The sequence below is a fragment of the Chinchilla lanigera genome, unplaced genomic scaffold (genome assembly GCF_000276665.1).
Source record: "Chinchilla lanigera isolate Chin_1 unplaced genomic scaffold, ChiLan1.0 scaffold00116, whole genome shotgun sequence".
Classification (NCBI taxonomy): domain Eukaryota; kingdom Metazoa; phylum Chordata; class Mammalia; order Rodentia; family Chinchillidae; genus Chinchilla; species Chinchilla lanigera.
In genome coordinates, this window is record NW_004955517.1 from 1,006,064 (window position 1) to 1,078,125 (window position 72,062).

At 47.3% G+C, this 72,062-nt stretch overlaps 1 long non-coding RNA gene across 1 annotated transcript; it reads left to right on the forward strand.

The window, feature by feature from the left end:
- The first annotated feature begins 39,269 nt into the window (after positions 1-39,269).
- Positions 39,270-43,467, forward strand: LOC106147085. The gene is made up of 3 exons (XR_001231820.1): positions 39,270-39,350; positions 40,223-40,299; positions 43,387-43,467. It is a non-coding gene; the product is annotated as an uncharacterized LOC106147085 (long non-coding RNA).
- The last annotated feature ends 28,595 nt before the right edge of the window (positions 43,468-72,062 follow it).

Genomic DNA, 72,062 nt, shown 5'->3' on the forward strand with positions numbered 1-72,062 from the left:
CTGAAAATGAAGACAAAGTGTATTCCCCAGCCAAGCGCTAACAGCTCTGGCTCCTGCATCGGTGGGGTGGGGGGAGGGGCATTTTGCAAGGGCCTGGGGCTCAACCACGCGATGAAAGCTTTAGCAGGCTTATCATTTGCCATAAGTACAGGGAAAAAGCAGTGCAGAGGCCACAGTGCCACCAGACAGGAAGGGTGAAGCCAGCACGTGGAGACAGAGCCACCCTAGCCCACACAGCTGAGCAAGCGCACGCGAGGGGGCCTCCTGTCCTCTCCGCAGGGGGCACAGCCCCACCACGCCGCTGCACTCTGCGTCTGACCATGCTACCTGGACGATATGCATGGTCTAAAAGGTTTTGGGCAAACGCCAGGCTATTTTTACTTTGGGGGAGTCACTATGTATTTTAACCAATTGCAAGCCCTAGGAATGCCTGGAATGATGTACACCCTTATTTAACTTAGCTGTCCTGGAATTCACTAGCTCCAGAGCAAAGCACACCTAGTAACACTACCCGGCCTCCATTGAAAAGCTTCGTCTCCACTCCCTCCTCCTCTCCCTCTACCCAGCCCTCTTCTCCTTGGACTTCATTTATTGTGAGAATGACCCATGGTCCCCTAGAAATGTCAGTACACACAGAAAAATATAAAAATTTGAGTAGTTGCACGATTCACATGCACGTAATAGTTTATCGATATCTTTTTTCCACTTGGTTTTTTTCACTTTCTGACCTTCCATAAAATGCCCTATGGATTTTCCTATTTCATAAACATATGAAGTGCCTGCTGTCAGAAGTGCCAGCCCAGAATCCTCTTGGAGATCAGCTGAGCAGCTAGTGGGTGTGCAGAGGGTGGTCTATCTCGCAGTCGGAAATGTTGGAGTCCCCCATACTCACCCATGGCTGGGTGTCCACATTGCAGGCGGTCTGGTATAACGCCTAGGGCCACTGGAGTCACTGCCCCCGCACCTGCATTTCCCAGGACACTGGTGCTGTGTCACCAGGTAACTACCCTCCTTCCCTGTGTGAGGCATGCTCCATCTCTCTTCTCTGTCTCTGAGAGGCAGCAGGTCAGCGGAGGAGAACTGAGGGGTGAGCTTTCCATCCCCCTCAGCTGCAGAGGATTTTTTCTTTCTCTCAACCAGGGCAGGGTGTTCTGCGAGGATCCGGCACGATCACCACCGCACCACCGCACCACTGCTTCCTGAAGACAGAGGGACTGATTTTGCTGTCAGAGCTGCACAGGCCTGGGAAAAGTACCTGAGGGTTGGCCCCAGCAGGGGGCAGTGATACTCAGATGGGCTAAGGGTCTCGCCGGGAGTGCAGATGTTTTCAGAAGATGCACGTTAACTCGTCCTATGTTTCTTGTTCCCACTTTGTGATCCCTAGGCTCTTTATTCATTGTAGTTTCCAGAACAATAGATTGCCTACTTTTTATTTCTATCCAAAGTAAGCCATATTAATTGCTCAAAATTAAAACTATACAAATGATCAAAACAGAAAAATTTGCTCATAAAACCATCACTTAAATAGAATCATGGTTACAGTGTGTTTCTTCCAGTCTTCCACCCATACTTCATTTTAGAACACTTGAATATGTGTGCGTAATACACTATAAATATCCCTTGCTTAGTAATACGCCTCACTTGTCTTCAGACGCTGTGAAGCACCCTCTGCTGTTGTTTCTAGAGGCTGCCTGGGACGCTGTCGGCGCTCTGTGTTTGACCCGCCCCTGGCGCACTGCAGGGCCGTGGCTCAGTGTTTTGGGCCCCTCTCTCTTATAAACAGGATCGTAATCAGTACCTGCATAGCTAAATCTTTCCATGCACCCCCTGCCTTTGTACTGTTCTTGTTTTGTTGATTATGGAATGCAGCCCCTGGAAAGTGACTAAATGTTTTTACAAATGGTTGAATAATTATAAGTATGAACCCCCATGCCATCACTGCCCATCCAGGAAGAAGGCTCCGGCCAGCAGCCCATGCGCTGCCACTGCACCTTCGTCCTGCTGCCCTGGAGCTACCCCCGTGTGACACCCCTGTTTTCTTCTGAGTTTTCCCACTCTTGAGTGAATTGTTTTGAACTTTTATAGAAATGCCTCTTTTTGAACTTTTCTAGGGGCAGAGTCATATTTTTGTGTCTTGCTTTTTTGGCTGAATGTATGCATTTCAGATTCATCCTCATACTTCAGTCCTCTTCACTCGTACCTGGCAGCACACCACCGTGGGAATACCCTTTGATTGGTCCATCCTGCGCAGCGCAGGCAACCAGATTACACACTTACCAGCAGTGTGCAGCAGCCCTGGGCACAGGGCACACATGCCTCTAAACATGCACCAGACTGCACTCACCCGTGCAGGAGACAGCGTTAGCTGGAGCAGACAATGTGAGAAAGAAAAGCCATTACGGCATGTATACTGTTGGACAGCTATGCATGAAAATTCTCGGGAGTTTTTGAACTCTCAGTGTTTGATATTTTCTGTTTAAATTTGTTGATCTAGACTGTAAGAAAAAGCATTTTTTTATTTCCATATACTAGATTAATAACGAAGATGAGAATTTATTTATGTTTTTGGTCATTCGGATTTTCTTTTTTAAGAGGGAAAGCACCTGAATTATTGTTGAATTATCTCTTTAATGGTTATTGTTGATTTGGAGGAGTTCCTCATGTCTCCTGGAAACAAGCCTTTCACTGGTTATGTATTTCCTATATATTCTCCCAACTGAGATCTCCTCTTTTCAAGTTTTTTACAATATCTTCTCGATAGGCATACTTTTTAAATGTAGTGAAATAGGTACTGCTTCCCTTAGAGTTAATGCTTTTTTAATTTTTAGAATTCTTACTTTCACTCTTTGAAATATTATATATTATTTTCTAAACTTGATAGTTTGTCCTTCCCCATTTGGGTCCTAAACTAATTTGAATTATTTTGCATATGGTGTGATAGATGTATAGTTTTTCCTTATCTTGTTTTTAAATACAGGTTGAGAGTCACTTTTCCAAAATACTTGCAACCGGAAGTGTTTTGGTCTCAGACGCTGGCAGTTTTTGGAGCACTGGCATGTACATAGTGAGCTGTCTTGGCGATGTGACGCAGGTGAAGCACAGAATTCGTTTATTGGTGCTCACTGACCTTGTTGTGCGGACGGCCTGAAGGTGACCTCCTGTGCACTGCAGTGAGATGTGGCCTTCAGCGGGGCCAGGCGCGGGACTTGCACCTGCGGCCTGACGTGCTCAGAGAGGTTTGGATTTGCATCATCTCAGATTTTGTACTTACAGACTATGGCTGCTCTACCTGCATACTGGCCCCCAGGTATCCCAGCAGCACTTGTCAAAGTCTTCTTTGCCCACTGAGCTGCCCTCCGAGTGTGTGGTTGGACAAGCACCCATGCTACACACAGGTGCCCTTTCGGAAGTGGTTCTGATCCGCTGGTCTGCCGGCCTGCTACTGAAGCACAGTTAATTCTGCTCAGCTGCCGGTCTCCATATCTGCAAGAGCAAGTCCTCTCACGTGCCAGTCGTCCTCATTTCTCACTCGTCCTTTTCAATTCCACACACATTTTAGAATCAATTTTCTGGGTTCTAATAAAAGGAAGAAGGAAGCCAGGCATGGGGATACACACCTGTAACCCAGTGTTCAGGAGGTTGAGGCAGGAGGATTGCTGTGAGTGTGAGGCTGGCCTTGATTACATAGCCAGACCCCGTCTTTTAAAAAAGCAAAATAACAGCAACAACAATAATACTTTTTTAAAATTTGGAACTTCTTTGGGATTGTATTCGAGGAGAACTTATACATTTACAATATTAAGGCTTCCAGTCTAAAACCATTTAAGTCAGCATTCTTTAATGCCTCTGAAGAACATTGTAAATTACTCAGGTATCTTCAACACTTTTGTTAGACTTCCATATTTTGATGAAATTATATATGCTATGTTTTAAAATATATATCATCTGATTTCCAGTGTTAAAAATTACGGTTTTATTTCCAGCAAATTTAATTTTTTACAGTAATACATCTGAAATTTCTTTTGGATTTCACACGTGTAAGAGCATATCTTCTTTTCTTTCCAGTATTGGTGACTGATTGAGCCCACGACCTGTTCACTCAGCTACATCCCCAGCCCCTTTTTAAATTTTGAAACAGGTTCTCACTGTGTCACTAATTACACAGGCTGGGCTCGCATTTGTGATCTCTCTGCCTCAGCCTCCCATAACGCTGGAATTACATATGGGTGCCACCATGCCTCGTTTAAAATCACTTTTTTATTTTTTTTTGTCTTTTTGAGACAAGGTCTCACTATTCAGTTCAGGCTGGACTAGAGCTCACTTTGTAGCCCAGGCTGACCTCAAACTCGCAAAGATCCTCCTGCCTCAGCCTCCCAAGTGCTGGGATTACAAGCATGTGCCGCCATGCCTGGCTTAAAATCACATTTTTAAAATGACAATTCTCTTTCCTCTTTTTTAATCCTTATACCTTTCATTTCTTTCTGTCTCCTCACTAGATGACTGAATGACTGCAACTTTCAGTATAATTTCAGTTAGAAGTGGTAGTAGTGGATATTTTTGGCTTTTTCTTCATTTCAAAATGCAAATTTGCTATCAATCTTGATGATTGTTATGGATATTTTTGTAGATCCCTTTTATCAGGTTAAGGAAATGAGATCCCTCTGATTCCAAGTTTGTTTCATGAATATTTTTTTTATCATGAATGAATGTTGAATTTTTTCAAACAGTTTTCTGCACCTTTTAAGCTAATCAAATCTGCTTTCTCCTGTGTGTTCTGGCTGGCGGGTATTGACTCAGTCACACCCGTGGTTAGTGGGTTGGTGCGTCTCCCCTTTCCACCCTCCTGCCCCATGCTGAGGGCTCCCAGCGATCGCTCTCCTCTGGCTGGATTTCTTGTGCATTGTGGTGAGCTGGGTCTGGGCTGGCATCACCTGGAAGCTCTGCTGAGACATGGGGGTGTCCACACGGCCTCCTGTGAGCTGTGTCCCAGTGCAGCTGGCCCGAAGCGGTGTCCTGGACCACCTTTCTCCACGTCTGGGGAGGGCCACTTCCTCCGTGCCCCCTACAAGGTCACTGCTGCTTGGGGGCTTGAGCTTCTTCCCTGGTGGCTCAGGGTTCTCAGAGGGTTGGAGCAGCAGCCGCCAGGCTTTCCTTAGGTGTGTCCCTGGGGTTGACAGAGTCTGCTGCCATACTTGACTGATGAAAGCAAGTCACAGGACTCCTCAGGGAGGGGACTACTAAGGATGTGGTGCTGAGAGCCGTCTTCAGAGACTAACCCGATGCAGTAATGTGTTCAGTTGTCTCAGTGTGATCTTCCGTGTGATTAGCACCTTACGTAACTGGAACAAACTCAACTTTGTCATAATCAATTCTCTTTAAGACTAACGCCTTACTTGCTTACCAGGTCTCATTTGGATTTTTTTCTCCATGGTACATTTCAGGAACAGCGATGGGTCATCTCTGCCCCGCAAAGAATCCCATGGAACTCACGGATGCAAGTGATCAGGCGTCTGGTTCCTTCCTCTCTGCTCTACACCCAGACTCAGCTTCCTTGATCTTCCGTGAGGGAAGGGACCTGGGCCTCCAGAACCTCGGGAGGCCTGATTTCTCCTGCTGACCCACTGCCACGGTGACACAGCCTGCGCCCTGCTCACTGCGCCGCCGTCCCCAGAAGCACTGAGCGGCCCCCGCACTGGGAATGAGCTGATCTCCCCGGCTGCCCCCCTGTCTGCGACCTCACGGTCACTGCATTGGAAGAACTATGACAGCGACTTCCTGCAGTCCTGCAGGGTGCAACAAGAAGGGGGTGCCCAGCACCGCCCACAGGGAAAGGGACGTTTCTTCTCAGATTACGATGCTCGCTCTGTCTGCTCTACCTCCGTTTGCTGACCCTGTCTTCACTGAGTTTAAGAGAAGATTGGGTGGCACCACTCGGAAGTGATCAGGACAGCACTTAGCTACTATTATAACAGGTGCTATTGGAAAGACTCCGTCTAATAGGTACTAGACCTGTGTCATAGGCCTTGTAGACAGTGGTGGACATAATGTAGCCCAAGTTTATTAATTTTCTTCCCATTGATGGTGAATCTCTGATCCTTTCCCTGGAGTCTGTGTGAGCGTGCAGCTGTTTTGCAGGAAGATGATGCCAGCTGCCCTAGAAGAAGTTTGACAGCCCTTAAGCACCCCATGTGTCAGGAAGCCCAAATCAGCCACAGCAAATAGAGAAAACTCACCAACCACCAAGCAGCTATTCTCAGCATCACAGCCCAGGTGCCAAACACGTGAGGCAGATGCCATTATCCAGATGTGCAGCTCCTCTGCCACCCGACAGCGTTCCCGTGAGGAATGCTGAAGAACACCCGGCCACGCCACCAGAGATGGTGATACAGTGATTACGCCATTACAGTTGGGTTGATACTCACGCCTCAATAGGAAACAAGAACATACCTGTGACAGAGAGACTGCCACTATGCGTATTTCACAGAGGAGCAAATAGAGGTGGCATCTCTGCCCACGTTGCTCAGCTAGATTATGGGGGAGCCAGGTTTTAAACACCAACCTGCGTTACTCTGGGACCTGCAGGTAGTCAGCAGGCATGGGGTGCTTGTTCTGACCCTGCCTTCCTTCAGCAGATGGAAAGTGGCATTGATTTGTGCTTGCAAGACTGTTCCAGCCTAAGAAAATAAAAATACCAACCGTGAAAACAAATAAGGAAGTATTTGGATGATTTGACAAAAATAAACTGTTTCTGCTCTGAGACAGAGTCGTGAGCAAGTGAGGGGGGATGTGAGGGCGGAGAGGCAAGGCTCATACTGCACCCTAGTTTGTCCCCTCTGCCTTCCTGCCTTTCCTTATACGCTGCAACTTTCCCATGGGTCAGTGGGAACCTGACTCGTAAATAGCAGCAGTCCAGGTCTCTCTTTAGACGCAGCATTTTGGCAGCATCTTTAGTGAACGGCATTGCTTGGTGGCACTACAACTGGTCCCAGAATTCACTTAATAAAAAAGCTGAAGAGAGGCCTGGAAAAGAAGACTTATTTTTTAACATCCATGGAATGGTTCTCCACTGAGATGCATCAAATAATCACCTGGGGGCTTTGAACAGTCCTGGTTTCTGGGTGCATCCCAACAGATTCCATCAGAATCTCTGGGCCTGGGCCTCCAGCATCAGTTCAAGGTGCCCAGCTGAGTCTAATGTGCCCGTGAGGCTGACAGCCCTGCCCGGTGCAGTGACCCAGGGGGCCAGAGGCCTTTTCCGGAAGGACAGGGCTCGCCGCCCTCCGCCTGCCTCTCTTGGATCTGCTCCCACCAAAGTCCAGAAGTTTGCTCATGTGCTCATGTACACCTGAGCCTTTATTTATTGGACTCCTACTGTTTACCACTATGCAGTCATGTTGATATCCATAGATGGAGAATGAATTACAGGAAGAGAACCCCCTCCGGGATGAAGGAGAGCTGAGTTTGGCTTGTTCTGTGTTGGAGATGCTACAGGCAGAGAGTACAGACATTAGGAATTCAGAGTGAAGGAACTGGACTTAAGTTTAGGGCACCTGAAAATCCTGACTATGCACATGGCTGGTTTCGGGCAACCCTGAGTGCAGCCCACTCCTGTGGGGCCGCAGGGCCAGGGCAAAGAAGAAGATGGTAGCTTCGAGGGACAGGGGTGTTGTAAGCCAAATGACTCAGAAGAACCTCTGTCCAGGCCATACTCCCTTCTCAGAGAGTCTGTGTCTACCAAACACACTGATGCCCTACTTTCCCTCCTTATAAAACTTATTTGTACCTGAAACTTCAAAAATATCTCTGTAGCTCTGTTAGAGTCACAACGACAGGATTTTCAAATTTCTAATTCCCCGTACCAAATTAGCACATTGCTGTGTAACTTTCCCCCAAAGTTCCCCAGGGGATGATTTGTGCACCCCAGTTGAGAAGCACTCTTAAGGTGTTTACTACACTGAAGTCATCTTTGTCTGAGCCTCTTGTAGCTTTCTGATGAAGAGAGTTCTAAGACTCTCACAGTAGTCACCAGGCAGTGCTAATCACTAAAGACATCCCAAAACACGGGACCTAAAGAAAAATCCGGACAGCTGATGTTTACTTTAGTATCAGATTCCCATTGATCGGTGGGAATGTTTTGGTTTATAAGGAAAAGAACACATGGGACTTTTGTTAGGGCATAAACTAAGACTGGTGTACAAGCCGAACTCAGAATTTTCCACATTAGCATCTTTCTTGGTCGTTGCACATTAAAATAGGACAGGAAAGTAACTTAACAGCCCTCCTGGGAGCAGGAAAAGGTTCTGACATTTTGAAGGTCACAGTTCTTCCCCAAGAGAAGCGTAAAGGAAGAGGGACCCAGGTTGACTCCCTCTACCCATCTTTGGGGTAAGAAGAGGGGAAGACGGAGGCACTGACGGACACCCCAAAGCAGCACCAGGTTGGCGGAGAAAAAACATTAAGGCAGCCAAATCTTCTTTTCAAAGGAAATCAAACGGTACACCCAATTCCTAACGCTGATCAAAGGAGAGCAGCTCTGTTTGAAGTGCGGTTTGTAGCCTGGAGGCCCAGCACACGATCCTGTCCCCAGGTGGCTCTGGAGAACTGGAGCCCTGGGCTCTGCCAAGTGAGTCTGCAAAGCACTATTCCCACGATGCTCTGGGGAGTGGTATTCGCTGATCTCTCCTGATGCAGACGGCCACTGTAGGAAAAGTCAGTCACAACCCCGAGGTAAGAGGCAGGATGGTGTGTTTGGTCTTAACACGGACCATGACATGGCAATGAATGACACCGCACCCTCTAAAGACGTTTCATTGTACACACACATCGCCTGGAACCTTGAAAAAAATACTGATTCAGTCTGGGGACGCAACCTCAGATCTGCATTTCTGATAGGCTCCCAAGTGATGCCATAGCTTAGAATGCCAGAGTTTCAAATTACATTCACGCATCAGGATTCTTTGCATGATTTATTAAGGATACAGCTTCAGGGCGGCATCCTGCAGCTTCTGGATCCAGCGCTGTGGTTCTAGGTCTGGATGCTGCTGTTTTTCACAAGCTCCCCGGAGTTTTTTACATTTCACTGCATTGAGAACAATGCCCCAGAAGGCGTTTGGTACATATCCTACCCTTCCAGACCCAGGAAGGGAGCCTGACATTCAACAAATCCCAGGGCTGGAAAGGCCAACCTCACTTTACAGGTGAGAAAACAGAGGTCCCAGAGCCAAAACCTTCTGCCCATTACCAGCTGGCTTCAGAGCAAGGGGATGCCGGGCGGAAATGTCTGATTTTCCCACCCTCGGTTTCTCCACGGCCGTGTGGACCTTCCTCTGCCATCACATCTATGTCTGTGCTGCCTCGTGAGGCCAGTGACCGTGTCCCCCAGGTCTCCTGTCCGTTCCCAAGGTCAGCTCAGCACCAGGCCCAGGGAAGACGCTAAGTCAGCATTGGGTTGTGTGCTCCCGCAACACTTGTGTCTAATTAATTATCTGTAAATTTTCTCACTAAAAATTCTCAAGTTATAAAAATAAAAACTGATGCTCCCAAAGAATGTCAAAGTTCTTGTAAGGGTCCAAACACAGTCGACAGTAAGAACATGGTCCGTGGAAGGTAGAGGAGATGGTCACAGGATCAGCTCTGCACCCAACATTTGCTGGTGTATGATCCTCATGTGACCTTGGAAGTTAGCTCAGCTGTGTGTCTCAGCTTCCTCACTGACACATCAGTAACTCCTACACCTTGGGGTCTTATGAATGCTGACCTGGTAAATGTAAGACATTTAATGCAGTGCCTGGGACAGAGTGAACATAAATCTAGCAATAGCTGTGAGGATTACAAAACTGAGATAATGGTAACATCAGCCACATCCAACTACTGCTGGGAGCCCCTTAAATATCTATCAATCCATAAGAATTGCAGATGGATCTCCCCTGACAGGCTGATCCTGCTCAGACCACTGGACTGGAGGGGACAAATCTGGCTTTGCACAGCTTCCAAGAGAATCTTCCTAAGGCCTAGGATGTTGCCCCCGAGGGGTCTCATGGTTAGTGAGATAACAAGGAACCAAGCTACTGAGGGAGGTCACACTCAGACAGTCAAGGCAGCAGGAGGGGTGTGAGGCTGATTCTCCCATGAGGTTGTCTCTGCAGGGTCCAGGTATTGACTGGCCCTCTGAGGGTCTGACCAGGTGAATTTGTGCAAAACCTCCCGCGTGTTTTGGTTTTCAGCTGGGGAGGAGGCGGCGTAGTTTTAGCTTGCTTGCCAAATGCAGGAGTGTGCATTTGAAATGCCTGCTCCTGTGTGCTGGGGTCTGAGAGCATTCAGTCACCACCATCAGGAAATACACTTTGTTCATGTGTCCCAGGCTTTCAGAGCAGCTCTGATCTCCAGACACTGCTCCCTCGTCCAGAGCAGAGTTCTTCCAGCAGATGTCCTGGGTTAAGGGAACCCTGAGATGTGGCCGGGAGGACTCGTGCTGGTGACCAGCGCAGGACCTGTGGGAGATGCTGGTGTGTGCAGCAAAAGCGCTGTCAGTAGCAGGAGGTGTGATTTCCCCTGCACCTCAGTCCTGAGGCAGGTTGTTTTTCAGTTGCAAATGACAGAAACTAGCTCAAACTGGCTGAGGCCAAAAGGGAATTTTTAGGGCCTGCGACTGGAAAACCCACAGGCTTCACGGCTGGCTGGCCTCAGATTCTGAAGCGATGACCTAGCCGAGTGGCTCTGCTTACCGCCTTCCTCCTTCCTCCGTGCTACCTTTGTCCTCAGGGCTCCCTTGGATCGTCCCCCGCAGATGTGGCACCCACACTGAAGACAGAGACTCGCTAAAGCAGGTCAGCAAAAGTTCTGGAAATTCCTTCTGGCCGAGCCTGGGTCATCTGACCCCGCCTCCTGGGAGTCAAAGGACCGGTGAGCGCCACCAAGCCCCATGGCCCGGAGCTGTAGCGCGTGACCTGACGCCCTCGGGCCACAGCAGGTCCTGCTGACCTTCACTTCTCCCTGCTGGACTTCCCAAGCTGAGCTGCTGCCACACCACTGTGGCCTACTCCGAGGCGCCTGCCTCTGGCCCACAGGTGACATACATCTGCGCACCTTTAATTATGTCTTTGTCTGGAGCACGCGACCCTCAGGGAGACCGAATGGCCCCTGGAGGTTTCTTTCTGTCACACCGACGACATCTGCTTCCTCAGACCCCGAGAAGCTTGCCGCTTATGTCCTGCGCTCCTTCCACGACCGTGGGGGAGAGTGCACCTGCAGCTGCGGGCAGCTGGCTAGGCTGCTGCCGGGGCTCCCCGGGCAGCGTGGGGACACAGTTCTGCCCCCGCCTGAGTGCCTCTGGCCCCTGTGGGTCAGCCCGCCTTCATCTCAGCCGCAGAGCCAACATGCCCAGAGCGATGATCGGTGTTCAGTCTGTGAAGTGCTGTAGAGAGCTGATGACACGTTTGCCAATGAGAAGCACTACACCGGCACGGCACGGTTCGCGCTGTAAGGCAGCTGGACGCGGCTGACTTCAGCCCACACGCTGAGCCCCAGTATGAAGGGGGACGCACCCCAGAGCACCCTTAACTATGCAGCCTGTCACCGGGGCTGGCTGCTTGCGACCCCCAGACCCCAGGCTCAGTTCACTGGAGAGTGCTGCGGGGGGTTGTGCACTGTGGCTGGAAGATACCTACTCTGGCGCTCACGAGCTTCAAACACTCTCCCAGGAAATCAGCAGCCGGAAAGCTGGGGGCTTCCCCACTCCTGCGGGAGTGGTGAAACAGCGGGATTTGTTCATAACCTAGGGCTGGATGACTTGTTTCAACCTCACTTCCAGGGCCCACTTTCAAACTGGACGGTGTCAGCCTGGATTCTCTGTAGCTCTGCGAGCTCCTTGTCCAGGAGGGCTGACAAACTGCCTGCACCCCTGGGAACGCCACCTGTGGAAAATTAAAACGTAGCACTTCTTGTTCAAAAATCACTAAGAATGTCAAGATTGCAAGAGCAAGACACAGGGCCACGCTGCACATCCATAAAGGTGGCCCGGGGCAGGGCTTGGAGGGATGCTGAATTCATGCGGGGTACAGGCCGGGGACTCTGTGCTCCAAAGGCACAGCACAAGGATTAAGAGTTCCCTCTCTCACACAGGCCCACCCTGTGTGCCCACCTCTGGTACTGCATTCCTCAGTGATGTTAGGAATCTGTTTACAAGGAGTGATGAAAGATGCAGTGGTGTTTAAAGTTTTAAAACACAGTACAGTAAAAGGCATATTTTCAAGAACGATGGGATTAACGTGTTCAAAGTGTTTGTATGTGGGGGTTGAGGTCAATTAATGGGAATAGGTCTTTTACTGTAGTGAATATTTTAATTTGAACATTCCCCATATTTTAAGATCACCTGTCATTGAGCAAATGTTTACTGTACAGCAATTTCTGTCAAATACAGACATTATAGTGTGTCTTCATTCACTGCATCTGGTACCATGTACACCTTCTGGCTCTTCCCCAAAATCAAAATGACCACCAAAGGTCCATGCTTTGAATCAATTTAGAAAACTGAGGCAACCAAGTGCTTCACAACTAAGAGACAACAGCCCAACTAAAGATGCTCATGAAAGAAGAATTCAACAGCTGCTTCAGAAAGTGGCAAGAACAACAGGATTAGTGTATCCAAAGTAAGGGGGGATTTTCAGAGGGATTAGGGACAATGTGCCTTTTACTATAATCATTTTTAATTTAAATATTCACTGTAGTTTATCACATCTTTCCAAGCCTGTTTCCTGTCTTATCAAAGTGTGGTAGAAATATCTCTGTTGTGTGTTACTACAGAAGAAAATTAAATAGTCAATGCTATCTTTCTTATTATACCATATTCCTTATAGATACAACAATATAACCTCAACTAAGGTCACTGTGAGCCATGGATTTTGGTGACTTAAAAATCTTAGTTTTATCAGGTCAGACAGAAGCCATTACATTCTTGAGGACAGATCCTTGTACATTAAACTCAGAAGAGAATGTTTTATGCATCAGAATGTCTGTTTATGCAGATGTAAAGATTTGGCTGGACCTAGTATGATATCTAACATGAGTTTTTACTCAGAATCCAATTTCAGAAACACTGTTTTGCAAACATGTTTTGAAAACATTAGATTAGCAGGTTGCTTTTTAAACACAGAACCATTATTTTCCTCCGATGCATGTATCCTGAGGTTCCAAAAGCCAAGTAAGTCAAAATTCTTTGGATTTACCTTTTTACTGGACTTGTCAGAGCCTTTAGCATGTTTATAAGTTCTTTGAATTCCAAGGATTTCCAAACTTAGTAAGCCTATGCTGTAGGATCAGGTGATGATTAGCTTAAGTTAGCATTCAGCATAAACAGGGTACTGTTTGTACAAGGGTACCTGAATGTGTAAATCACTATTAACCTATCTCGGAGTAGATTTAGATAGCACTGAAGGACCTTCAGCAGGAATCTGGCCTGGAGATAATTCTTAGAAATTTTGAAAGTTGCTATTGCAGTGGATTTCATAAGTTTTGCTAATCTGCACAAGGGTGGTTAGAAATATGCTTCTATTGTTAGAGTGAGTGGTGCTTGGATATGTTGTGGGTCGGAATGATTGCCCCCTGCTGCATGAATAAGGTGTATGTTTGGCAGTGCTAACCCCCTAGTCCTTCGGCACTCAGGATCCTGCACCACATCTCATGGAGTCTTCTGTCCCTGTGAACAGGCTCACAGGCAGCTGCTGCCAGCAGACCTGGTTTGAGGCTGGGTGAAAGGCTTGTGTGAGCCCCAAGGTACGAGGGGCTCTCCTGAGCTCACGAGAGCATTATCCTTTAGCATTTTCTGGGCTTTGCTATGGAGTGTCTGTATAAATGTGGTAGAATTTGACATACTACTCACTCGTGTCATGATTCCTTATGTGGCAGCGGGTCTGAAAAGTACAGCCCATCTGAAGGCTGAAAATATTTACCAAACACCCAGACTGACTGCTCTTCCTTTGTGGTCCAATTCGGAAACCTGGCGCTCTCAGGCACACACTGCAGCAATGTGTGGAGCTGCCTCACACGCAGGAAATTAATTTCTTAGGAGACTGTCCCACCCGTCTAAAAGAGACGAAGGTGGTCGGTTTAGTCTTCTTGGGAGTTTTTTTTTTTTTTTCTTTTCTGACCTGTGATATAACTTATCTGTGATAGAACTTATATGCAAAGTGTTAACAAAGCATAAAAATAAAATCTTCTTTTGAATTTGCATACAGTGAACTGATCTTACTGAAATTCAACAGTAAATTTGAGAAAATCAAAGACAGAGTTGCTCTACCTGTGCTCTGATAACAACTATTTGATGAAAAATTAAGCATTACTTACTCATCAACTAGTTTAAATGCTTCCTATTTATAGAGTGACATTTGGGTAACTGAGTGAAAACTTCACTTTTAGGGGTATGATACTGTGTGACCCTCCTAAAATAGAAAGCCCTTAAAATCCACTGCGTTTTCATAGTACCCAGAGCTAGCACACATCTAATTATCAAATGGAACTTCATGGAATAAACAGTAGTTGATTTATCCCCAAAGCCTTTTTGAAAAGAGGAAGTGGAGCCTTTCTGCCCTTTGACATACAGAAAAGTACAGGGCTTTGTGATGGATTCTACAGCGAAAGCAAAACCCAAACAAAGCAGCATCTCTTCGCTCTAACCTACACGCAATGTGAGTGAGATTCGGAGTATGCCATGGTGGGAGGAAAGAAATGCTTCTTCCCTCGTCCAGCTTCGGACATGGTTGAGAAGAGGAGTCATTGCCCATGACCTGTGGGAGCCCTGCACACCACTTCTGCTGCTTCTTTCTCTTTGATATTCAGGGCTCAGTTTGATTCTTATCTACTGATTATCTGATTAGTTTTCCATAAGGAAATGCAAGTGTTCTCCATCCAGACCAGCCGTCGCTGACCTTACTGCCCAGCATGAGCTCAGTGTGGGCAGCGAGAGCGGCTCCACTGACTCACCCGCCCGGGTATACGCGGGCCAGCGCTGCTTCACAGCCGTCTCTGCACAGTGCACCCTGTGAAGCCCTGGTCAGAACCTGGCTGTGGACCCGGACTCTCGGCCGCTCCAGCCCACCCTTCCCTTGACGGGGTCTTTCATGGTGGATGACCTGACTCCTCTCGCGGGTCGCATTGAAGACCTCATCCTACCACACTCCGAGTCCCCGCCCCTCAGGGCCTGTGCGCTCCACCTCAGTTAGACACTGGGTGTTCATTGACCACTTAGAGACTTTGGAGGACCTCCCAGGCGCTGCTGGAGAGATGGGGACACAGAGGCACACCTGAGGAAGGGGGCCTGCTCCCACAGGCTACAGTGGAGTAAAGTGGGAGGGGGGCCGAGGCTTGAGAAACTGGGACCTGAGGGCCCCAGGGCTTTCATTCTTACATCCGGTAATCTGAGCATAGCAACATGTAATGTAACAACCACTGCTGATTCATATTATTTTGTTTTGAGACTCTGTATCACTTTGAATGTCCTTGCTTTGATTTGTTTATGTTTGTGATGCTGGTAAGCTGCTACTATTCTATTTCTTTGTTTGTTTGTTTCTCATTTACTACTCTCTTTAAAATAAAATGAAAAAATAATGAAAATTTTAAAAAAAGAATGAAAGGAAAATTCAGGTTTTGTCTTCTTTGAGCTTCAATTCATCAAAACTGTGTAAACTTCAGGGCCCTCAAAGTGACACTGGACAGCCATTTAAATTTAAAATAAGTAAAACGAAGGACACGTAAGATCAGTTCCTGAGACACACTGGCCACACCCGGGGAACAAGGCCGCCTCACACAGGTGACCGGCGACGGTGGTGCCGAGCGGCAGCTCAGCGACAGAGCCTCCCACCCACTCAGGACCTGCTGTGCAGCACTGTCTTCACTTTGTTTCATCCTGGTTCGTTCATTCTACTAATACTAACGGAGCAACTAGTTCATCTCTGTACTGCCCCGAGTGAAAGGCGTGGTGCAGTGAGACCCATCCTAAAATAGAAAGTCCACAGTGGGAAGAAATCCCCCTGCTTTTTAGTAGTGCATATCTAATCATCAAGTGGAACTGTGTGTGGAATAAACATGGTAGTTTCAATCTAAAATGCTTAAAAGCATAAACTCTAAGACAGTCTGGGGCAGCTGGTCACTTACTGACTGTCAGCAGAGCACATCACTATGCTCTAATCTAGACAACTGTACAGCAAAGATAGAATCATACAGTTCATGCAGCTGTTGCATGGATAAATGATGTGTGTCTGTGTGTCCATGTGCATGTATGTATGTGAATATGTGCAAAGTATGTACTGGTATGTATGTGTGCATGTGTTGTATGCGTGTGTATGTGACCACCAGCCTGAATGAATGGAGAAATGCCCAGCAGGTTAGTACAGCACGGTTCCGGGTGTGTCTGTGGGTGACTGACATGCAGGCCGGCAAACTGAGCGGGGAAGACCCACCCCAAGGTGGGTGACATGACCTGTGGTCTGAATGGAGTAAAAAGGGAAAGAAGAAAGAAGTGCTCCTGTTTCGGGGCGTCCCAGTCTTCCTGAGTGGTCTGTCTCTGCCGCTGCTCCGTCCTTTGCTGCTGCAGCCCTTGGACATCGTCTCAGGTCTCAGTTTCTTCAGGCTTCAGTGCAGACTGGGATGGTGACCCTCTGGGGGAATCAGGTCTCCGACCGTGGACGGGTGCTGCATCCTTGATGCCACCTCTCAGCTTCCCTCCTCTGGGGCCGAGCTCCTGGGCCCTCTACCCTCTGGCTCTCCAGCACACAGACGGCCACTGTGGGCTCTCTGCTCTGAGCCTGTACGCCTGCTATAAGCCCCCTTGCGTATTGATCTCTTCCTCTAGAGAACCTTGACTAACACCGTGTGTGTGTGTGTGTGTGTGTGAGACGTGTCTATTCTCGGATGTTCCCAGAATGTACGCAGTGCTTGGCAAGTGAGAGCTCCTGTCGTTGCTTCCAGGCGTTTATTAGAGTGCTGAACAGAAGCTGCTCCCTGCTGTCTCGAAGTGCGCGTGCAGCGGGAGCAGCGGACAATGGATCATTAAGCAGCTGCCCTAAAAGCTGTGTCAGGAGCTGCGAAGGAAAGGAATGGGCAGAAGCAGCAGAGAAAGTCAGAGGAACAGTGTCCAAGGAGGCTTCTTAGTGGAGGCGAACCTTCAGATAAAACCACAAGGGGCAACGCGGGCCTTGCGAAAGGAGGAGAGGGGGAACCCCAGGGGAGGAGAGCACCACGCAGAGCAGCACAACAGCCTTGACATGGGGAGCGAGGTGGGTCTTCCAGTGGGGGTGCAGGGGAGGTGCAGAGCCGTTCACCCGGCTGGGTCAGAGCTGGCCAGGGCGACACTGTGTGTCACCAACGATGCCTCTGAGGAACGTGCGGCGCAGAGTGGAGCAGAGCAGGAAAGAAAGCCGAGAGCCGTGCGGAGTGGGGCTGGCCAGGAGGTGGTCTGCACTGCCCCGGCCTCGACCCAGGGAGACCCGAAGGCTGCTGTGCTGGGACAGTGGGAGGCTCTCAGACGGACGTCAGGTCTCCGCCATGATAAACGGAGCTGATGGCGACAGTTCCGTTTGCTGAGGTAAGGAGCACCTTTAGAGAATGCTTTTGGGGAGGAAAAGCCAAACGCCTCGATGGCTGGTGCAGCAATTGGCTACGGACGAAGCTGGTGTGCAGACGAAAGGCTCAGCGGGGAGGCCACGGAGCGTGATCACTGCACATGTGGCGTCAGGGATAGGACGGGACAGGCCCTGAAACTCGGCCGGAAAGCTCAGGAAAGTGGAAGGGAAATCTACAGAACGGGAGAAAGGGTTTGCAAATCGTGCCTCTAGTAAGGGTCTGTAGTATTTACAACACAGAAAAAACCTTAAATCAATTTAAAACATGGGCGAAGAAATTAAACAGCTATTTGTCTAAAGAAGGTACTGTGCAATGTCGTTAGTCCTTAAAGAAGTAAGTAAGTGCCAAAGGAGATGCCCATTCGCATCCCCTAGGACGGCTACAAAAGTAGCAAATGACAGAAAGAGGCGAGGAAATGACAGCCTTTGCATTTTGCTGGTGGAAGTGCAAACTGGTTCAGCTACCGTGCAAAGGAATTTGGAAGTTCCTCAAAGAGAGAAACGTGGAATTACAGCATGACTCCTCAGTGTGCACCCAACAGGCATGGAAACATCTGCCTGGCACAGAACTTGTACAGAATGTCTGCAACAGCAGTATTCAGTCCAGACAAAGATCTAAGTGTGACTATGATGTCTTACAACACACGGATAAACATTCTGCTATCTAGTCCATGAAATATTTCTCAGCTGTAAAAAAAGCATAGGGTGCAGATATGCACTAAAAGAAGACTGAACCTCAAAAATATGCTAAAGGGAAAAAGCTTAACAGAAGTGTTTTGGTTACTTTTCTCTCATCACTGAGACAAAATACCTGACACCCAAAATTAAGGAAGGAAAGGTTTATTTAGCTCATAGTTTGCAGAGGTTTCAGTCCATTCTTGGCTGACCCCAAGGCAGAGTGGCACATGGCACAAGGCAACCATTCATGGCAGTGGAAGACAGCAAAAGCAGCAAGAGCGTAAAGAGAGGAGCAGCAGAGAGCAAGCCTTTTTCCCTCCCTTGTATTGTACGCAAGCTACCATCCCAGGGCAGGTGCAGCACTCACACCCATAATCCCAGCATTGGACCATGGATCAATCATAAACTCTAGACGAGCTCCCTACAACTGCGTGAGGCTTTGGAGGACTTCCAGACACAAACCATAACACAAAGGTCACATATTACAAGATGCCTTTTATATAAATATCCAGAGCAAATAATTCTGCAGAGACTGGAGCAGATGAGTGGTTGCCAGGGAACAGGGACGGGAATGAGGGGACGGACTACAGGCTTGGAGTGCATTTCTGGGGCAGTGAAAGTACTTTGAAACTGAAGGAGGTGCTGTTTGGCACAATACCATGGATGCATCAAATGCCCCTGAATTTCTATACATTAATAAGTTTAATTATACATGATATGACTTCCACCTCAGTCAAAAATGATTAATTGATTTTAAAAGAAACGTATATGTAAAACAATGTCCATCTACTTGTACTGCCAGGCTTGCAGCATAACGAAATGTGATGTATTGGAAACAGAGACACAGGAGGCTGGCACCTGGGGGAAGAAAATGTAGCAGATGAGGACTCAAACCCACAGAAGAAAGGAGTAGGTCAGGAAGGGCACAAGAAAATCAACAGCGTGAGCTCTGTCAGTGCAGCTGGCCTTCTCTGCTTTGTAAAATATATGCATGTGTGCACACATAGGTGAGCAAACGCATTAAAGTAAATATTACAGTGATGGGTGGATTTATACTATATCTAATCTAATGTGTAGGACAATAAGGCTGTAAAATATTGAGAGAAGAGAGTTATAGAAGAGAAGCAAAGTGTCTACAATTCACTAGAATTAAGTTAGTATGTATGTGAAATGAGATTTTGGTAAATTTAGATGTATACTGTAAGCTTAACATCAACCACTAAGAAAACAATTTTTAAGATATAATGATAAACTACCTAACAAATGAAAAGATTACGCTAGAAAATGTCCCACAACTGTGACAGAAAGGAGGATCAATTAAGAAAAAGATCTGAGATACCAAAAGCCAAAAGCAAAGTGGTAGATCCAACAATATCAGTAATACCACTGCACATAGACAGTCACATGACCTAGTCAAGGTGCAGAGATCAGCAGATGATTAAAAAGTGCAGCAGATCTAACTGTATGCTCCCTGCAGATTTAAGGTTACAGACAGGTTGAAACCACAGGTGCAGAAAAGGACAAGCCATGCAATAGCAACCCAGAGTAAGCTAGAGTAGCTGCCCGAATATCACACAAAATAAGTGCTGGACAAGAGCCGGAGAGGGTGAGACCACCCAGGGAGAAAGCAGGGCTGGAGAAGCACAGGTCTTGGGTGGAATGCTGGAAATCACAGGTTTAGAGGTAGGATTGGGAGGCAGGCTCTTGAAAAGGAAAGCGCAAGCTACAGAATTCTTCTAGGTGATGGTGTAAACACATTAGAATCCTCAGCACCTGGAATGTGTGCGCTTGAACCCCTCAGCACGTTCATCCACCCACCCGTGTTTGACAGATGAGGAAATGAAAGACATGAACAGTGACTTCCCAAAGCCAGAGAAATATAACAGAGCTGAGACTGAACCCACCATTTCTCCTCCCGTGTCTGTCTGTCTGTTACACACACACCACTGCAGGTGAGTTGTCCTGTCCCCCACAGCCTCCACATTCTAATCATCGTGTGGGTGCAGCCTGCCTGGGACTGCAAGAACATTCTCAAGCCCTCCGAGAGGGAAGGAATCTGGGCTGAGCACACAGCAGTGGAGCCACTGACAAGGTCTGGCTGGCTGCCTGGAGCTCGGGTTCCCCACCTGCGAGATGCAGAACGCTGTCCGCTAGGGAGGCGGGGGAATGAGGAGTGAAGAGGAAGTGCGGAAAGTCTAGCGTTAGCCTGTGTCTCAAGGTCCAGAAGAGAGGTCTGGAAGCACTGCCACCCTCTCCAGCCCTAGCAGGCACGCTGAGGCCCCAGGCAGTGAGTGCCTCTGCAGCAAGGACTCACCTCCAAGAGCAGAGAGAGGAAGGTGTGCAGAGGGCAGAGGAAACGCCACGTGTTTCAAATGCCGCGGAGCCACCGCCCAACTCCCAGTGTCGCTGGACACTATTGGGACCATTGCACAGGATCCATGAAAACCCTTCCAGAGTTGGTGTGTGATCGTTCAGGAGTCTGTGGGCATCACAGTGTGTCCTAAATGCTCCCCGTGCTTTGTGGTTTGTTTGTTTGTTGCAGTACTAGGACCTTGGGCACGTTAGTCAAGCACTCTACCACTTAGCTGTGTCTCCAGTCCTTTCATGGAATTTTGAGGCAGGATCTTGCTAAGTTGCCCAAGCTGGCCTCAAACTTGCAATTCTCCTGCCTCAGCCTCCTAAGTATCTGGCATTACAGTCAGATACTTACAGGCACACAGTCCCGTGTGTGTGTGTGTGTGTGTGTGTGTGTGTGTGTGTGTGTGTGTTTCAGTGTTTCATTTAGGTAAACCATCTACAGTCAGATCCTTTCATTCTCAGGAAGTCCATAGGAATTCAGTAGAGATAAACCCAGTGCTCAGTTCAGATCCTTCATAACTCTCCAACTCCCCTCTTGGTGCTTGCTGTGGTCAGAATGTGACCCCAGGGCTAGTCCATATTCTGCCACCGTAGACGCAGGTTGTTTGGTTTCAAAAAGGTGGTGGGAGGGAAGTTATTATATTTGGCAGTTGTTTTTACAGTAATAAATCAATACCATCACAATGTCGAGCTAGCTCTCCTCAAAAGATACCCAACGATGTGGGAATAGAGTAAGTAGCTCACAACACCCCACAGCAGGACCCAGCAGAGGTACACCGGAGAGTGCTTTGCTTCCTAGGATAGTTGTCAGCATAAAAAACTTCCTATTCTAGATAACCAGGGGAGACTGGGCTAAACATTTTGTTACTGATCAGCTCCAACGTGTTATACCGTAGTGCTGGGCTCCAGCTAACCCCCAGGTTCCACCTCCTTTTTCAATTCCAGGCAAACGGAAGCTGTTACTCTGTTCAAAAGCAATGTGATGCTCAGCTGGAGGCAGATTGCTGTGGTGCTGGGTACTTTTTCTTTTTGCCAGTGGAAAAAGAAAAGTTCCTTCTTTAGTGCTGAAAAGGTAGAACCTGAAAATACAGACAAGTCTAAAATAGTTAAGTGCTGCATAGAATGATCTTAACTCCTTTGACAGTATCCTCTATCAAACTTCATAAGTGAGATAAGGTGAAGTTCTTAATGCGCTTTCCTGGAAGAAACTATCTGAGTTGTGAGGGGCATGATTGCTACTTAGAAGAAATTAGGAAGCAGGAAGAAGAACAGAAATAAAAAGCATCAGAACAACTTTCATTGCTATTATTTTAATATTATATTATTTATTATTGCTCTTGCATGGGTTTATTTCTTTTGATAGCACTAATCAAATACTGAATTAAGCATAACAATTCCTATTAGGAAAGAGAAAATAAATTTACTGATATTTACAGGCAAGACTTTTCTTCATCAAGAGTGCCTATTTCCTGTGTGTTTTTCTTGTAAATTGACATTTTCAGTTCATTAATATTACAGTAAAGTATAATATCTGTTCTATTTGAATGATGTGAATCAGCTTTGCACAATGTACTCCTTTTAGGGATAAATAAGGGAAAAAGTTGAATTTATGAAAATCAATCTAAAAAACACAATTTATCTTAATGAAATCCTATTTTTTCTCGACTTGTCTCTATTACACTGAAGTCTCTTATCCCTTAAATCTCTACCCATTAATACATTAAGCCGAAAATCATGAATAAGTATTTTGTCTCGGTGTAAACTGTCAAAGCCAGCTTGCTGTGCTAGAGTTTCATGTGAACAAGACTTGCAGAGAACAGGATTTTCCTTAACGATTCACATTAACAGGCCAGCACCACACAATCCTAAGTCCCCAAATCAGAGTGACTACTGAGTGTGTCCATTCAGCAAGAACACTGCATATTGTTGTGACGAATGGCCTTAGGAGCAGAAGTGAGTCATCTTCCCAGGTGTCCCCCTCATTCACTAGTTATTCTTTGCAATAGCCGTATGACAGAGGCCTCTGTGAACATGCCCACTGTGGTGGATTAACTAAAGGTCAACTTGTAACACCTGCTGAACTGAATCAGCATGGCTGGGTGTAGGAGACACACCCGAGGATTGTTACCAGCTGCCCACAGCAAAAACACAGAACTGGAGGGGAAGGTGATGAGCTGTTTATTCTCCCGGAGAAGCTCAGGAGAAGCTCATCATACTGACTTTCCTGATCTGAAATCAGCTGTTCTCATTGTCGAAGGAGCTCAGATCCTCACTGCTGCTGAGGATGGCTGTAGTTCTCTTCAGGGGAGCTCCAGTGCTTACGCTGAGTGTCATTTCCTGGACCCAGTGCAGATCCTTCAGCCTGCTGGCACAGATCTTTCACCACACTGGCTCAGACCTTCTAGCTTCCACGGACCTTTGGGCTTTCCTAGTGCAGATCCTTGATAGAGACTTTCATGAGACATTGTCGTGGGCTCTAGGCCTCGAGCTGGATTCATGCAGGACATTGCCTTGGGATCCAGGCCCTCAGCTGGATTCTTTGGGTCTCTAGTGTGTGGACAGATCTCCTGTAGTCTTTGCATTTGACTTTTTGGGTGAATATTATAAAATAATCCTAGAAATTATGTTTCCTGTATTAAATTGCTTCCCTTGCAAACCTTGGCTACAACAACCACTTAAAGAAAGGAAGCAGAGGTCATATGTTGTCAAAGTCACATTTTGATGTGAGAAAGTGCCTTTCAGTGATTTCCCTCCATTAACCTCAGTTACACCCCAGCAAGGCTGACTGATCAGTGATGCTCCTTACGTCACTGAGAAATCAAGCCTTGGTGCATGGAAACAACACTTTTTCCTCCTTGTAATCCCAAGATGCAGATGCAGGCCTTCTAGAAGGTGACACAGTTGGTAGAGCAGTAGTGTCAGATGCTCTAGTTATCCAACTAGGGAGGAGAATCATCCTTGGAATCTCAGAATGACAGGCTCTTCTAGTTCACAAGCAGCACAATCCAGAGGTGCTTAACCCTATCTCAGAGAATGAACTCCTGAGAATCCGACATTAACTGTGTTATGGCATCTCTGTCCCCCAAAATACACACAAAAACCTCCCTGCAGCTGAAGCCCATTTGTAGAACCCGACCTTAATTTCTTAGGTGGGGACTGCCGACAGACCCAGGAAGGCAGGGATACGTGCCCATGGTCACACCACTGCTAACCTGGTCCTCTCCCAATTCTCCGTTGCTACCTGTTCAGAGGGCTGAGGTAACCTGAGCTTTCCACCTCCCTCCCAGGAAATGAGAACTAGTTCTGTGCAATTCCGTTTCATCCACCCATTTAACAATCAGTGTGTTCAATCTTCTGTGCGCTGGACCCCGGCCAGTCATTCTCACTCTCCATAGCAGCAGCAATAGCTTCAGAGAACACGCAAGACTCAAAATGGCAGGGTAACTGTTGACTTTACCTGTTGGTAAAGTCCAACGAATACTATTTCGCTACTGTTTTTTGTCAGATGAAGATAACTGTTCTCCAAATAGTTCTAACTCTGTTCAGAACCCTTAATGTTCCTCAGGTACTTTTCTGGTCAAACCTTATTCCCCACCTGGTATTCAGGGTTCACTCACACATGGAAAGCATACATCCAGTCTCAAATTCCACAGTTTTGTCCTCAAAACCACTTACTCGAAGAGCAACACTCTACTCCTCCTGCACTGATTTGTTTAAAACAATCAGTATTTTTCTTTATGCAAATCATTCCCACCCAGAAATGACTTATTATCCATCCTTCAAACCTGGGATCGTATCTCCCTTTTGGCCTAAATCCTACCCTGATTCCCTAACTTAGAACCTCCCATGTCTCTTTTCTCTTAATTCTTGTGCCTTCCAGAGCTATCTCCTTTTGGATACATGACTGAGCACCATGCTGGGTTCATTTTGTACACTACCACCCTTGATGGATTAGTTCAAATGAGGACTAGTAAAAACGACCTCCCATCAAAGGAGTACAAAATCTTCTCTATTTTTAGTAATTGGCTATTAACAGAAAGTCCAATTTAGCCACATGTTGAAATTTTGGAGTCTGCCTTGAGTGTAGCTTCCTTGGCCAAGAATACTCCTCTTGTTTCTGTTTTCCTCGAGTCCAGAAAGCTTTGGAAGGGTGCCTTATGGGGTGATGGAATGAAAAACCAGGGCAGACTCCCCGGACGTGGGCTCCTTCTATAAATGAACGTCCTGTCGGCCCACACAGGACAACTTCCATGTCACTGCTCAGCCCCTCCTTGTCTCCTGGTTATAATTAAGTACTTCAAAGCCTTCCAAACACCCTTTTAGAGAGGACTGCCCCAAACACAGAATGACTGCCTATCAGATGTAAACCACACAGCAGGCAGGGAGAGGCATGGAAAGTGGTCCTCAGCACTCCGACTAATCAGAGTCCAGTCCCCAGTGAGGGCTCTCAGCTTCCCATTTGTCAGTGCAGCCCCTGGGTTCTCAAGTGGCCAATTTACTTCCTATTGGTAATCAGCTCGTTATTTTTACCCTCACCCGCTCTCTGTGAGAGTGTTTTGGAGCAATTCATCTCTGATTTGGGAATTGAGTGGGGAGGCTATTATCCCAGAAAAGAGAAGTCAGGACTCTTCTGCAGTTTGTATGAGAGTTTTAAACAATGATTTTCCCAGTGAGGTAAGTAAAATAGTGACACAATCGGATAGGAGGGAAACAATGAGTGTGGTGGGGCTGCAAGCATTATGCAATGGAAACTGTCTCGGGCTGCAAGGGCTGGGCAGTCTGCTCCTCCAAAACGACTTGTTCTTAGATTGTCTTTACAACCCCCAAAGGAGCCTCCGCTTACATTCGTTACTTAAATTTGCAGGAAGCTGCCTCTCTGAAAATCATAAACCAGAAAGGAGCCTTCTAAGGGTGTAGAGCACAGTGGCGCTGACGCTGAGCAACCTTACCCACCGACTAGGACCAAGAGGATAGTCGTCTCTGAAAGCTGTTTTCTTGACTCAGGACAGTTCCAGCAATCTTCCACTTGCCCCGCCAGGACTTGTGGGTGACAGCAGGTCACTGCAGTGTGTGCTGTTTCCCCTCCGCCCTCCCTCCAGCGCTCGCGGTCTGTCTCTGCCTCCAGGGAATTCAGTTCCAAACCTGTGTTTTAGGATCTCAGTTTCTGAGTTCACTGCCAGCGCCACGGTGAGCCTGACCTCGCCCCTCACTGCGAGCAAGTCTCTAATTAGTGGGTGTCTGCCGCCCTCCCTCTCAGATTTCCCTCAGTCCTTCTGTAGCGCCTGATTTTAAACCCTCAGGGCAGACTCGCTTGCCTGCGCCTGACGGTTCCCATTTCCCAAGTCCATGTTCAGCCTTAAGAAAGATGTTAGCGTGACCCAAATTGGTATTTTCTTGGCACTTTCTTCCCCATGGCAGACTGTATTCCTTGGAAGGAAGCTGAGAGCCGCACAACCTTCTGGCTGCTCCCTCAGAGACCCTCTGAATTTGGGCAGCAACATGATCTGAATCTTGAAATGTTTATCTTCTTCTGCCGTCTTTCATGTCTTGAACCCTTTCGTGTGCCCTTTATACTTCATGTAAACACCCACATGTGTAACTTCGCTTTTAGGTGCGTCTCTCCATGAGGGAAATGGAAAGAGACAGCGCGAGCACGTTCACACACCCCGTGTCAGGGTTCTTGCTTTTCATCTGCTAATTCCCTCCACACACGGCTGTGTTCGCGATGGGTGATATCACCCAACAGCTGGCTCAGACTGGAAACGGAACCGCATGCAGAATGTTAGTCTTTTGTCTTTCCTACTGAAAGTCTGTCTTTTCTCCAAAGCACCAAAACAAAAGAATGGTTGGCCTCCTTCAGCAAGAAATTATTCCCCTAACTTTAAATAAATTGTTTTGCAGCTTACTCTCCTAATGTTTTGCTGTGATTGTCCCTAATGTTAAATCTGACTTCAAGAATCATTAATTGTGGTTTTATGATACGAGATTTTATATTTGGTCTTCGGCAAAAAGAAAAATTGATTTTGTATAAATCTGTTTTCCATCTGCAGTCCTGGGGTATGAAACGGGTGGGAAGAAGTGACACATTACCTGCTCAGTGTCCCCAGGTTGACCTGAGCCAGAACTTTAATACTGCATGTCCTGCATATTTTGTTGGTTAACATCTGGATCCGTTAAACACAATGAGCAGAGCTCTTTCTGTCTCATTCTATACAATTAGTCTGGCTATTTGCTGATTAGCTTTTGATCCTAGACTTAGAAAAACAACAGGCCATCATCACCAAAAGTAGTCATATCAGTAAAAGCTTAATTTCTGAGGCTTTGTTTGGCCTGACCCTCCATTCTCCTCTCTTAGGTCTCTACCCTCATCCAGTATCTGTCCGCTGATCCTTTCTCCTACTTTGGACATTGTGTTAACCTCGTTATCCCCCAAGGAGTGTGCCTGAGGGAGAGAGGACAGCTCCAAGGTTCTACAGCCCACAGATGGCCATGGGTTCACAGTGAGGACGGGCAGACATCGCCTGCAGCGCATTCCCACTAAGCTCCCACCCAGGAGGTGTCCTGAGCTTTTGTACCACTCAACATAATGTCTTCAGAAACTAGTCATCAAAACCGGGGCTTGTATTTTGCTTGTCACCTTTTTCCATTTTTATTTATTCACTTATTGATATTTTTAAGATGTGTTGGCCCACAGGACATTAAAAATAAATAACCAAGGAAAATGAAACAGAACTGGCCCTTTACATGTGAATGTTTATGAAGCACTGATACAGATGACCCAAGGCCCTATAACGCTCTGTGCTTGCCTGTATTCTGCTGCTAACTTGAGCACTCCTGAGGGTCTCAACCCTTCTGATGAGGCCCCGCTTCCTGAGCAACTGGAGTAGCACCCCTTGAACACCCTCACTCGCCGGGGGCTACTTCGCTCTCCCAGTGGCTATCTTTGGGCTTAAAAGTTAACGCAATGGATTTATTCATGGCCCTAAAGTGTTGCTTTCCTCAAGTCCCTGCCTTGCAAATATCAGCACGACTCATGTCTAACTCCGAAAAGCTTCTCAGGCAGCAAACCAGCCTCAAGTATGGTGATTACATCATGGGCCGCAGCACAGAAAAAATTTTCTTGGTTCTCATATAGAAGCTGACACACTGGGCTGTAACTTTTCCTCCTCTCATGCCAAGATTGTCTACGGATGTCACACTTTCCTGTTCTGAATGGGTACAAGCTGTGATATTGCAATTCAAGGACTTCCAGTAGCATAAAAGGAAAATTACGAACCAACTCCCCTCTGAGAGGAAGTGCCTATTCAAACAGCAATTGTTGGGCATGAACCTAGTAGCTGCCTCCTTCCTACCAGGAACAAGCTGGCCCCCTAATCTTCTGACTGTCCAATCACAGTGTTTGGATTGCTCTGACACAAGGATGCTCGGCAAAAGTAGCTTTGGCAGATTCCCACTTACCCCACTAGCACTCTGGGAAAGTGTTAGCTACATGCATTCTCCCCAGAAGACAGAATTTCCTTTTTCATTGATTGGGTCTTTAATTTATAACAAATGCCTTGAAAATCCACTCTGTCTTCCAAAATGGCCATTCTAATTCATACTTTTGTCAGAAATCTATGAAATACCTGCTTTCCTTTACCTTTGCTATGATTGGTATTATAAAACTTAGACATTTTCTCCCAAATTATGTGTGAAAAATCTCCTTTAATTTTCCCTCCCTTGCACCTACTGGTGTTGGGCCTCCTTTCACTTGTTTGTTGGGGAGGTTTGAGTTGGTTCAAGGCTGCTGTGGAGATTAGTGCACAGGTGAGAGTGAGGCCTGCTAGAGCCCACCTGGACACGCTCCTGCGGCCATGTTGTTCTTTACCCAAATCCTCACAGCTCTAGGAGTCCCAGACTACTCGTGATTGGGTCTCTACCCAAATGCTAGGAGTGTACAGAAGTGATGTAAATGTTGCTTCAAAATCCAGTGTAGAGAAAGGAGTGGTCTACTTCTGTCTAGACTATTGGCACAAAGCAAAAGATTTTGGAGAAAAACTTCCCACCCAATTATCCTAACCTTACCCTCACCAGCTGGAAGGGAAGAACCAAGATGCACACTATGGCTGAACCGTCCTTGCAGTTATGTGGAGCCTGAGCTCTGAGACTTGCTGTGTGAGGGAGGAGGCCCCAGCCAGGCCTGCAGCCAGCCTCCTGTCCACTTCCAGAGTGTCAGATTCTCCACCCCGAGACACTGAAGTGAGGGGCTGAGGAGGAAGCCACCCAGCTCCGAACCCTCAAACCTCCTTGCAAGTTTAGAGATGTTTCACAACCCCTCTTCCCATGTCTTATTTTCTATCAAAGAGTGCCCGAGTGCTGCGAACTTCCTGGAGCCAGGGCTGACGCTGTGCTTCACAGTCCCCCGCTCAGACTCCCTCTCCTCCTCTTCAGTCCAGGAAGGAAGGCAGCACTGCAGCAGTCAAAACAGCAGGGCTTCCCCGGGAATTTGGCACATGCTTATAATCCTGGCACTCCAGTAGGCTGAAGCATGAGGATTGCAAATTTGAGGCCAGTCCAGGCAATTTAGCAACTTAGTGAGACCCTGTCTCAAAGAAAGAAAAGAACTAGCATGTAGCTCCTGGCCCTGGCCAGGTTCAACCCTCAGTCCTCTTCCCCCAGCGCCAGCGCTGGGAGTTCCGCCCCCTCCTCACAGCACCCTAGGCTCCTGCTTCTCCAGGACAATAGGCGGTGGGACGGCAGCAGGAAAACCCCGAATCATACCAAGTTCTGGCCCTACTGGGCCTACAATCTGGTGCTGGAATCGGGGCAGCCTTACCGCCCACAGACCTGTCACCCACCAGATGCAGAGCTCTGATGGGCCTGGCTCTGCCACCACCCCAGGGAGCATGTGCTGAGTAGCTGCACAATCTTCATGGACACAGCCACCATCACCTGTGAGCGAGCGAGGGATTGAGTGAGTGGCACATGTGTGTGAGTATGTGCGTGTGCGTGTGTGGATTGCGTCAGTGGAAGCTTACCCGGTTTTGCGTAGAGACAGCAGTCCTGGTAGGGCTGTAGCTCACTGTTGTAGGAAGAGCAGCCTGTCACTCTTCCTAGACTCCTGCCCCCGTGTGAAAACTTTCAGGCAGATTAATGGGGTGGATTAAAAGCCAGGGCCTGCAGAGCAAGTTCAAGTCTTAGTTCTGCAGCCTTTGCATTTTTGGGCAGCAGATGTGAACAGAGTACAGTTAACACTGCGGTGTGTCCACATGCCAGACACTTTGTCCATATCAGTCACTTGTCCAGCCATTCGCTCGGTCAGCAAGTGCTGACAGAGGGGCAGCTCCATACTATGCTGTGTAGCAGTGGACAGGGCAGCCCAGCCTCCCATCTCACTCAGTCCTAACCCTGGTGCAGACAGAGTGTGAGGAATCCAGTGCTGATCTATTAATCACAATTTGCTATTAACTCGTTCTAAAGCACATACTAAGCCTTGTGCTACTTGATTGATGCATTGTGATCAGTGTCACGAAGCAGAAGGATAGGAGTCCAAGGGTACACCTCAGGCAGGCCAGTAACTAACCTGGGCTGAAAACTCAGCCAGAGCAGCATGAGGAAAAAATACCATCTGAATTACAGCTCCGAAAGAGGAGAAAGGGTTAGCTGTGTAGCATCAGTCTACAAGTGAAGGAGCAGAAACACACTGCATAACTTTCTCAAAGAACTACAGTGTCTGAGTTGGTTTGGCATTACTATGACAAAATACCTGAGGCCGGGTGCTTTACACAGAAAGGGGCTTATTTAGCATACAGTTTTGGTGGTAAGGACATTTGAGAGTGGGCAAGCACATCTGAGGGTGTGCACAGACCAGATGCCACAGGCTGAACACATGTGGCACAGGAAAGTGATGTGTGCAAGAGAAGGAAAGGTCAGTGTGCTCAGGAAGTTGACTGGCTTCGTGACAACCTGCTTTGCTGGCACCCACTCCACTCCCATGAGAACGATCCTTCTCCACAAATAGGAACCAAGTCCTTCGAGGATACAGCCCCTAATTCCGTTGCTTCCCAGCAAATCTCACCTCTCCAGTGCTCCACCACCCTTCAATTGGGGGCCAAGCTTGCAGCACATGAACTTTTAGGGTCAAGTCAAATCCAAACAGTTATTATTTATGGATCCCAGATTTGTTGGACCTCACCTTTTCTAACCCCAAGCCTGGTGTTCTTTCCATCAGGCTAATTAAGGTTGTTCATCTAGAGTAAGTTCATGAAGAGATTCTGAATCAGTGCCTCCTGGTGGGACAGGAAAACTGTGTATTTCAAAGGACTCCCCAAGTGTCTGGACACACAGCTCTAGCGGAACTTCCAGAACTCAGTGACAATCTGGTGACATCCAGCCTGGAAGGGAAGTCTCTGTATTGACTCCCGCCCCCTGTGGGACCTAAGGGAAGCCTGGGTTCTCTATGCCTCAGGCTGTGCGGCTGTGTGACTACACCAAGCTTCCTGGCCGTGGCTGCTCGAGGAAGGCTCTGAACAGTGTTCTGTGCCTGCCTTCCTAAGGCCTGCGGGGAAAGGGCCCGGGCAGGGGTGCTCACACAAAGCTCCCCTCTGATCGCATGCTGGATGATCTCGAGGACCTTGCTGACCTGCGAATCCTCACGTCCTTGTGGAGGGAAACCGCACGCGGGAGAGGAAAAGGAGGGAGCCAGCCCGGAAGGCTGGGCCCAGGGCAGGGGCTGGAGTCCACGCCGTGGAGAGACCTGCTGCTGCGCTCCGGCAGTGTCTTGGTGGAAACAGTAACATTTTTCCGTCCCGACTGATTTCTGTGACGGCTGGAAAGCAGTCCCCAGAGCAGCCTGTCCCTCCCCTTAGCACTGTTAACATAAACATGTGCGTGGACAGCAGTGACTGCTCCTCTGCGGACGGGAGACGTAGGGGCCTTGAGATAGCACAGGAGAGGAAGTGTGGTTAGAAGCTCAAGAATGAAGAAGGGGGAAAGGATAGGGCGTTGCTAAGAGACTGTGTCAAAGTAGGCCATGGGATTAGCAGCCAGTATCAGGCAAGCCCGCAGTGTGTTCTTCACTCCGGCCAAGCCTTTGCAAGCACGAGCAGGGGCCAGGACTGTCGCAGCAGCTCTGCTCCAAATCAGCCAGCAAAGGCTCTGGTCCTTCCCGGGGGATGAAAGTATTAGTACAATTTATGTGACTTTGAGCTGGGAGACTCTTTATTGGGGAACTCTGGTGGCCTTTGTATGCTAATGAGCTCTGGGGAGTGCAGAGGGGCCCGCGAAGCTTGCAACCGGTGCTGACAGTAATTTGCAACCTTTTGTTTAGAGGAATCAAGAATTTTCCAAGACATATTTGGGAAACCCTGGTGTACAAAAGGACCATTAAAATTTCTACCATTACTGTGCTAATTGTTTTACATAAATTATGTCATTTAATCTCAACAACAACCTCAGGAGTTGGTTGTTTCCCCTCTTCTCTGCACAGGTGGAAAAATGAAAGCATTAACAGGTTGAGTAACTTACAGACTGCAACTCAGCCTGCAGAGAGCGGAAGGAACTCGGGCAGGCTTAGGTCTCACACCTCCACTTTCTAGAGGTACAGTTCAGGGACAGTTAGTGAGCCCTTCCGATGTGCCGTGCAAAGCTGCTAAGATTGGAGACGGTAACTATAAAGCACATGGTAGAGGGCTACAGACAGCGCCACCACCATCTTATACTTAAGCTTGGAAATGTAAATTTATAGTAGTGTCTAGAAAAGAAGATTTTTGGTTAGATCAAAAGAAACAGGCAGTAGACTCAGACATGTGACACGCTAGGTAAATGAAAGACCTTGCCAGCAAAGTAGAAAATCCTCCTGCTGTCCTTCAGGCCAAACCTGCTTCTTGTCAGTCAGCAGCTGGCAATGGAGCACCATCTTCAGAGTCTATGAGGGCGGAGGTAGCAAGCTTCACCCACGAGGCAGGCTTCTGCTCGGGAGCTGGGACTCACAGAAGCATGGGTGTCTCCCACCTGACTAACGGCAGAATCCCCACCGAGCTCCTGAGCCTCGGGCTGGAGGCCGAATCTGAGGGTCTGTGATAGTTCCGGGAATGTGCACCCTGTAGGAACTTCCTGCTGACACTGATTATCAGCCTGCTTCAAAACCCCAGCAAGAAGAAGGCTCGGGAAGCCTCCCTGCCCCACTACCCCACTAGGACTCCGAGGAGCCTGCTGCCACTGTTTTCATAGCCCAGAAAGCCCATGGGCCAGCAGCTTTCGGACATCCTGGTGTTTAAGGTTCAAATTCTCTTCATGCTTTGTGTTCAGCTCAACGGCCCGGGCAGTGAGCTGCAGAGCAGGTGAGAGGCGGCTCGCCTGGGGACAGCAGTGTGGGCACCAGCCAGGCCCAGGTTCAAGTTCCGGTGCTGACTGAGGGCGGGAGACACAGCTGGCCGCTGGGACAGTGGGGAGCTCTGGGAGGGGTCGGGCGTGCGCCCCGCCAGAATAAACACTCCGTGTGTGCCGCCCCTCCAGGCTGGGGAAAGGGAACCCTGAGTCACATCTTCAGCGTTGTTTTCAGAACAAAAGTAAATAAAAACTTTTCAGATGCTTGCATACTGCCGTTATTTTCCTTTGCTTGAATAACAGGAAAGTGAGGAGCATGCACACGGCTGGCTTTAGATTAACCTTGATTTCTCTGTGCAATGGACCCAGGATTGAGTGCAAGATTTTCATTTTTTATGCCAGCCTCTTTTCCTTAGGAGGCAAAAGCTGGACTTGACCACCGCTGTCAGCTCAAGTCCTAACCCATCCCCTCACATATGTCATACTTGGAATTAAATTCTCGGATAAAACATCTTTGCAGTAAAACACACACTGGGAATGAACCCCAGGGCTGCCTCCTCCGCACTGCGCAGTCAGAGGCAGTCTTCTTCCTTCCTGAACCTCACCTTCCCATCTCTGCTTCAGGGACAGTGACAGCACCCAGCATTGAGGGGTTCCTAGCAGGACTGGGAAGGGCACTCACGCCGGCGTGGGACGGACTCGGCGCACAGAGAGGCTTAGCAGCAGTGGCCGTGGGGGTCTCATCTCGCCCCAGTTCAGTCTGTCCTCTGCCAGTTGTGAACGAGCACCTTGCCTCCCTAAGCCTAACTGAGCCCCTCCGGGCGTGACGCAGAGGTGACTGGGAACGCCCCTCTGAACGCCCCGCGCTGGGAACCGAGGCTTCGGAAGGCTGGAGCACAGGGAGCGCAAGCTTGTCAGCGGGTCCATCCGCCAGGGAGCCCAGCAGTTAGGAGGTGGGGCCTCGTTTGCGGGGTGCTGGGGGCGTGGCCTAGAAGGGCACACGTTTAAGCAGCACTGGCTAAAGTCCTCTGCAAGACGCTGAGTGACCCCTGTGCAAGGAGCTCTTTTAAGTCTTTCATTCAAAACCCATCCCGCTGAGTACAAGAGTGCCTTGACCCCAGGGCTTCTGCACACAGTCTGCAGCTCCAGAAACAGTGCCCCAGAGAGAGGACGCCACTTTGGGTCTGAAGGAGGGTGTCCCTGACCTAGCTAAGGCCAGGAGACTGGTATCCTCGAGCAAGTGCTACACCCAACAAGCCCCATGCCCCCCGTTCTCAGTTCTAGGGACTGAACCCAGGGCCTTTGCACTGCACTGCATCTCTGACCTTTTTATTTTATATTTTGAGACAGGGCCTGGCTAAGTTAGCAAGTTGTTTAGTTGCTGGACACCTGGGTGTGCGGAGTAGAGATAGACACCCAAGTTTTCTCATCTCTACCAGCAAGACAGTGGCTTGGTCCTCTTAGGCAACCTCAAGAGCAATGAGAAAGGCAGGCGAGCAGGGAAATGCGAGGGCAAATATGGCTGACCCTCGTCAGGACACTGGGATCGTCAGGGCCAGGACTCAGTAAAGAGGTCCCGTGCGTTTTGTGGCGGGAAGCTTCTAAGGTGGCGGTCAGCAGTGCCTGCCTCCTCCTGATTCAGCCTCTCCCATTCATGTGGGCTGAACCCAGGACTTTCTCCTAGCACATGGGGTACAGCAGAATCCCTTCCATGCCTGTGCCTTGAAAAATGCTATTTTCTCCACTGCTCACTCCCTTCTCACACCCACGAAGCTCCGGTGGTGAGACCAACAAGCCAGGAAGGAAGGCGGCCTCTGGGGACCGGCCAGTGGTGCCAGAAGGGCTCAGGCTGACAGCCCCCAAGGCACAGGGTCCAGCCAGGGGTCCTCACAGGAGCTGTAAAGAGACCCAGCTCCCAGTTTGCAGAACGGAGACTCTAAGCCGGTGCCTTCTTTTCTGAAGACCCAGAGAAGCTGTGTGTGGATCCCTCACCCACAGAGTCTGAGATAAGAAATGCGTGTTGCTTCAAGCCACGAAGTTTGGAGCTCGCCACCCTGTGGAGTCCCAGAAGAGAAGAGAGGGCACAGTCCTGAGGAGAGAGTGACGGGGATGGTCCGGTGTGGCAAGGCCGGAGGGCGCGTTAACTTCTCCGGGGAGAGGCAGTCATGGACTTTGCAAGGACGGCGTGGGCGCACGCTGGCGCAGCTGACAGCCTGGGGCGGGGCGAGCCTCCCGCGGGTTTAATGCAGATCTGAGGGGGTGCTGCCACATGCAGCCTCTAATGACTGCTGCCGGTGGAAGTGCCGCCTTTTGAGGATAAATAATGTGACCTGGTTTAGTACTGTATTTCTTGCTCACATCCTTGTCTTAATCGTATGACCCTGCACTTTTAGACCCTTTTGAAGGCCTCTATTAATGAATTCAGCATCTGGCACTGCAGTGCGATCCAGATTCCTTACTCCCTTCCTCTGGACTCTGCTCCCAGGGATGCACACCCCAGGCTCCTGCTGTGCGTACTCCTTCAGCATCACCTGTCATCTTTGGAGCTGACTTAGGAGCAGTGTGGAGAATCTATACCCAGTCTCCACAGATACACCGTCAAGTTCCTCCCTTGCTCGAGTTTGTTCCCTACAGAAGACTTCATGCATGGTCACATCATATTTTCTCCGGTCTTAACTCTTCCCGCACAGCTCTGTGTAGGCAAATCTGAAAGGCTAGAGATCTGCCGCTTAATCGCCATGCAGATTTGAGCAAGCGAGTTCACTTCTCCGAGCCTCCGTTTCTCTCAGGTTTGTTCTGAGGAGGATGAAAGGCGCTGACGTCCGTGAGAACTGAGCTTGGCAGGGACTCTTCTCTGAGCTCTTAGCTACTATAAAGAAGCAGCTTACCTTCTGCCTTCTCTACGCATGGCAAACCCCAAGCCACCCTCCAGGCTGCCAGGCCAGCTGCCTGAGACACGTCATGAATAGCCTGGAGAGCCAATTTGCTTTCAAAGAGAAACAGGCAGAAGGAATAACAACAAGACAGCCAGCAGCGTGCCCAGCCCTCCGCCAGGACAAACTTGGCACTTGGCAGTAGCAGCAGCAGGGTGGGCACCGCCCAGAGTGTGTCTCTGCAGGACCTCACAAGCTCCAGTCTGTCCCCAGCCCCCGCCCTGGGGAAGATCAGCTTGGGGTTACCCCACGCCACCCCATGTCCTGGCCTATTTTAAAATCAGAGTTGCCTGAAATTATCTCACTCTGATTCTTTAAATGTCACCAAGGCTTGCATCTTCGTCTGTGAGTAAAGGTGGTTTTCTCTCTAATTCTCTCTGGAGGGGGCAGAACAGATGGGCAGCTGCCTGAGAAAACTATGCAGGACACTAAGCAACTGTTGCCTCCACTCCATCAAAATGAAACTTAGAGAATGACTTGGTCCTGGCTGCTGGCCTGTGGGTTATAATCCAGGACTGTCCCCCGTGATTCTTACTTTGCGTTTTCCTTCTGGAAGCGAAGAATGGGGCTCCTGGGACACTGGGTCTGGACCTACCCTGGAAGGTGATGCGGCTGGCTCCATTAGACTGCTAAACTACGGGTAATTAACTCCTGGGTTCCTGAGACAGGCCCTCCCTGATATCCCTACATAGCTCCCTTCTCCCCATCCTTTGCATATTCATTACTTGTTTTCTCAATAACCTGTTAATTGTCTTCTGAGTACTCTGTGACATCATTCTGTTTATACTTACACTGGTGGGCCTTCCTTGCTTCCCCTAGAATGTGATGTTATAGACAACATCTGCAGCTAACCTGCTCACCTTCTGTCCCTTATCCCCCTTTGATGGATGAATGATTGTTATCCCCACACTACAGAAGAGCAAACCAAGGCCCCCATCAATAAAATAGGTCCCCCAAAGTCATAGAACTAGTCCATGGTGGGACCAAGATTACCATCTGGTACCACTCAGAATGGTAGCCACTGGCCATGTGTGGCGACTGAGCATTAAACTGTGGCTAGTGCAAATTTAGGTAGACCAGAAGTATTAATACCTCCTGGGTTCCAAAGACTCAATGCTAGTTAAATGCCACTGATCCAAAATACTGGGGACCAAAGTATCTCAGAGTTTGGAGTTTTTCAGATTTTGTAATATTTGCATAGACATTACTGGCTGAGCATTCCTAGTCAAAAAATCCAAACTCCCACAGGAGTCAACACGATGCTTGAACTATTTTGGTGTTTGGCATGTTTCAGATTTTGGCTTTTTTGGATAAGGGATGTTCAAGCTATGTTCTTTTTTTAAAGGAGAACGTGAAAATATTCCATTAATGATGACAGTGTAAATAATAATGCTTATATATTAGGTAAATAAAATTTATTTCAGTGGCTACTTTTTACTTTTAAAAACATGGCTACTAGAAGATTTAAAGGTTTATGTATGTGGCTCAAGTCATATCTCCATCAGACAGCACAGATTGAAATCTTTAATCTCTTAAGTGTAAATAGACCTGAAATAGTACCTTTATTAATACCTATAAAATTCAGTCAGCCATCCAATTTAGAATTCCCTCAAATGCTTTCTAAAGTTCATTTGTTACAAAATAAAAGCAGTGGCCCTTCAATTCACCCACTTACTTTGGGTATCTACTCTATGCAGGCCACTCTGCAAGGTACTTGTTAGTGCAACTGGAGCCAGAATACATCAGAAGGGACAGGAATCCACCATGAACTACTGTAAGCAAAGAATACAAGGAGATGATCCTTTGGGAGACTCTGGGGATAGCTCATACATTTGAAAGAAGAGTTGAATGAACGGAGCCAGAGGTGGACTCAGCGCCCTCCTTCCTCTGTGTTGCCTGCCTGTGTGTGCTGGCTCCACTCCCTCCTCCCTCCTTCCTCCACGGCCTGGGCAGGTGAGACGGCAGCTCTCAGGCTTCTTGCCCCCAGTTTCATCCCTAGAGTCCAAGGGGAGCCTTGAGCACCAATTCCCAAGGTAACATTCATTGGCTTGTGTTGACCTTGTGTAAATTTCTTGGACCAATCACTGATGGGGTGTCAATGATTGACAGCTGGGTCACAGCTCACCCAGGTGAATAACTGGGTGGGTTAGACCCCCACCAACACTGAGCAAAGGGAGCCAGGGCAACAGTATTCCCCAGATCAAAGGGGATTCTCTTACAGTGAAAGGAGCTACGCTAAGCAAATAGAACAAAGTCACAGTGCCTAGCTGGGTCCCACCGTCTTCCCCGTGGAAACAAATTTGCAAAATTCTAAAAATTTTGGTTGAACGTAAAGATGGACCTTATGCTGAGGCTCCAAGATATTGGAGAAATTCAACAGAAGTATTCAAAGTGAATAGAAGTCTTTTTGTGGGTGGCATATGGAAGTAAGCAGATGCAAACATGAACGACCTTTCGAAACTCGCTGCCTCTGGCCATTAAGACTAGATTCAAGACAGCAACCACTGAGAGCAGATACCAGAACGAGGACTGTACCTGACCTCTTTTCACAGGTGGAATATTGTTGCTAAGAATTTATTGAGCACTAACAGTGCGGAACATCGAATTAAAAATAGTTCTGGTCTACTAGACAACAATCTCATCTAGGTAATATAATCTGTTGAACAACATGCCCCTGAACAATCCCTTTAAGAGAAACTGAAAGCTCTCCTGTTCATAACAAAAATGTCTTTTTTATTATTATTGCAAAAGATAACTTGTTGGTTCCTACACAATAAAGTGTGCTCCATTTTGCTTGGTGTCAAACCCCAAATTTGCATCCTCACCCAGTGAAGCAGTCAGCTCATCTTGTCAGCGCCCCAGTCTTGGAGAGCAGAGCCTCCTTTGCCCCCTCGTCATGGGAGTCGTGTTTGTTCACATTTCATTAAAATTGGGGAAGTTGGGCTTCAGGACGGGAAACATAATTAGAGTTGAAAATACAGACACCAAAGGGATCTTGAAGTAATTTATGAGACAATCCAACCATGCTGAGACCTCGGTGAATATGCTGATACATCCTTCATAAAGAGATAGTTTTAAAGGTATGAACTCACATCGATTATTTGCTTTTTCCTTTATTTCCGAAAAGGTGATGTATGAGCTTACCTTATTATTTTCTCTCCGGCTGCTGCTCCATTTCACCAAGACAAAGAGGTGAAACTCTAACTTTTCAGCTAGATGGTGGAGTCTCCTCTAAAGTATAGAGTCAAAAAGAACTGCTCTTTGTTATGCATGCCTGGAACATTATGAAAATAGAGTCAGGTTTCTTGGCTGGAGGAGCTCGGGGAACTGGGCTGGAGACTGGGGTTGTCTTGGGCGGGAACTCAGACCGTTGGATAGTGTTCATAACCACTGGGTTCTCAGAAGCCTCTGAGCCTGTGTTTTCATGACCTCTGCTCTGCTGTACCTCCTGGAAGTCAGACAGGTGGGCACAAGAGACAGGCTTTATATTCAAGATGCCTCTCTTAGAGGTGCGGGTGAGCAAGCTTGGAGTTTTGTTTGTATCGGTCCTCATTAAACAGATTTTCTGATTTGGAACAAATTGAGGCTTTGTACAAGTTCTTAAAACTTATTTCTCCAACATACATAGCCTCTTTGGGGTGAAGGTCCAGAGACACCTTAAAAAAATGTGCGGGGTGGCTGAGGGACATGTTTTCCATCCTGGAAGCGTTCATGTTTAATTAAACACGTAAATTAAACATTTTTACCCTGCTCATTTTAAATCCCAGGTAACTTATACCTTGCCTTTCTGGCACCCAAAGCAGATCTACATGTCTAGCTTTGCAGGTGATGGTGACTCACTGCTCCAGCTAAGGGGGACTGGAGACAACACACACACCGGCTCTGAGTCTGACCAGGACATAGAGCTTCTGGATCCTTGAGTAACTTCCAGCTACCCTTGGCCAGGCATATCTTAAAGGGATCTTCACAGAGTTTTGCTTGTGTTCATTTGAAATTTTATGTCTGAGATTATTGTAGAGACAAAAGAAGAACATGCAGATAGCTGAGTAACCCTCGTGACTGCTTCCCAGGAGACAACGACAGCCATGGCGTTAACAACCGTGAGATTACAATACCTGCTTCAAAATATACCTTGAATGGCTCTGTTCCATTGAGGCAGTAAAAGCAACCAGAGCTTTTAGCAATAAAATCCTCAGTTGAATTTTTCTGTATTAATTCTGATGTTTTTCCTGTTCTGTAAGATATACGAGAAGCTCTGTTTTAAGCCAGGCTCCATTACTTTGCCTTGATGTTTTGGGTATCTGGAAAACAAGTAATTTGCTTGTTTTATCTCAGGCTGAAAGAAGAAATAACTTGGTTTTAAATGTCTGAGACTTTCCTCCCTGTAATCAAGCACGAGCCAGTGAGTCACGGTGAGTAGGAGCTTGGAGGGAGGCGCTCTCTGTCACATCCCTGTCTACAGCCTTTGCACACTAGCTATCCAGCTAGCTCTACCTGTCGCTCCCCCCCTTGTGCGCTTCTCTGAGTATCTCCTACTCACCATTGCTCAGCTTATTCTCATGCCCAAGCACTCCCCGGCCAGCCTTAGTCCTCGGGGCACACTCAGATCTTGCTCGTGAGAATTCTAATTCCTCTATCGGGCGTGTATACAGTCTTCGCGGGGCAGTTACTGTTAGATGAGGGTAGCTCTAGGGCCCGGCACAGAGCTTCACCCTCAGTAGGTACTCTGTAGATACTTCGTTGAAGGAATTGGTCTATTCACTGGTGTTGCATATAGTCTTGGGGCCCAGAGTTCCAGCTTAGCAGGCACTGGAAAATAGATCCCAGAGTAGACTTGAAGGCCAAATCAGCTCTTGCCTCGAAACAGGGCTAATCTGGCCTATGATCATTTAAAACTTCCAAACCCATTATCCAGGTTTTGGTGACCTCTGCCAAGTGAACTGACCCCTTGCAGTGCTACTTCCCACATAAGCTGTGGAAACTGTGGGGATATGTGTGCTGCTAAAGCAGCCAGCCTGTGAGAAGGCACCCCCGGTAGTCTGTACCTCTTCAGTGGTTCTCAGTGTCAGGCTGCCTCTGTTGGCTTCCCAGGCCACTCTGAACTCCACAGCTAGGTCCTTAAAGGCTCTGCAGCACGTATTGTGAAATCATTTATTTATTTAGTTAGCTAGATTTTTAGTTAGTTAGTCAGTCAGTTAGTTAGTTAGTTAGTGATACTAGGGGTTAAACCCGGAGCCTTTGCATTGAACTACATCCCCAGCCCTTTTTATTGTTTATTTTGAGATAGGGTCTTGCTAAATTTTTAAGTTTCCCAGGCTGGGCTGCATCTTGGAATTCTCCTGCCTCAGCTTCCTAGAGTTCTGGAATTATGAATGTGTCCCACCAGGCCCTAGTCTTTTAGATGCATGCTTTGCCCAAATCCAGTAGCCACGCTGGAGGACACGGGCAGCCCTGTGGAAGTGCCTGTGGGACAGGCGCTGAGGATGTCATCAACGCTGCCAGGGAGCCACGTGAGCACGCCACCTGGGGAGTGCTGCCTCTGGCCACAGAGTCACCTGAGAACCTCACGCCCAGGGTTTTCAGCGAAGCTGAAACAGGTGAGGCAGCCTGAGGTGTGCCTTGCCTCGGCACCGCCTCTTACAAAACAGTCGCAAAAGGCAGGACACTTATTTGTCCATCAAATGTTGGTTGAAAGCTCACACTTTGAATATTCGTTGCAACTAGACTATTGCAACAAATCCTTTATCCTCTCTTCATTCAGTTAAAATCAGCTTCTTGGATCAAATGATAGAGTCAGAAGCCTCATCCCATTAGTAAGCCTGTCTTTACGTTGTTCACAATTCATTGCTAATACTCAGATTGCTTCCAAGGTGGCTCTATAATTTCTATTCATTTAGCAAGTAGGCTCCCAAATTCCCTTCAAGAGAAATTCTTACTTTCCATTTATTTTATTTTTTCTCAGCGCACGTTTGTAATACATAATGATTGCATTCCTTTTGGAGGGTTGTACATGTACACAACACATCTCGCTCTTTCCATCTCCTTTTCCTTCCCCTTTTCCAGTCTCTGCATCCCCTGATCCCCTTCCCATTCTTTTATTTTGCTCTTTATTTATATTTTGTTTTACTCACATAAGAGAAACCATGTGATATTTGAGCTTGTGTGTCTGATTTATTTCACTTAACATGGTGTTAGGGTGCATCTATTTTCCCACAAATGACACAAGTTTATTCTTCTTTACCACAGAGTAGTACCCCGTTGCATGTAAACACATTTTCTTTATCCATTCATCTGTTCATGGGCATGTAGGCTGCATCCAAGATTTAGCCATTTTGATTTGTGTTGCTATAAACATGTGCATGCCTGTATCACTATAATATAATATCGAAGTCTTTGGGAAGATACCTAGAAGGAGGGTAGCTGTGGCAAATGGAATTCTGTTTTTAGTTTTTTGAGGAATCTCCACAGTGATCTCCATAGTGGTTGTACTAGTTTACATTCCCACCAACAGTGTAGAAGGATTCCTTTCTTTCCCTGTAGCTTTGTCAGCACCTTTTATTTGATTTCTTGATGACTGCCATTCTTTCTGGAGTAAGTTAGAATCTCAGTGTTGTTTTAATTTGCTTTTCTCTAGTGACCAGAGATGTTTAACATTTTTCCATGTATTGATTGGCCATTTGTACTTTTTCTGAGAAGTATGTATTCATTTCAGTTGACCATTTTTTTGCTTGGGTCATTTATTTTTGGGTCTAATATTGAGTTTTTTATATATTCTAGATATTAGTCCTCTGAGGAACAGCTGGTATTTTTTTCCCCATTCTGTAGGTTGTCTTCACTCTGTTGGTTGTTTCTTTTGCTGTTCAGAAGATTTTCAATTTGATATGATCCCATTTGATGGTTCTTGGCATGATTTCTTGGACCACTGGGATTCTACTCAAAAAGTTTTTGCCATTCTTATGTCTTCAAGAGTTTTACATATTTTATCTTCCAGCAAGTTAAGTGTTTCTATTTTAACATATGGGACTAGACTCAATCTTCTGCATGTGGGTAGACAGTTTTCCCAACACTATTGTTAAACTTAGAATCTAAATTCTTTTTTTTTTTTTTTTTTTTTTTCTAGTACTGGGAATCAAACTCACGACCACGCACTTGCCAGGCAGGGGCTGTGCTGCTGAGCTGAATCCTCAGACCCTAGAATCTAAATTCTTAAGGCGAGTCTAAGTCAGACTCTAGAGACCCACTGCTCACTCTTCAGATTAGTGTATGAGGCATGATTTTAAAGTACGGTTAATATTTTACTATAGTAAAGGACACATTGCAATTAATTTCCTTTGAAACACTCCCCTTGATTTGAGCACACTTATCCCTTCCTTCTGGCCCCTTTCGGAAGCAGTTCTGGAAGTCCTCCTTCGTCAGTGTCCTCAGTTGCACTGTTGTGGTTGCCTCAATGTCCCGAACTGATTAAAAACGCTTACCTTTCATGGTCATTTTGACTGTAGGGAAGAGCCAGAAGTCACCCAGCGCCAGATCCGGTGGACATGTGGATAAGGATGCACCGTCACCTTTTCACAAGGCAGCCCTTCAGCTGGATGGCAGCAATATTCACTGGATTCTTTATCATACATCTAAAGGACACCCAGGAAAGAACTGCTTCAGGAGTGGCAAGCATGATGGGCTACATGTGTTCAAAGGCAAGGGAGGTATTTTGTGGGGGACTGTGGCAATGTATCTCTTGCTGTAACAGTTTTGTTTAACTTGAACACTCACTAGTATTGCTATCACCCCTTGTATAGCACTGATTCCCTCCAAGGGAAGGAGGCATCCTACTCTAGACTGAAAACCTGTCCCCCTCCTCCTCTGGTGGGTGTCCTGCCAATGACCCCTGCACCATGAGCGCCTTCCCACGCTCCTTTCAGTCCTGCGTCATCTGTGGACTTTGCATATTTATTTCCCTTCTCTCAAGGTGTGTTTTGACCTTGATAAATGGATTCAAGGAGAAGTGGACTTTGTGCAATGTGGGAGTCCTATTCATGAAATCTGTAAGTGTTATTCTCTTAGAAATAGGTAAATTTCAAAAATAATGGTGTATTTTTTCCCCCTCCTGCTTTGGATTTGCTCAGTCCTCGCCCAGTTCATGGTCTCCTCCTGAACTTTCCTAGCAATGTCTTGGGTGTGTCCCGGCAGCCCTTAAATTCTTCTCCAGAGAAAGAGAAAAGGAAAGCACCATTCCCCGTTGGCTGGAGTAGAGGCAGGCTGGTGTGGGGTGCGGGAACAAAGGGGTGAGGCGACTGAGCTGGGTGTGCAGCCTGGGAAGCCAGGCTCATGGCCTCCAGGATCTGCACTGCATCAAGATCCCGGCCACACCCACCCCACTCAGCCAGCCGGGGTGTGAGCGAGCGCTGTCTGACCCTGCAGTCACCCTCCAAGAGGAGGCAGCCTGAGGCCTTGTGGCTGGCAGTGAGCATTCTGTACTTTTCCTCTTATGGGAGGAAGCAGACCCTCGCAGCCACTCTTAACTCTGGGTAAGCAACTGGCTTGGTGGCAGAGAGCTCCAGTTTCATCACCAGGCTCCTTGTCTGTATTTTCATAAGTGGAAGTTCAGCTGCAGCCTCTGAGCCACTACATCTCTGCTGAATTCCATTTCTAGGACTTACCTAGCAGTGCACTTAAAGGAGCACTGATCACTTGGCACACACAATTTGTCTAGGCAGAGTTGTCATTGTTTCCGTTAAGAGGAGGGTGTTGAGCAGGAGGAGGTAATAGATGGGACATTGATGCCGCCTACAACCAGCCAGCAGTGGCTTCCCAAAACAGAATGTATATAGAAAGATTTTGCAGTGATTTCTACACTCAAGAGAAAAAGAACTCCATGATCAGCTAGTAATGTCTGCAACAGCACACATTAAGGAGCATGGTAAGGAACATGGTAGTGTGTGCGTGTGATGCATGTGTCATGACAGGTTGGAGAGTCATGTAAGACTAGGTACAGGTTCAGCATCATCACTTTCTAGCTGGAAGTAGACCCGCAAGTAATTCTTTTAGTCTACGGGGTCTCAGGTTTCCTGTCCACATAAGATGAATTTTACTTTGTGTTTATTTCTGGAATGGTCCTGTTTTTATCAAGGTGTCTGAATAAAAGTTGACAAATGGAAACTATAAAGTATACGAATAAAAACATAGCACTGTAGAAATATCACTGATGCCCATAGATAAAGCAAGTATGTATAAAGATCTTATTACTAAATTTAATAATGATTTCAAAAATGAATTCTCTTTTTGTGTATTCTTTGACACTGATGGGTTTTACTGTTCCGGGTTACTGTCCTTTAAGTTTTAGAGTATATCTTGCATCGGTGGAAATTTGGGTTAGGCTCCAAACTGTTACTTTGACTAGTGATTTCTTCATTTTAAAGCATACTCACTAGAGGCTAAAATATGAACAAATTTTATTACCTACTTACTTGGTGGTTTTACTTTCTGCCTTTGTGCATATTATTTAATGGTTCTAAGGCTCAAGTTTCTTACTAATTAAATGGGTGTATTTATTTTATCAGATTATTATGAGAATCTATTTAAATAACCCAATCTTTTTGAAAGAGATGTAGAAGTGCTATTTTAAGATATTAATGTCATAATTAGTCTTTTCATGCATACAGCTTCTGAATTTAGTTGAACTAGAGAAATAATTAAAAACAAATGTCAAGATATGGAAAGATAACAATAGTGATAGGAGTTGTCTTTTTCTAAGTCTCTTTTAGCAATAGGAGCTGGACTAGTTCCCATCTTAGCATCCAAGGATCAGGTTGCCAGGAAAATATGGAATTCCCAATAAATTTAAATTTAATTCCCAAGAAACAATCAGTGGAATACTTATAATGAGAAGTTATTTTTCATTTACCTGAAAATCAACTTTAATTGTCATTATGGCTTGAATACATCCTCCAAAAGTGCATGTGTTGGAAAGTTACCCCTCAAAGGTGTATGTCAATATTTGGAGATGGGGCCTTGGGAGGTGTTCAGATGAGGTCATGTGGATTAGTGAGGTCATGTGGGTTAGTGAGGTCATGTGGATTAGTGAGGTCATGTGGATGGGGCCCTCATGCTGGCACTTGTGGCTTTATGAGAAGAGGAAGGGAGACCAGGCTAGTGCGCTTGCCCAGCTTGCACGTGATGCCTTCTACCATGTCATGGTGCGGGGAGAAGGCCCTTGCCATGTGCTGGGCCCATGCCAGCACCCTGCTTTCCCACTCCCAGAACTGTGAGCCACATGAACGTCTACTCCTACAAATTGCCTATCTTCACGTAGTTTATTACAGCAATATAATGTGGACTGATACAATGGAGCCTCCTTTTCCTTCTCTTAACTAAATGGCAACTCTAATCTAGGGGTGCACAGGAGGCAAATGCAAGCACTTAGAACAGTAAAGCCCTCACAGGAACCCCTTGGTGAGTGTGGGCAGTTTGAGGCCATGCAGGGCAGAGGCTCCAAAGAGCAGGCCCCGGAGCCAGACTGCCTGCACCAGTCCCCCTGGGCTGCATGCTAGCTGGGTCTGAGGGCAGGACAGCATGCCTCTCCTTCCTTCGGTCTCCTTGTTAGCTGGGTCTGAGGACAGGACACCATGCCTCTCCTTCCTCCGGTCTCCTTGTCCCTCGGGGGGAGAATAACAGTCCCTCCTCCCAGGATTGCTGGGGTTATTACAGAGTTAACACCTGTGGAGGGTTTAGATCAGCATCCGAGACAGTGAAAGGGCTCGAGAGGGGCAGCTCTGTTAGTGTCATTCTTTGCACATCTGTCTCATTGACCCTGAGACTCGGGCATTGTTGCTCATTGTAATAAAGGTTTTCAGCCCTGTTGTCTCACAAAGAGGTACCAGGCAGCTGGGAATCTGACCTCATCCCCAGTGCTCAGAGCACTCTGCGAACTCTGGGGAGCACTAAGTGGCATTAGAGCGCACGGCGTCTGCAAAGGCACACAGCGTTACAAAGCAAAGGACCGCCTCTGCTCCCCCTCACTCCCTCCAGTGTGGGCGGGATGAGCATGATGCTTAGCAATAGGCAGAAGGGGAAGTTGGACTCCAAGTAGCGAAGTGATCTGCTCCGGGTCACCCAGCAGAATGGGAAGTAATGGATGCGACCCACACCCTTGGTCCCCAAGCCCGGGTTTGTTTTCTGACCTGTGACTCCTCCCTCATTATAAACACATTCCTCCATTAATGCTGCCGCCGAGGTCTGCTTTGGTTTTTATTAAATTAAGCGTGGCGCCCACATGCAGAGACCATCGCAGTCCCCTCATGCTGGATTTTTCTTACTGGTTTATCTTTAAGATAATAAAAACAACTCAAAAATCTAGCGAGAGATTAGCAAAACAAACTTTGCTGTTGTTTTCAAGCCATAACCAGAACAAGCAGCCACCATAATTGCTAGCAAATGCTCTATAACTGGAGCTGTTCCATCACCCTAACCACGAGGCCAGGCCGCTGCACCTCGGATGACCCTGAGGGTCACCGGCACGATTCCACCCGGGTCACCCTAGCAGCTTGAACTTCCATCTGCATTCCAAAGGGGCATATATTCTGTGCATCTCTTTTTCACTTCCTAAGACTATTCCTCATAGTGCATGTCTCCTGATCACCAGTAGTAAACAATATGCCTACCCTTTGTTTCGCTCCACTTTAAAAAAAAAGTCATAAGATGTTTATGGAAAGTGCTGAGTTTGGAGACTTTAAAGGGAAAGTGCTTTGAAAGACCAGGCAGGAGTCCAAGCTGACCGAAGGCCAGAGACTATCAAAGCTGGGTCTCCAGCCCAGCAGTGTGGAAGGCGCTCACAACGGCTGAGAGTCATGGGAGAGTTTTCTCCCCCTTGATATCCCTTCCTGGGGAGCAGAGGGCTGGCAGAGATAGGGGAGGAGCCGCAGAAGTTCTTCATCCTTTCTAGGAGAGACCTAGATGCTCCCCACTGGCAGTAAATTGTGTTACAGGATCAGAAAGAAAAAAGGTAATAAAATTTGTTCATGAAGATCCTTTTTAATTTAAAAAATATGCAGAGAAAATTAGAGAAAAAAAAGGCTGGGAGCACAAATACACAATGGACACGATGGTTATTAGGGATGGTTGCTCAAAATCATTTCACTTGCAAACAACAGAAGCTCAGCTGAAACTAGTTGAAGTGAAAAATAAAGATAAAACAAAAGTAAATATGTTGGCTCAGATAGAGAGGTTACTAGCTCCAGGTCTTCCAAGTGTCACTGGGGTCTCACTTGCTCCCCTGCTCTGTCTCCATCCAGAAGGCCTACCTCTGCTTTCTTCAGAAGCTTACAGCTATTCATCATTAGCTCGTAGGTCCCAGAAGATGAGAGCATCTTTCACCTGCTGCAGAAGTCCCTGGAGAGGTGTGGGGCTGCACTGCCAGGTCCCCTGTTCCACACCTGGGTAGGCTCAGCCCCACAAAAAGCCCTCCCCAGAGGGAGAGATGCAGACAAGTGAAATGTATACACTTTTAACTCTGATTTTCATCTGCTTTCTGTAAAACTATTATTCTCTATAATTTTTAATGAAGTTGCATTATTTCATGATAAGGTTTAAAAGTCTGGCTTTGAAAGGTATTGTGATTGGAAAAGTCTGGCACCCAGGACATGCCACGTTTCAGTACCCACACTGCCTCCACGTCCACGCTGGCCAGTCACCTCCAGTGTAAACAGTCAGACTTTGCCCAGGAGCCCATGCAGCCCCAGCCACAGCCGATGTGCCATGGGTGATTACCCCTGCGCAGCACTACTGTAGCACCATTCTGTCTATGTGTATTAATAGACAGATTCGTGCTCGTGAAATCTATTGGCGCTGGGGACAGCTGTGAGCCATGCAGTGTGAGCTGAATTCCCCAAACACTTGCCCTCTTATCAGTCCTCATAGTGCACCAGGCGATACCTTGCGGCTACCCCACTAGGAAGCACACCTCCAGCCTCTGACTAGAAGCCAGCAGAGGACCACCCTGAGGATGCCTGGAGGGCCTGAGCTGTGACTCCTCATCAGCAGAGTCAGAAGATGTATCCTCAGCCCAGCTTCTCCCAACAAGTGCACTGTAGAGAGATTGTATTATTTCTTTGAACGATTGCCTTTCAGAATTGAAACAGCCGAGGCTCTGAAGATGAGGTGGACACGCGGAACTTAGGGACTAGTTTTAATGTATGAGTCCACTTGAGATCTTGGTAGGCGCTGTTAAAGAACAGAATCAGACCTCTGGCTTGGCCTCGTGGGGACACTTCAAGGTTGTCCCAAAATCCAAGCACATGGCAACATCCTTAGGTGCTAGCAAGTGTTCTTAGCTGCTCTGTGAAGCTCTTCCTTAGGAACAAGGCTATGAAGGAAAAATGTGCGCAACCTCTACCCAACAAGTCCTGGCTGCTGCCTTCCTCATCAATGTTTTTAAATGTGATTCTGCCTGTCACTCATGATATTCCCGGTCCCGCTCCATTTTTCAGATGCTCAAGTCCTATCATCACAGGGCCTTTGCACTTGCTGTTTCCTTTTCCTGACCCAAATTTCTCTTTGTCCCATTGCATCAAGGAGGTGACAGTTCCTATTCAGCCTCCTCCAAGATCTTACCCTGAGTCACTCAAACTACAGTAGTTCTCCCCCAGCTGCTCTCTGCTTTATGATCCCATTTGATGACCTCACAACCCTGCCACCACCTGCAGTTACCTTCTCTGTGGGTTCGCTGGTATTACTTTGCCTTGCTTCACTAGAGGGGGGAGGTTTTTAAGAGCAGAGCCCTGTCCATCTCCATCTCTCCGAGCCCCCACCCCTGGGGGTGGTGAGGATGCCATCATCTCTGCTGCTGGCTGTAGGAAAGGTGGCTTTCCTCTTTCACAGATGAGGTTAGACTCTGACTCTAAGTTTGGAGCCGTGAAGACTCTTTGATGTAACACCCCCCACATATGATATTCCAAGGCTGTTTCTGCTGGGCCTTGAGATTTATATGTTTGTTATTCGGTGACATTTACAGGAATTCCTTTCATAATTTTACCAGCTATAGCACACTGTTGGCTCTGTGTGTCCAGCTAAATTATAACTTCTTAGAATTTGTGAAACTACTTGGATATCTCGGACATTCTGCTACCCAGTTTCTCTTCTTCAAGTATTACTTCCACTGGGTGTTACTGGGAATCCTGCACGAAAACAAACATGTGGAGGGAGGTGTGTGCAAAAGGCATTTTGATGGCACGTCCACACCCCACAGCACTCCTAGTGCTCAGGTGCAGCAGGTTCGTGCTCTGCTGAGAGCAGCTGCTTCTCCCCCGCCCCTCTGCAATTCTCTGGGTGCCCTGCAGAGAGGGTGCAGGTGCCAGGGAACCCGTTTCTTTCCCCCAAAGAAGCTTTGAGTTTACTCTGATGATAGGTGGTGGGTAAATATCGTACTTCCCGGGCTTTAGCCGGACGTCACTGAGGCCTCTTCTCCCCAGCTGTCCCCAGCCAGACTGAGGGCCCGTTGTCCACAGAGGCAAATCTGCTCACGAATGCGCCCTGACTTGGTGCTGCCGTTTCCAGTCTCGCTTCCTGTCTCTGCATCTGACGCTTTCTATAAATTCACCTCCCAAGTAAAACTGCTTGCACTTGAATCTCCAGCTCAGGATCTGCTTCTGGCATAATCTAATCTAAGACAGCCATTCCACAGCTAAGCATGGCAAAAGAAACCTAGATAAAACTGAATACATCAATTTTCCCCTGCTGTGGGACCTCTTGGCTTCTCCAGTGTGCTGAAATGCATTATAAAATCCAAGGCAGGCTTTGTGGCAGTACGTCTTTTATTTGGCCTTGGACATGGAGGTAATGGTGACTATTCCTTTTAACAACTAAAAAATCACGGAACTGATGCGTGTGAGAATAACAGACTCTGCGAACCATTTCCCTGCTTCTCGACCAAACATTTGCTGATTCGGCTGCGCCTCCGGGGCTGGGGCTTCCTGTTGCTGGAGGAGCTTGAAGGCAGTAGCGTTCCTGCCACACCACCTCCCGCATATTCTCCTGGCAAAAACGTCCTGTGCAGATCCCAGCTCTGTCCCCACAGGGACTTAGGATGAAGAAGGCTGTCGAAGGCCCTCTTATCCCCCGGTTACTCGCCCCAAGTTCCGCCAGGCATTGAGCTCTTCCACCCATCTCTTGTGCTTCCTCCCTGCATAGGACCCGAAATGAGCTGGTGGGAAGTGACTACTGAGAATGACGTGTCTCCAAGAGCCATTCCTACGCGGTGGGAGTGTGACACGCGGAGCCCCCGTCACGCGAAGCGAGGCAAGTGCTGGACTCAGGGTAGGAAGAGAACTGATCCCTATTCTCAGAAGTGCTATGAGTGAAAACGCAAGCTGCCCGCAGAGAGTCTCAGGGGAACCGGGAAGCTGCATGCAGCAAGTGGCTCTGAGAGGGAGGCAGATGGGTCATAGCAGGCTCTGGGCTGTTGGGCAACACCGAGGCTGGGCCGGGAAGGAGCCAAGCTTCAGGAAACTGAGCAGTGGGACTGGATTTCCCACGGGCAGAGGGAAGGGTGGGAATCCAGTCTGTGAAGTGTTCCAGATCAAGGTCAGTGCTTGTGGGCTGGGGATTTAGCTCAGCGGCACAGCGTCTGCCTGGCAAGCGCGATGTCGTGAGTTTGATTCCCGGTACTGGAAAAAAACCAAATAAATAAATAAATAAATAAAACAAAACAAGGTCAGTGCTTGTTTTGTGAGCTTCAGTAAGCGCTACACATTCTACAAGGCCTCTGCATATTCGTCTGCAAGTAAGACTTTACCAGAGCACCAGCTGCACAGGGCTGTAGAGTCGGTGAAATAATTCATATTAGGCCCGAGAATGGCAGTGCTGCGGCACGGAGCGCTCACTGAGTGTTATTCACTATTAGTTTACACATTGCCCGTGCTAATTCAGTGGTCTATTGGGAGACCCTGGATTCAAATTCAGGTCTTCCTTTCTAACTAGAGTCTTTCTATTAACCGCCATGCTGTATGTACTGGGTTGATTTATATATATATATTTATATATACCTTTCACATAATCAAAGGTGATTATGTGAATTATGAGGTGGCCTTAAAGTATCAAGTTTTTTTAAATATCTAAAAATTAAGTATATAGGAAAAATGGCCACAAGATCCTTATGAATAAGATGTGTTCTTTAAACTTTTATGCAACATTATTCCAATTGAAGTTTCAAAATATTTAATGCTGGGTTCTAAAAAAGCAAAAATGTTATTGCTAAATAATGGAATTACTAGTGACTTAGTGAAGCTTTGACATTCTTTTTACGTTTCCCTCTAAAGGTGAAAAAAACCTGCTGAACTTCCAGGTTTCCTTCCTGGCCCAAGAGTTACTCATTTCCCTATTTCTGGAAAAAAATGTAGGGCCCTCCTCATGCCAGGAACTGATCTAAAAAACTGAGTCAAGTTTGAGAAAGAGTTAAAACTGGTTTTAACTGCAGAGAGGAAAAGGATGCTGCCCTGCTCCCAGGGGAAGTCAGCGCAAAGTACGGGAACGGCCCATTTCCAGTCCTGGCAAGCTGACCGGCGTTCCGACCATCTGTGGATAAGTCAGCTGGCACAAAGAGTGAGCAGCTGGATTCACTTTGCTGCTTTTCTCTGAGGCTTAGTGCAAAGGCTTAAGGCATTTTCCAAAGTACATTGGACCCAGGGCTGGGTTTGGATAGCACCTTGGAGTTATTAGAGAAAGCATATATGCACCTTGGTTTCCGTCCCAGAGAGAGCTCATGAGCACCAAGGCCTGCTTCCCCTCTGCGAGGTGTTAGCCACAAACATGACACCAGCCAGCTGTGGAGGCCCAAGCAAAACCTTCCTAGGGATTCTCAGAGAACACAACACCTGTGATCCTTTCAGGATCTGAAGTCCACCTTCGAGCGCACGTGTGTTCTTCTTCTACACCAGACATCATCAGACCATAAAGTGTCTCGGTCGAGTCCTGACCTGTTTGGTGAGGAAACTACAGCGGTATTGAGTCAGAACGTGGATGCAGCTCATATAGCTTTAACCTGGATTAGGATGCTCCAGCACACCCCCCCCATAAAAAATGGTGTAGTTTTGCCAGATCTTCCTGCTCCTTCTGTCCCAAAAGGAGGAGCAGCGGCAGTTCCCTGCCTCTGCTCCCCAGAAAGTATCTTCTGAGGCATCCTGAAGGGTACCCCAGCAGGTAGTTGTTTATTGATGCCCGCCAAGTCATCTATTGCAAGGACAGACCTCGGAGGGGAGAAGCCAGCAATCTTTCTAGCAAGCAGAGTCTTGGCAAACGTTTCTGAAGTAAATCAGGATTTATTTGGAGCTCGAGACAGAGGATGTGGGTTCCAGATGGTACTCGTGTGAGTGCAAAGTCTTAAGCGAACAGGGCTGACCTCAGAGTGTACGGAGCACGTTTTTGCAGATTATTGGGCCATCCATCACTTGAGGACACTGAGTCATGTCTTTCATAGAAAGCTAGGAGGAGTTGTCCGCCTCTCTGTGGAGGTCTCTGTTCTGAAAGCACGGGCTCCTGAGGCACTCACTGATTTCACTGATGCCCTCAGGGTATGTAAAAGCTGTGCTGAAATGCTCAGAAATGCATGACCCCCTTCAACAGCCATGATCAATTGCTGCATTGAAATAATAAATAAATGGGAGAACACTTGCATGCGTCGGTATAGAAAGCATACATGCAGTGGTGTGCCCCAAGCTTGGGGCTCTGGCTTTCCTGGGAAGACCTGCGGGAGGTCTCCTGGAAAGTGCAGGAGAGTTTTTAGACAGCAATAAAAGGTGCACACTGGGGACTTTCCAAGCAGCAGTCATGCCTCCCCAGTGTCATCTTTTATACTGCAAAGCCTAACGCCGCACACGCCTTTCGGTGGTGTGTCCCTCCTTCTTCTCCTCCAAGGTGAGTCTCCTCCTTGCTTGAGGGCTCTCGGGCAAACCCCACTCATCCCTGTTGCTTTTGCTGCATCTTGCTCCTGGTGAACTGCTTCTCCTCTGCAATGCCGATGCCCCTGTGCCACACCACCCTGCCTTGGATCCCGCTGACCACGGACTGAAACCTCCACAAACTGTGCCCTGATAAACCTCTCCTCCTTTAACTGTGGGTGTCGGGTATTGTGTCTTAGCAACAAGATGGAAATAACTAAGACAATTAACTTCAAGGATGAAGCTGGGTGTTGCTAATTCCTTGCCCTTACACTTAGGATCCACAGTCTCCAGCAATGCACGTGAAGTTTTAGTGTTTATAAAATGGAAAACAATTCACAGTGTTTTTTTTTAAAATCTAAGAACTCAGTGTATCTTTATACAGAGCTCACTATCTCTATAAGTCAATATTTTTACATATAAGGCCTGCTGAAAGCAGAGCACACCTAGTGTGAGACTATTTGGCCAAACAGCAACACACGGCAATTTAGTAAGTGGTGACTGCACAACTGAACACTCAGCTGAATAAAAACGATCTGTGTGGTATGTCTTACTATGCAAATATCCAGTACCTCTTGGTTTCAGCAGCTTTTGACACCAAGCGATCCCACAGCTGTCCCTGAGACTCGCTCGTCCCTGTCAGTGTGCTCTCAGCATGTGTACTGAGGCCGCACTGCAAAGGAATGACTGGCCCTGCCGCTCTTTCTTCTGAGTGTGGGCCATTTCCATCCACCTTATGAAGGTGGACTTCATTTCCTGTGAAATCAGTTGACCCATGTAAATGGACAAATATCTTCCCCACAATTACACCTTTAATTACTTAATTTCAAAGACTTATCTACCCTAAAAGGAAACTTGGGGCCTTAGAATGAACACCAGTGACTCCACATAGATAATCCCCACAGCTGCGTGGTCAAGTTGGTTGCTTACAAAGCTGGGCTCTGAAGGCATGAAGGCAATCTCCATCACCTAGTTCAACACTTGTGTGACTGAGTCTGCAATGTGGTGTAACAGGTGTTCGAACTCTTCACACACAAGCGCAGTTTGCCATAATCCCCACACCCTCGTTTCACTCCTGACCCAAGGACAGACACTGAGATCCTTCTGTGACTCTGCGACTGTTCTCGATGGGAAAAGCAGTCCTGTTCCACTCGATGGATGTGAAAGTAACGGACATGAGGCATGGTCAGAAACATGGTATTCTAATTCCTCCCATCTAAAGCTTCTGTATATACCATCTGCAGATGATCAAGCCTCACAGGCTGAATGCGGCACAGCTCACTGAAAAGCCATTTCCTGCGGGTTCTGGCTCTAGTGAAGATGGAGTGAGCACACTCCATCCCATTTCTCCTACTGAATACAAGCAAAGCACCCTGCACCGGAGGCCAGTGGCTTCCATGGAGGACTCTGGAAAGCCCGTGGTACCAGGCAGCGCGCACAAAGAAAGCAGAGCTCCGAGTCTGCTGGAGACTCTGAAATTCCCCCTCTTTCCTTCTGTGTCTCCTGGGCTGGGCTCAAAGTGAGTTCACCGTGGTTTAGCACAGGAGGCTCAGAGAGAAAATCCCCAAGAGAAGCCCTTGCATGCAGTCCCAGCTGTGGGAAGGAGGGACTTGGAGGGGCAGACAGTGGGGGCAATGCGCTGGCTCTGGCTTTTCTTTTGGTTTTTCCTCCTTTTCCACTCCAGCCCCACTGCAGAAGCTGCCATCCTGGCCAGTGGCGACTGCAGCAGCGGTTGGCAGGCCTGGAACTTGATGCGGAGGGGCAGGCTCTCTGGCCAGAGGAGCAGGGCTCCAGAGAGGGGAGAGGCAGAGTTCCTGGGGACTTCTTTCTGCTCCTCTGCCCACTTGCCTAGCCCCTGAGACAGACCCCGGTGTGGGTGGAGAAGTAAAGCCTATGATTTCCAGCAAAAGGATCAGGACAGTAACCTTCAAAAGCCAGATAACACCCAACAAGAACAGCATATTTTATTTTGCTGAATGTCTATAAAATATTATGATTCCAACATGTACTCAGTATGAAAAATTAGTGTGGGTATTTTATTTTTATGCATTGAAATCTCACATGAACTGCGAGTGACTACTGAACGTAGACAATGTGGCTAGTCCACACTGGGGTGTGCTGGGCGGTGCACATTTGATAGCAAAGAGTATTTTGAAATACAAGCTATGATTAAAAAATACAGGAAACATTTAAATTTTGAAGTTTTGCTACAGTAAAGGTCATGTTGCTGTTAATTCCCCTGAAAATACCCCTCCCTGCTTTAAACACACTTACCCTGTCGTTCTTGGCACTTTCTGAAGCAGTTCTGGAAGACCTCCTTTGTGTCGTTAGTTACCTGCCATGGCTGCATTCGTGACCTGAATTGATTCAACACGTTTATCTTTCATAAACGTGTTGAATAGTCATAGTCATTTTGACTGTGGAAGAGCCAGAAATCACAGGGTAGCCGATCTGTGGCCCAGTCCGCCAAATAAGGTGGGTTAGGGCACAGCCTAACGCTGACTACATAAGCCCGCCTTTCCGCTGGGTGGCACTGGAAGCAGCGCTCACTGTGTTTTGACCACAGCTGTTCAAGACAATCACAAAAGAAGGTTTCCAGAACTGCTTCAGAAAGTGACGAGAACAAAGGGATAAATGTGCTTGAAGCAAGGAGCGGGTATTTTGAGGGGATTCATAGCAATGTGTCTTCTCCTGTGATACGTTTTTTATTTAAATGCACACATTTTGTGATCAGCCTCTGCATATTCTTAAAGTCAATTTTACTTTTACTTTCCCCAGTAAAAACTAAAAAGTGTAAAATGATGTGTCCCACTCATTTTACATTTCTGTTGGTAGCACTGGTCTGGGTGCCAAAATTTCACCGGAAGAGCTCAGAGCAAGGAATCCGTGCAAACCGGAGTCTCCGGGATGCCGGTCTGTTGCGGGGCTGTGGGGCCTGATAGGAGCTGGAGCAGGCGCAGACCAGAGGGGTGCTTTCTCCTCACGGCAGGCCAGCCGGAGGCTGTGGGAAACTCAGGGGCTGGGGAAGGGCTAGCAGCACGAGTGCCTAGCCCTGCAGAAGGTCCCTTAAATGTGTTATCTGAAAGCCTGGGAGACGGGCTGGGCTCTCTGCTCCTGGGAGGTCCCTGTGGGGCAGATGGCTGATATCAGAGGCACCCTCTTCAAAGCTGAGACCTGGGAGTCGGCTGCTGAACAGAATCTGCGGCGCTAATAGGTGACCCCCAGCTAAGCAGTGTTTCCTCATTAGCATAACACAAAGGCCCCCAGATAACATCTCTGACTGTTAGGAGCTGTCAGGGCCTAACTTACTGGCATTTTCTCACTAGGAAACTATGTCCTTCTGGCTCCACGGTGGAAAAGCTGTTCTAGGTGACTGCCCCTTCCTCCCCACCCCCAATTATGCTCTATTGAGTGTTAAAAATAATACCTCTGGCTCATTATGTTAAAGGCTTGTGACGTGCCTGGGATGCTCCCAAGGGGTTTATCTCATTGGTACTAATGGAAATTGTAGTCTACGGATATTATTATTCAATCCGTCTTTGAGTGAGGGAAGAGCAACTCAGAGAGGGAAGGAGACACAGTCACACTCAAAGGCCAGTAAGGGACTGAGGAAAAGCCCAGGTGGTGCTTCTGCAGCTGAACAAGCTCCACAGCTGTAGTTCCCGTGTTAGCGGCTCGGCACACTCACGGAGCCCGGTTTCTCTCCCATTTCCGTCTTCCATGTCCATTCTACCCTGAAACAGCGGAGCAGAAGCAAGGTGATTCTGCCTCCCACCTGGTGAACTCAGTCCCCGCATATGTGAGACCTACCTGTGTGCACAGGTCACATTCCTGAGTGTACTTTGAGTGCAGCTACTTTGTAAGGTTGAGCAAGAATGTCTGGGCCCTTCCACTCCTGGACAGACAAGGAAGCTTCCTCAGCGAAGGGCCGAGTTCTGTTCTCCGTGCTTCTCTGTTCAGGAGCTCAGGGCTTCTCACTGAAGAGCAGGCACACCTTGATGACTCCCAAGCCAGCCCCTGCCCAGCCTCCAGGGTTTTGGGAGGCTGAAGCAGTCCAATCTTTCTCCTGAGGTCTGCACCGCACCAAGCACAGAGTAGATGCTGATTTTACTCCTCCTGAGTATGAAGCTGTTACCAGCTTCCCAACTGAGTCTCTTGGGTGTGAAGTAGGTGGGAGAGGGGAGGAAGGTGGCACAGCCCGGAAGGCAGGAGCTAAGGGCCGTGCAGTGTGAGAATGAACTCCAGGGGTGAGGCGGCGACCTCCCTGTGAACTCCCCAAACTGTGGAGCATGACCCACATCAGAAATCATCTTGGTGAGTCAGGAGTAGAATTTTTTTTTTTGAATGAAACTTAATCAAATAGCATGTAGAGCAGCAAAGTATAGTACTGGCCTACAGCACAAAGTATGTTCTTTCTGAGAACTGTGATCCAAAAAAGGTACAATACATTTCCCACTAATTTTTGCCTTTTCTTCTATGATTCTAAAGGATCTGAGTCACCAGACCCTGTGACAGTCAATCTGATCTTTTTCCTCTGCTATGAGTGGAGATGTAGTTCAGCTTTCCCATCTTCAGAAATTCACTCTTACCTTTGTCTTGTGTCTGTTTCTATTGCAGAGTGTTTTATTAATTAGCTAACACATACACACACCAGTACTAGGCAGTTTATACACATGATCAATATTGAATCCTCCCTGCCCTTCCTCCTCACCTTGTGCCAACCCTAAAGGACACTGATGAGACCACTATGTCTAGGACAGATGATGGAGACCACTGCGAAGCAGCTCTGAGCAGGACTTAAATGGATCAACTGGCTTTCCATGTTTACTTGTGAGTCACTGGTCCCTACTGAGGCCTGTAATAGTGGGTGAAGTCATGAGGCCTGAAAGGACAAGACGAGGCCTCAAAGGACAACACAAGGCCACAGCTAAGGACACCTGGCTCCAACCTCTATTAACTAGATAAAGACTGTAGCTGGAGGCATCTCACTCCTGGGTGGAGACCTTCCTGGAGATAACATAGTTCTCCTAAATTAACATAATATCTTACTTGGAGAAGACTTTGAGTGGATCTCCAAGGTCCTTGGATGGCCCTGCCTTTCAAGAAAGAGTCCCACCTTTTTTCAGTATTCCCACATAGTTTAGATAACTAAATAAATACAACTTGCCCAGAAAAGATCTTTGTCTTAAACACCAGAAAGTCTTGAATTCTGTGATAGGGTCTTTGGTCCTCCTGGAACCCTGAAATTATTTCATTTGTCTCATTTATTTAAGCCTTTGCTGTCCACTCATTTGGGAGATTATGGGACTTACGATAATAGTAAGGTGATAGGTGGAGGTCACATTGTCTGGGAAGTGACTGAGCTGAGGTCTGAGCCATCTCTCTGCTCCTGACCCTGATGCTATGATAAAGCCCCCAAAGCTACCACACACCTTTACTAAGCTGAACTCGCTGTGTGGCAGATTGAATTTGTGAATGTCATCACTGTGGCCCAGTCAGACTGAAGAACCTTAGAGGCCTGTAAATTCCATCATTTCTTAAAGCTATGGAGCTGTGCATTTCCTACATTCAGGCCAAGTGGTGATGTCTCACTGATATAGGGGAAAGAAATTCCAACCTAAAGATATCTGGGACAAGTTCATGTTCTCTAAAATTGAAGAATGAATTCTGGGAACAATGGAGAGTAAGAGCAGAATATATTCATTCAGGGAAAGAACGATTCTGTCCAAGATCGTGACAGAAGTGGGGCCCAAGTGGGTTTCCCAGGAACCTGTCTTTTCTAGGGGTTTTTATAGAGTAAAACCAAGAGGTGAGGCAGGTCCAAGGTAGGGAAAAAATGAGAAAGCACAAGGTGGGCATGAGGTGGGACAAAACTATGGTCAGCCAATAAGATTACGGGTATAATTATTCAGATAAAATTGATTAAATTGGGATCAAATGGGGAAGTGAGTCTCCACAGCAAGCAGGCATGAATACAGAACAAGGGCCTTTCCTGTAGGGGGTTGGGCTAGTGACTCTTCCTGGCTTTTTTAAGGTGATTGCTATCTGCTTAGAATATCAATCCCTGAGGTCCGTCCCTAGGGAGGTATGTGGGTATGTTGCTTAATCTTTAGTTTTGAGGTCTGGCCCTCAGCAAACTCACCGCCATTTGCAAGGTATCTCGTCTTCCGCACCGGGTCCTTCGAGCGCCTGGCCCTGTCTGACTGCCTATAGTATTCCTATCCAACTCAGCTGCATAGAGCATCACGTCAGATCTGCATCTTAGATTGCTTAGTTGCAATCTTCACCTTCACAACCATCGCCCTGGTCCATGCCACCACCAGCAGACTGCCAGACCCAAGTAACAGCCTTGTGGCTCATCTCCTTAGTACAGTCCTTTCTGATCTTTTTTCAAATGCAAGTTCCATCCCTCTGCTCTACCACTGTAATGCCCTCTCTCTGCTCTTTCCACAAAGACCATACCTTTTTAGGGTATCGGCCTCTCTCTCCCCACAGCTTCATTCTGTGCCAGGCTTTTTGCTCAGAACTTCTTTCACTTCCTTTAGCTGCCTTGTCTTGTGCCCCCACAAGGCATGACATGTGCTGTTCTTTCTGCTGGCATCACTGCAGACCAATCACCTGTTTCCTTTCTCTACAAAACTTCTGCCTGTTCATCAGATCTCCATTAGTTTTATCAGTTGCTGGTAGAAAAGCCCCCTGCCCTCCTTGTGGGGTGATAGTTTGTTAATGATATCACTTGGAGTCTTTGCTTCATAGCAGGGTTCACTGAGACGTCAAGGTACTGATGTGATTCTCCGGTTGATGTTGGTCTCCCTGGGCTTGGGATAGTACCTGGCTCCTAAAGTAAGCAAGAGGACATTCAGCACCGTTTAGCATCCAGCTTGCTTGACCTCTTCAGAAGCAGATGTGAGAGGCACTCCAGGTGCCCAGGTTTGGCCAGAGCCTCCAGTCCAAGGAAGGCAATTCAGAGCAAAGTGCTAAGGGATTGAGGAGTCAGTCTACAGAGCCTTCCAAGTACCAGTGTTGATGTCTCAGAGCTCTGGCGTTTATGCTTTCCCCTTTATTCGGTTTGAACACAAGACATTCCTCCACCTCCTTGGGATACCATCATTTCCTTGCTTAGGAGTTTATTAAGTCTGCACCTAACCTGCTACAAACAACCAGGGAGAGAAGATTGTCTGCTTTATGGTATGGGTGAAAACGTCCCAGTGCTTAGCGTAGCCACCGGATTTACTGTGATACAACTCCATGGTCATTTGCATGGCTTCTGTTAGCCTGGTTCCAAATTTCAAGCATTCCCTCTGGCTATGTGTTTCCTGAGGAATCTAAGGATGAGAAGTAAAAAAACAGAGACATAAGGCATCCTGAAAAAAAAAAAAAAAGATATCTTTTTCAGGCAAATCTCATCCCAGCAACTAATGGGCCACTCTGAAGGAATGCTAACCATAATAGTAATAGTAATTATTATAGCAATGCTTTCATGCAGCTTTTATTTTAATATGCTAAGAGCTTGGCCTGTATGAGCCCATTGTTCACCATGGTCCTGGGAGGGGCTCCATCTCACCACAGAGGAGAAAATACAGAGAAGAGGAGCTCCTCCCTCAAGACCACACAGGAAGCAACAGGTGGGAAGGGTAGGAAACTGGGCAGGTGACCTCCCTGTCCCCTTGCTCCTGACCTCTGTGCCATCGGCCCTCCTGTGGTCTTCATCGTTCCCCTAATCAATCCTTTCTTTTCCGGCATTTATTATACTGCACACACTGGGAATTCAAATGAAGAGAACTTAGGGACGGGCCCTTCCGGGAGAAGCCTCCCACCCCTTCCGTGCCGATGCTGACGGCACACTTCCCGGGAGCCGGGCCTCGTGCTGAATCCTGTGCCGGTGGTGTCTAGGTAAGCTTCAGAACTGTTGCCCCAGATAGGCGCTATCAGGGCACCATTTTAATAGAAAAGAAGACAGAATCCTGAGCCAAAGTGAATTACCCGCGGGCCCCTTGCGAGGCTGAAGCCAGCTGGGATGGAGCTTTGGGCTTATCTTTGTCCAATGTCCATATAGCACCACGCCACAGAAATGGCAGCAAACTTGGACAGAGAAGCTGCCCGTGTGCTTTAAGAGTACTTGGCAGACGGGCTGAACTCCCCTGGGAGAAGCACAGATGCTTTTTGAGCAATCCTGGAGGTAGGGAAGGGCAAAACAAGAGTTAAAGGGGTAATCCTGCCCTCTGCCTTCCTGTTAAAAAAGTATACTGCATAGCAAGCAATTGGTGGGAATGCAAGGAAATTCAAGACCGTGGGTAGACCCCCTAGACTTCCTGGTAGTTAGTGCAGGCCAAGCACAGAAAGGGCTGCATGGGAAGTAGTGAGCCTCCACCCTGGTTAGCATGAAGAAGGGTGCTGAATGGCCACACCAAGGAGACCTGAAGGAGATTTAGATACTGATCTGCCTGTCAAAGTGAGTCAGTGACACTCAGTTTGGCTGCACGTACATACTGGGGGGCAACTTGTTTACATACCCGCTCCTGGGCCTTCTCAAGGAACAGTCTGGTTTAGTACAGCAGGGCCCTTCAAAATCCTTTCCAATGATAATCTTCTCCAAGCCATCATATCCCAGAATGCGTGTCATGGAGCAAGCAGACTACAGCACATCAACAAGCTCGTTCCTTAAGAGACCAAACATGAAATCTAGGCTTTGGAGGCTGTCGCAGCGATTTAACTTAGCACTGTACGAAGGCGGCCAGACAGTTATGTACATGAGTGCTCTGGTTGTGTTCCAGTAGAATTCGTTTGAGAAATGGGTGGTAAATCAGACTGAGCTCATACACCATAGTTTGCTGACCCCTAGCCTGTAAAAACTAGTGTTATAAAAATAAGCTTATAAAAAACTGCAAACGATGTCCCTTTACGAATAGTCCCGGTACATGTTTACATCTTAAAGGGTCTGAGACGACCAGAGAAGCAGAGATTTAATTTTGGTCCACCCAGAAGCTCTCAAATTTATTTAACCACAAAACTCGTATTATATAATTCTTGCATCCTTTCGAACTGATGCTCCAGAGAACACAGGTCCGGAACCACTAATCCTGTCTAACAACTGGGCAGCTTACCTGGTTATTGTACAGACTGCCTTCGGAGAGGGTAAGGAGGAGACTTCTCTAAGACACCAGCCTGTGCCATACTGAGCCCGTCAGAGGCGGTGCCCCGGACGCAGGGTGGTGGGCCCAGAACGCAGTGAAAACACTCTCCATATGAATGCATTTCTCAGATTCCCTTCTCAGAGGTGCTTTGGGGCTTTTTAGTTGTTGTTGTTGTTGTTTTGAGACAGGAGTCTTGTTATGCTGCTAGACTGGCCTCAACCTCCTGGGTGTAAGTGATCCTCCTGCCTCAGCATCCCAAGCAGCCCGCACAGAAGGTTTGCCATGTGCCCAGCAGAGGAGGCTTAGCTGCGGTGGCTGCGGACGGATATACAGTGAAGGAAGAGAGGACGTGGGGTACGTGGAAGGGAAGGAAGAAAAGAGATCACGGAGCAGAAGAGCAGAAAGGGTGACTGGTGATAACAAGGTCTCCTCGGTGCTTGCTGTACCGCTTCTGAGGGCTGGAGCAGCTGCCGCTTCCCAGGGGACATTAGGCACATCCAGGGTCACTTCTGAAGGTGAGGCGAGTGCGGCAGAGACCAGGGATGCTGCCCGGCGTCCTAGAGTCACCAGACTGCAGCCCTTCCGACCCCAGCAAGGAGTTCTCCAGCTCCAGTGTCGTGTGCCTCAGCCTTGCCCTAGATTATGTCATTTCCACCACCCTGTGAGATGGGTGTTTCATTTGCACTATCAAGAAATGAAAACCCTGGGGCAAAGAAAAATATAAGTTTTTCCTTCAGGCCCTCTGTGTTAGTGTCAGTGTGAACCAGTACTTTATTTTTATTTTATCTTTTTGGTTGCACCAAGGCTTAAGATTAGGACCTCTGGACTGAATTACATCCCCACCCTCTTTGTTATTTATTTATTTAGTTAGTTACTTATTATTTTATTTCTTTTGAGACAGGGTGGCCAAATTTACAATCCTACTCCTGCCTCAGCCTCCCAGAGTGCTGCAATTATAGGCACGTGCTCATGCTGGGATCCAACCAACAGGCTGAAGTACTCATACTCCTTTACCCGCAGCAAGCCAGTTTCACTTCTTGGGCCAGACACAGCCCGTGACTCTGCACAATTCTCCCTGCAGCCCTTCGCGTCCCTTCCCCTCTGCCTCTCCAGCCTGCCACCTACTGCACCTTATATGGGAGGTGCTTGGCTTCCAGTTTTATGCATTACCCTCAAAATGAATCTTCAGTGACCACCAAAGCACTCTTCTGACAGCCTTGCCGTCCGTCAGGTGCCAGCCTGGCCACTTTTTGCGGAACTGGGCTTGTGACATCAAGCCAGTGATTTTCACCTGCATGTTTTGTGTCCACCACCTGGACTCAGGAGTGCAAACAAGACAACTCCTCCTACGGGACTTCATGCCACTCCAAGCCACAGCCTCACTGTCCTACTGGGAGAAGGGGGGTGTCCAAGGCGTGCGGAGGCTCCCCGAAGACCACAGGGTGGTGATGCCATCTTAAAGGAGACTGGAGTCTTCATCTTTATAAGCCAGCCTGGTCCTCCCAGCAGCTGAAAAATGTAGCAGTGCGAGAGCGGCCTGAACTGGTCTGGACAACATCACCAGAGGGTGGTCATTAGCCCTGGTATGCGGCCACAGGGCGGGTGGGGCCAGCAGGACATGTGGAGCGGCACGGTGGAGAGAACCCTCTCCAAGAGGACAGTCAGGACGAACGTGACTGGGACACGTCAGTGTGGGTCACACTCCACTCCTGGAACTCGGAGTTATTCTCCTCTTCCGTAATTAAGAAACATGAAGCCCTTGTACTTTTTTTATCGTGGATAAATTGAGCAATCAATTTCAGACAGTCCTTGAATAAGGAGGTTGTTTCTGCGAAGATGATACCCTATGGGTTTTTATTAAGCCCTGAAAAGAATACTCAGACCACAAAAGCAGCAGGCTGGCAGGCGTCTGATGAGTTCCAGGTACGGCAGCCACCACGCCCCAGGCCACGAGAGACCAGTCCTCCCCTGTTCCCTCTAGTCTGCCCCTTTCTGGAGATGTCAACTCCGCTCTTCTCCCTGGTCTGTACTGACTGTGCTCGTTCAATCGCTTCCTGTACTGAGAGAGAAGCACTCCTGGAACGGGAAGTACCGAGAGAGAATCCACCATCATGATTAACTTTTTTCAAAACCTCAGATCCTCATGGGAGAGAGTAACTGCTGAGCACTGTGTGCTTAATGTGCCCAAGTGGTGAGGTTAAATAGCAAATAAATAAATAAACAAGTCAAGCAAGCAAGCATGACCTGTAAGGGGCCCCTCTCCCCACCTATTTCCAAAACGACAGAATGAATATTGTGCACGGGGTGCACGGAAGGTACCTGACGGGAGGTAAGCAGGGGACACGGAGGTGCACGCGGGGTGCGTGGTTGGCTTACCTGAATTAAAATGTGAGTTTGTTCAGTTACTTCACAGCAAGAGATATGTCGTCGGTTACAGGTTCTTGTGAAAAGTCCTGATTTACTTGACTGTTACATTAAACCCTACTTCCGTTTGCTTTTGTCAGTGCTTTCTGTACAGAGTTTCGAAAGGTAATAAAGAGAATGAAGAGCATCATTTGGAGCAGAGGAAGCCTCCTCCTATCCTGGTTCTGCCATTCTGGGCTGTGTGCTGGCGGAGCAGGCCCTTCGCCTCGCCAGGCCTTGGTATTCTGAACAGCGCGGTGGGAAGGTACGACCTAGCTCACCGCTCCTTGGGAGAAGAGATGGTTATAGGAAGTGCCTAGACTATATAAGGCATCCAAAATGGTAACTACAATTTTTCAGTCAAACAAAAATGAAATGATACAGATGCGCCAGTGAAATGTATTAGAGACACAGCGCCATATCCCACTGAGGACAGCTGATGGTTATTATACCCAGTCACAGGGAGAAGACAGAAGTGGTTATGATTTCAGCATGTCCCTTCTTCTCAGGAGAGCTTCTGACCATACAGACTTGGAAGACAGGATGCAAAAACTGGAGGAGGAGCCCCATAGCAGATGGACCTATGAGAACCCAGATTTGGGTGTAGATAGATGATTCTCAAAGGAATTCTTGTAAACTCGGGGTTAACAGCCCTCAAAGACACAATGGATCTTTCACCTTATCCTTTCTTAAAACCAGTGACTCAAACTGGGCTGCCCTTTAGCCTGGGAAATCCCTAAAGCGGAAACTGGGGTAGGGGAAAAAGAGGCCCTTTGTGATTTTTCTCAGAATGAATCACCAGTGATTAGAGCCAATTTCAAAGTTGGATTCATTCAACTGTGTTACCTTGAAAAGTGGAAGCACCCTGGCCTTTCCCTTTTCCTTTCTTTGTTCCCCTCCCTCTACCACACCCCTCACCTCTTACACAAAGGCCTTCAGAGCCTCCCAGGGGAAGGAGCCTGTGAATCAACCCACGCCATCCCCACCCTGCAGTCTTTTCTGGCAGATGCTGGTGGGCTAAGCTTTCCCTCTGTGCAGTTTTTATGTTTAGCTCTTCCTTTCTTTCAGGAACCCGTTCGTTAGGAATCATCACTGCTCCCTGGGGTCAGCAAGTGCTTGGGAGTGAAGCTAGCCCTCCTGGTGAGGAGGCTCTGGAGTCACTGATTAATTGCACCCCCCCCCCCAAGTGCATGCCTGCTGTGCTGAGAATGGGCCCAGCCACCAAGGCAGCTCCACAGTCTCCTGTGGGGTCTTCTGGAACAGCTGGGAGCTGCTGGGACCAGTTGGGAGCTGGGATCTTCCTTCCCATCGTCCTGCTTTCCTTCTGTTCCAGAGAACAGATACCATCATGCTTTGAGGAAGCCAATTATGGGACAGAAACTGTAAATTCAGCCCAGTGGGATTCAGCTCAGCCAAGCATCCCTGAGCACCTACGCCTGCCCTCCTGCAGCTGCCACCACAGTCATAACAGACTCTAGCCTTTCCAAATGCTAGCCTGGGGCTAAGAGGCCCTCACTGGGTGGAACACAACCACCTTACAAGTTTGTCATAAAACCACAGTAATTGGACCAATGTCTTCTTACTACTTTTCTTCAACTTACTCTCTTCATCAAACATAGCCTCAGGCAAGTTTGTATATCCTGGGGAATCCTGTGGGGTGACATGTAGGAATGTGCACCAAGATCAGTGTGTACACAAAACCCTGTCTGCTTGTGTCCACATCAGCCAGCTCACACATCCGTTCCCAGCGGTGGGCCACGCTGCAGCTGGGGGAAGCTACAGCTGCATGCTGTGCTGCGTGTGCATGTGTGGCAGAGATCTTCAGAGGCTTAGGGATGGAGTAGGGTTTTGTGAGAAGTCAAGGCAGGGGAAGGAACAGGGATGTTGAGCTTAAAGTACTAGGGGAAGAAGTAAAAAGAGGAGGAAGCCATTCATTCATCCAGTAAGCACTTCACGAGCACCTGCCCACACTGCGCCTGGCTGGCAGGGTTCCTGTGACGCTGGGGCACATGTCAGCAGGTGTGAGAAACGGTCCTGCTCTCACATTGCTTGCAGTCTGCTTTCAAGTAGGTAACACAGACAGACGCACAGACAGACGCACGCACGCGCGCACACACGAGCAGATTGTTGGCCTTTCTTATCTCCGGGTGCTACATCTGCAGATTCCAGCCACTGATGGAAGATATTCTAAAAAAAGAAAACTGTGTCTTTACTGAGCACGTATAAGGTTTTCTCATCATTATTCCCTAAACAATATAACAACCGTTTCCACAGCTTCTACACTGCATTATGAATCATAAGCCATATTTAACATACATGGGAAGGCATAAATAGGTTATATGCAAACCCCATACCATTTCAGAGAAGGGACTTGAGCATCTGCAGATTTTGTGTCCATGGGGGGTCCTGGAGCCAATGGCCCACAGATCCGGAGGAGACTGGACAGGCATCTAGAGATAAGCATTCAAAGAGAGCATGTGCTTAAGGACCAAAATAGCAATCCTGATAAGAGTTACTGTGAGTTTGCAAAATCCGCTGGCTGAGAAAGGCATCCTGGAGGTGGGGGACTTTGAAGAACAGGGAAGATCTTCCAAAATAGAGGAAACAGTTCAGGCTGGGGAACAGATCCGCAGGGGCAGGTACAACTCCAGCCTTCGGCTTAGACTGAACCTGGCACAGCTTCCCTCTAAATTCTTAGCCCAGTGCCCCGGGTGTGTGTGCCAGGGACCTGTAAACTCCCAGACATGACGGGCAAGCTTGTCTGTGTGTCACACGAGCCTCTTTCTGAGGAGAGTATTTCTGATTTCCACCACATGCTGCAAACAGCGACTCAAAATTGTTAGAAGCTTCAGGGACCTTATTCTAACTGGTGCCTCTGCTGTCACAGGCATCTATTTTGTTGTTTCTTTACATTTTATGCTTTTTCTTTTTTCAGTAAAAGAACAGCACACCATTTACAAACCCTAAGCGGAAACACAATTTCTGCGAGTGACAAGCAAGTTGCCCAAGGTCACTCAGGGAAACCAGGCCTCCCGAGGAGGTCAGACTCTAGTGCCCACCCATGCGTCCCACCGCACCAACCCTCCTTCTGTCTGGCCAGATTTCCCCCTGAGGAGATGGCCAGGGCCTGGGTTCAAAGTCTCACCTGGCCCACTGGGCTGTGAACTGAGTCCTTCACCTGCACACTGACCATGAACCAGATGTCCGTTTTCTCCCTTGGACGCTCAGCAGAGCTAGTCCTTTGCAACTTGTCAAAAGCACGCATGGCTGCTCTAAACCCCCAGGGCAGACCATGGGCTTACCACGATGCTCCATGTCAACAGCAGCACACAACCTGTGTCTACAGACAGCGTTGCTCTCTAAAACTCGACATTTGTGTGTTGCACATAGAAATGCTTACACACAGTCTTTGCGTTAACTCTTCCTTTTCTCATAATTATGCAGCAGCTTGGAGAAGACGGTAACCCAGCTTCACAAACCACCTCGTCATTTCATTCATCAGCTCATGGTTAATCTCATTTCCTCTCAGCTCCTCCCACTTGCTGTCCTTCCCCAGATTATTCTGAAGCAAATGTCAAGTTGCGTATAATTTTACCCTTAACTATTTCAACATTGTACAGGATTTTGAGTAGAGTTTGATATAAAGAGTACGGGCCACTTGCTGGGGTTATGGAGGAGTCTTGTATGGGACAGCAGTGTGTGAAAGGGCTACGACACTGAGTAGGCCACAGTTTATCCACTGAAATACTCCTGCGGGTTAAATTCTATGGGTTAGATAGCTCTTCCTCAATGAACAATAGTTTTAGTAAACTGTTTTGCAACGAAGCTTGTTTTGAAAACATGAATTTCTCCCACTGCCACAGATATATTAAAGAACAATTTGAACATAAACAAAAGTGTATTTGTGGATACACAACTGTATCCCCCAAAACACTATGCGGAAAAGAGACCCCAAACAGACCCTCATAGGAATATACACAGCATACTCACCCGGCTGCCGGCATCTACAGCGGGGATCCGAGGTGCAGCGAGCCACCTTCTGCACAGCAGCGCCGGCTCCACTCCAGGATGCAGGTCAGCCTCCCCCCACAGCACAGCAGCTCGAGTGTCCTCTTCCACCAGCCAGTGCCAGGCCACTGCCAAGGCCAAGTGACCATTTATTGTTGAATTCATGCATTTCTTTGCCGTTTGACGTGGGCTACGCTGTGCTACTGATTTTGTTGGATTCTTCTTTCTCATTTTCTTTTTTCTTTTTATCTTAAAGAGAAAAAATAAAACAAAATTTCAAAACAAGATCATAAAAGGGTAACAACAGTTGATACATTGCATATTGTTATCTTTAATTACTCAGAGTACAAGATATTGGCATTTACTTGTCCAGACAACATTAGCACAAACCTTTCTTTTCAATGCAATAAGGGAAATTACTGGTGAAACTGTCTTAACCATCTTTTATATATTTATATATCTTTTTGTTGTTGTTGTTGTTGTTTGCTTTTCCCTTCCTTCTTTTCTCCTTTCCCCATCCCAGTTTCTCTTTCTTTTTGAAGTTTCTTCCCATTTTACAATACCTATTGTACATTTTGGAACTTATTTACTCTTTCACCTTCTCACACCAGGGAGACAATACAGTGTTTATACATAGTCTTTAATAAATTGTTTATATATGTATTGTTTGTACATACAATGTTTATACATATGTACGTTTATATATACTGTCATGAGTATATCTCAATTTGCATCCATTTCCCTATAAAAGTCTCCAGTTTATCCTTTTTTATGGCTGAGTAATACTCCATTATATAAAAGGACCACAACATTTTTATCCATTCCTCAGTTGACGGGTATTTGGGTTGTTTCCAAGATTTAGTTATTACAAATTGTGCTGCTATAAACATGGGTGCACATAGATTGCTGTGGTATGATGTTTTTAATTCTTCTGAGAAGATATCGAGAAGGGGAAGAGCTGGGCCAAATGGGACCTCCAATCCTAGTTTTTTGAGGAATCTTCACATTGATTTCCACAGAGGTTGCACAGTCTACACTCCCACCAACAGTGGAGAAGGGTGCTTTTTTCCCCATAGCCCCGCCAGTATTTATTGTTGGTTGATTTCTTGTTGATTGCCATTCTTTCTGGGGAGAGATGGAATCTCAGTGTTGTTTAAATTTGCATCTCTCAAATGACCAGTGATGTTGAAAATTTTTTCATATATTTATTTGCTGTTTGTATTTCTTCATCTGAGAAGTGTGTATTAATCTCAGATGCCCATTTTTGGACTGGGTCTTTAAATGTGGGAGGTCTGATTTTTTTGAGTTCTTTTTATGTTCTCAATAGTAATCTTTTTTCCAGGTGTGGTGGCACATGCCTGTAATCCCAGCACTCGGGAGGCTGAGGCAGGAGGATTGTTGCAAGTTCAAAGCCAGCCCGGGCTACAAGGTGAGCTCAAGCTCAGCCTGAACTACATAGCGAGACCCTGTCTCAAAATCACACGCACACACACACACACACACACACACACACACACACACAAACCAATAGTAGTCTTTTGTCTGAGGAAAAGCTGGTAAAGTTTCTCCCACATTGTGGGCTGTCTTCACTGTGTTGATGATTTTGCTTGCTGTGTCAAATCTGTTTAATAAGATGAGATTCCTGTTGTTGATTCTTTGTGATGGTTCCTGTGCGATCAGGCTTTTATTCATAAAGTCTTTGCTTATACCAGTGTGTTCAAGAGTTTTACCTGTTCCATCTTCCAAAAGATTTAATGTTTCTGTTTTAATATTTAGATCTTTGATCCATTTCAAATTTAGTTTAGTGTATGGTAAAAGATGTGGGTCCAATTTTAATCTTTGGCATGTGCAGAGTCAGTCTTTCCAGCACCATTTATTAAAGAGTCTACCTTCCTTCCAGGGAATGTGTTTGGCACCTTTGTCGAAAATAAAGTGGCTGAGTATGTCAGAGTTGTTTCTTCATCTTCTAATTTGGTCCATTGATTTTTTTTTTTTTTTTTTTTTTTGCGGTACTGGGAATTGAACTCACGATCTTGCACTTGCCAAGCAGGTGCTTATGCCACTGAGCTATATTCCCACCCCTGTTTCATTGATCTTTAGGTCTGTTTGTTTGTTTGTTTGTTTTTGCCAGTACCACTACTTTTATCACAGTAGCTTTATAGTATAATTTCCAGTAAGGGATTGTGATGTTCCCTGCCTTGCCTTTGTTGCCCAGAACTGCCTTTGTTATTCTAGGTCTTTTCTGGTTCCAAATGAATTTTAGATTGTTTTCTCTAATTCTGTGAGATATGTTGGAATTTTGATTGAAGTTGCATTAAATCTGTATAACAGTTTTAGAAGTATGGTCATTTTCACTATATTGGTTCTTCCTACCCAAGAGCAAGGGACATCTTTCCTTTTTCTGATATCCTCCTCAATCTCCTTTTCTAAAGTACTATAGTTTTCTTTCCTTTTCTTTTTTGAGTGACCAATTGAATATTCATTGACTATTCTCAACGGTTGTTGTAGGAAACACATAGTAGTAAACATACATCCATTTACAAAATAGCATAGGAACAATACAAACATTACAGAGTTATGGACAGATTAGTAGGAAAATATCAATGGCTGTTGTAAGACATGGTGGTATCTTCAAAGTGGTTTCTCAGGAAGACAGAGATACACAAGAAAGATCTAACAAGTAGTTACAGCCTAAGGGTTGTAAAAAAT